The sequence below is a fragment of the Ornithorhynchus anatinus genome, chromosome 6 (assembly GCF_004115215.2).
Source record: "Ornithorhynchus anatinus isolate Pmale09 chromosome 6, mOrnAna1.pri.v4, whole genome shotgun sequence".
Taxonomy (NCBI): Eukaryota; Metazoa; Chordata; class Mammalia; order Monotremata; family Ornithorhynchidae; genus Ornithorhynchus; species Ornithorhynchus anatinus.
The window spans coordinates 41107410-41178739 of NC_041733.1; the positions used below are offsets into that span (position 1 = coordinate 41107410).

The 71330-nt window shown below is 50.3% G+C and overlaps 5 long non-coding RNA genes across 6 annotated transcripts; 1 reads left to right on the plus strand and 4 right to left on the minus strand.

Annotated features, from left to right (window-relative positions):
* Window positions 1-1684: 1684 nt before the first annotated feature.
* On the plus strand, window positions 1685-5929 carry LOC114812934. The gene is made up of 3 exons (XR_003760541.1): window positions 1685-1749; window positions 2632-2742; window positions 5561-5929. It is a non-coding gene; the product is annotated as an uncharacterized LOC114812934 (long non-coding RNA).
* A 25915-nt stretch (window positions 5930-31844) lies between these two features.
* Window positions 31845-35128, minus strand: LOC120638466. 2 transcript variants are annotated; one of them, XR_005660140.1, is made up of 4 exons: window positions 34927-35128; window positions 34289-34396; window positions 33744-33872; window positions 31845-32283 (listed from the first exon to the last, which is right to left on the minus strand). It is a non-coding gene; the product is annotated as an uncharacterized LOC120638466 (long non-coding RNA). The 2 variants fall into 2 exon arrangements; XR_005660139.1 differs by lacking the exon at window positions 31845-32283 and having other exon boundaries at window positions 32881-33872.
* Window positions 35129-36122: 994 nt separating this feature from the next.
* LOC103167954 lies at window positions 36123-58487 on the minus strand. The gene is made up of 13 exons (XR_005660138.1): window positions 58298-58487; window positions 57478-57683; window positions 54468-54599; window positions 53369-53446; window positions 52170-53193; window positions 48849-48959; window positions 46900-47051; window positions 45975-46297; window positions 45786-45840; window positions 38981-39062; window positions 38294-38371; window positions 37525-37692; window positions 36123-36228 (listed from the first exon to the last, which is right to left on the minus strand). It is a non-coding gene; the product is annotated as an uncharacterized LOC103167954 (long non-coding RNA).
* LOC114812953 lies at window positions 39912-45038 on the minus strand. Its single transcript, XR_003760566.2, has 4 exons — window positions 44890-45038; window positions 44325-44552; window positions 42097-42212; window positions 39912-39952 (listed from the first exon to the last, which is right to left on the minus strand). It is a non-coding gene; the product is annotated as an uncharacterized LOC114812953 (long non-coding RNA).
* A 1050-nt stretch (window positions 58488-59537) lies between the features above and the next one.
* Window positions 59538-65666, minus strand: LOC120638464. The gene is made up of 3 exons (XR_005660135.1): window positions 65407-65666; window positions 60007-60115; window positions 59538-59836 (listed from the first exon to the last, which is right to left on the minus strand). It is a non-coding gene; the product is annotated as an uncharacterized LOC120638464 (long non-coding RNA).
* Window positions 65667-71330: the final 5664 nt, after the last annotated feature.

Below are 71330 nucleotides of genomic sequence, written 5' to 3' on the forward strand. Positions count from 1 at the left end.
GCTCACTGTGTGCAAAGCACAGTAGGAAGCGCAAGAGACCCCGGGCGGCCCTCCGTCGGTCAGCCGGTAGAAGACGGGTGTCCTGTTGGATATGTTCTGTCGGTGACAGCTTCATAAGTCTGAAGATGGCGGTGGTAATTATTGTGCTATTCAAGGGCTAACTGTATACCAAGCTTTGTACTAAGCTCTGGGACGGATACCAGCTAATCAAGTAGGATCCAGCCCCTATCCCACACAGGGCTCAGCCTAAGGGTGAAAGAAAGGAAGTATTGAACCCCCTTTCTACAGAAGAGGAAACTGAGGCCCAGAGAAATTAAGTGAGGCGCCTAAGGACCCGCAGCAGGTGAGCAGCAGAGATGGAGTTAGAATTCACATTCCCCGGCCCCCAGTCCCCATGATCTTTTCACTAGGCCAAGCTACTTCCCCGGAGTCACGGTTCCAACCGAATCGTCCACTCACCCGGCCTCGATGGAATCGCTACTGGCTCATAGAGTCTGGCGACCGATCCCCAGGTGGAGTCTTCTAAACCACGTTGTTTCTGGATTTCTGCAACTCTGTGAGGTCTCTACTGTTGGGAGAGAAGGCTCCAAGTTCATACATTGCACTGCAGACTCTTCTCATAATCTGATGATTAAAAAATCTCTGAGGTCTATGTTCCTACATAAAGATCTCTGAAGGGGGAGATGAACTTTTTAGTTTCCACCTATAAATTAGCCTTTGGATTGAGTGACTGATTCAGCCAGAAAAAAAAATCTGTTTTCAGACCCTTTCCCATAATGAACAGCGGAGTGTGTTAAGCCCGGGCCTGGGAGTCAGAGGGCGTGGGTTCTAATCCCGACTCCGCCGCTTGTCTGCTGTGTGACCTTGGGCAAGTCATTTAACTTCTCTGTGCCTCAGTTACCCCCTCTGTAAAAATGGGGATTAAGAAATGTGAACCCCACGTGGGCCAATCTGATTACCCTGTATCTTCCCCAGCGCTTAGAACAGTGCTCTGCACATAGTAAGTGCTTAGCAATACCATAATTATGATGATGATTATGAAAATGTGCAAAGTTCCTTGGGCAAATTTAAATATAAATGTTATTTCTTATGGTGCACCTCCTTTATTTTAGATGGGACTGAGCAAGCTAAACTCTGACCCTTAGCCAGACCCTTGAAAATGACTATCGTAGGAAGGAAATTGTTCAAACCTTGTTCTTCTTCTGCCGTCCTCCTCTCTGGGGTAATAATGCTGTTGGTATTTGTTAAGTGCTTACTATGTGCAGAGCACTGTTCTAAGTGCTTGGGGTTAGGATACAGGGTGATCAGGTTGTTCCCACATGGAGGCTCCAGTCTTAATCCCTATTTTACGAGAATGAGGGGAACTGAGGCCACAGAGAAGTAAAGTGACTTTGCCCAACCAAACTCACACAGCTGACAAGTGGCAGGTCCCGGGATTCAAACTGCAATAGCTCTCCTGCCTCCCAACACCCAATGCCCCTGTTCCCATGCCGGACTCCAGCCGAGATACGAACCCGGGAATTCTGGTAAGCAGTGAGAGGACTCTGGGTTGCTGCCTTCCCCTCTCCTCACCCTCCTCTGACCATTCCCCTGAACGCACGGCCTTCACCTGAAGACAGAGTCAAGCATCCTCGGGAAAGTGGATGAGAGGACTCTGGCTTCCTGCCTTTCCTCTTCCTTGCACTTCTCTCACCTTACTTGGAACGCAGCCTGTGGCTGAAGTACAGAGCCAGAAATCTGGGGAAGCAGGTGAGAGAACTCCGGGCAGGGTGTCATCGTCTCCCTTCACCCACCTCTCTCCATTTCCCCGAGCAGGGTTTTGGCCGGAGGTACGGAGCCAGGAACGCTGGGAAAGCGGTTGGGAGCTCTCTGGGTTGTTGCTTTCCTTTACCCTTCCCCTCCTCTCTCGGTCCCCTGAACGGTTTCTGTGTTTTTTTGGAGGTGTTCCCGTTTGCAGGCGCGGCAGAGGTTGGCTCTGTCACCCGCCTCCTGCCGAGAACAGTTCATCATGGTGGCTGAGCGGAGAGAGGCCAGGCTTCACTCGTTTCCAACGTTTGGGAAACCGGCTCGTTGGAAGAAGATGAGCTCAGGCTCGGGGCAGGACTCCCATCTTCCGCTACTGCAGTTGGAGTGCGTGCTCACCCCACGAGAAGGGAACCCCGTTCAGGTCAAAGCTTCGGCTTAAAAGCGGAGAGGAGCGCCCCGGGCGCTCCTTTTGGTTTGGACGCGCTCCAAACCCTTCCGAGACCCTTCGGCTTGAGGGTCTCTGCGAGCCCTGGGGCCTAGGGGAAAGAGCCCGGGCTTGGAAGTCAAAGGACCTGAGTTCTCACTGAGGCTTTGCCATTTGTGTGCCATGTGATCTTTCTTGGGCAGGTCATTTCACTTCTCTGGGCCACCTCCTCCTCTGTAATAGGATTAAATCCAACTCCCCCGCTGCTTCGACAACATGGGACGGGAACTGTGTTCCACCTGTTTAGCCGATATCTACTCCTCTTGCTTAGTTCGGTGTTTGGCACCTAATAAGTGTTTAACCAATGCTTCCATTATGATGATTATTATGTAAGTGTTTAACAAATGCTATCGTCATTATTATGTGAGGATTTTAACAAATATTACTATTATCATTATTAGCTTCACTCTTCCAAAGGAAAGAATTTCCATCGAGGGCACAGGTCAGAAAGCAGCAGGCAGACCACCAACCTCACGGAGTCGTAGGGAATGTGCTCAAGTGGAAAAGATGAGGTGAGTGTAAACTCTGAAGTGTCAATGCGTGGCTCACAGTAAGAGCTTAACAAATACCATTGAAAAGCACATGAGAAAAAACTCCCTCGCTCGGCCCAAACACACCTGCGGATTAGGGATCGGGCTTACTGGACCCAAGCCCCCCCCACGGCTCGCGTCGGGGCCGGAGGGAAGTCCGATGGCAGCGAGAGTCGGGAGCTGACCGCCCTCCCTGGACCGGCCCCGCGCTGGCTGGGCCTGGCTCTCCCCTGGCACGGGGGGCCAGAAGGGGCCTCCGGATTCAGGGGTCGATCGGCTTTGAAGAGGTGAAGGCGAGAGGAAAGAACAGGGATCTGGGATCGATCCATCGGTCGATCTATCGCTTCACATCGGGAGCAATTAAGAAGTAGCATGGGGCCTAGTGGAAAGAGGTGGGCCGGGGAGTTGGAGGGCCCGGGTTCTAATCCCAGCTCTGCCAGTTGCCTGCTGCGTGATCTTGGGAGAGCCACTTAAGCAGCGTGGCTCAGTGGAAAGAGCCCGGGCTTGGGAGTCAAAGGTCATGGGTTCAAATACCGGCTTTGCCACTTGTCAGCTGTGTGACTGTGGGCAAGTCACTTAACTTCTCTGTGTCTCAGTTCCCGCATCTGTAAAATGGGGATTACGACTGTGAGCCTCACGTGGGACAACCTGATTACCCTGTATCTACCCCAGTGCTTAGAACAGTGCTCTGCCCATAGTAAGCGCTTAACAACAAATACCAACATTATTATTATCATTATTAACTTCTCTATGCCTCAGCTCTCCTGTTCTCCCTCCTCCTCGGACTGTGACCCCTCCCCCCCCCCCATGGAGGTCGACATCCAACCAGATTGACTTGTATCTACCCCAGCGCATAGAACAGTGTTCGACGCATAGAAGGGGCTTAACAAATGCCACAAAACAAACCGTAACGAGAATCGAACCTGGGTTCTAGCCCCATAGAGCTCATGATGGGCAGGGGATGTATCGAATTCTGTTGTATTGTTCACTCCCAAGGGCTTAATAGAGTGCTCTGTCCATAAGAAATTCTCAGTAAATACCACTGATTGATTGATAGATAGTCCCAGCTCTGCCATTGGCCTGCTGTTTCAATTTGAGCAAGTCACTTAACCTCTCTGAGCCTCACTTTCCTCCCCTGTAACTGTATCACTTTTCTCCTGCCTTGGACTGAGAGCTCTATGTGAGACACTGCCTCTCTCCATTATGAAAGCCTTGCTTCAGCCCTTGTGCTTGGTAGTCACTGGCCAAGCTGGGAATGGAATAGGTAGGTCTCTACTTGACTCTCCCTCCCATAGTCGTGACTGGTAGGGTACTGGAAAGTTTCCATGTGTGACCCTGGGAGGATATCATACCCGTAGGTCACCCCAAACACAATCAATCAAGAATTCCCTCGATCAAGTCATCCTGCGTTAAATTATAAATAGGTCTTCATTGAGGATTGATCTCCACTTTACAGATGAGGTGATTGAGGCCCAGAGAAGTAAAGTGACTTATCCAAGATCACCCAGCAGACCTAGGACGAAGCTGGAATTAGAACTCGGGGCCTTCTGAATTCCTGGACTGGGCTGTAGCCGCTAGGCCTTGCCGCTTCTCCTGGTAGAGTATTCCCCCTTCCTCCCTCTAGCCCCAGGGTAGCTGGCCAGACTGGAGACGGAGCTCAGTTCCTCTTCAGCCTGGCTTCTCCTCTCCTTTTTCTATTTTTTTGAAATGGCTTTTCTTCAGCGCTGACTATTTGACAAGAACTGTTCTAAGCACTAGAGTAGATACAGCTTAGCTGATTAAGATGTAGGACAGTCATCTTGATTGAGCGCTTATTGGGTGCAGAGCACTGTACTAAGTGCTTGGGGAAGTGCAATTCAACAATAGACAGTGACATTCCTGGCTGACAATGAGCTTACAGTCTAGAAAATTGTTGTATTGTCCTCCCAAGCGCTTAGTACAGTGCTCTGTACACAGTAAGATCTCAATAAATATGATTGAATGAATGAATGTAGATAAATGATTTCTAATCCCATCCGTCTCCCCTCCCCGTAGACCGTAAATTCATTCTGGGCAGGGACCGGGCCTACTGACTCTTGTATTGTACCCTTTCACGTGCTTAGTATAGTGCTTGGCATGCAGCAAGGGTCTCCTTGCCTGCTATGTGACTTTGGGCAAGTCACCTATCCTCTCTGTGCCTCTGTTCCCTCACCTGCCCAATGGGAGGGGTCAAGTGCTCTGTGACCTCGGGCAAGTCATTTCACTTCCCTCAGCTTCTCTTTCCCCCCCTCAGAAAACAGGGGTTCAGTACCCGTTCTCCATCTTCTTTGGATCAGGACCTCCTTCTGGCCCTTCTGAAGAATCGGTATGGCTTAGCGGATAGAGCACGGGCTTGGGAGTCAGAGGACGTAGGTTCTAGTTCCACCTAAGGCACTTGTCTGCTGTGTGACCTTGGGCGAGCCACTTAACTTCTCTGCGCCTCAGTGACCTCATCTGTAAAATGGGGATGAAGATTATGAGCCCCATTATGGGACAACCGGATGAACCTGTTTCTACCCCAATGCTTAGAATAGTGCTTGACGCCTACTAAGCGCTTAACAAATACCATTTTTTACTTTTTAGTATCATTATGATTCTCTCTCCTACTTAGACCATGTCTGCCATGTGGGACAGGGATTCTGTCTGACCCGATGAACTCATACCCCGCACGGCACCCGGGACCTTGCTTGACACGTAGCGCACACGCACGCTTAGTAGATGCCATTACTTCCACCGTCATTATTATCAGAACTGGTAACTCTATTGTATCGCACTCTCCCAGGTGCTCAGCACCGTGCTCTGCACTCAGGAAGCGCTCAGTCGATACCATCGAATGATTGAACGATCGAAGCTGCTGCCGCGGATGGGTCCGGCTCAGATCCCTAAATCTTTCAGCCCCAAGGTGACCCCAGGTGAGCGGCCCCAGGAGGACCAGACACCTGCAAGCGCCGCCCCCGCAGAAGCCGCCGAGCCGAGCCACGGAAAGCTGGCCCCGCAGCACCCACCGACGGAGGGCCGGGCCTTCCTCCTCTTCTCAGCGTCCGCCGCCCCTCCCCTCTCCGTCGATCGATACCTGGCATTTATCCAGCACTAGCTACGTGCGGAGCGCTCTACCGAGCCCTCAGGAGAGTCCGATCTGAGAGAATCGGCAGCCGCGTTCCCTGCCTAAGAGTGGGGAGACAGACTTTAAGAAAAATAAATAAAGGGTGGAGGTGTTCCCTGCCCATCTAAAGGGCAAATGGGCCTAAGGGCTTACTGAGCGCAGAGCACTGTATTAAGCTCCGTGGGACAGGATGACACGAGAACAGACAGACATGTTCCCGGCCCACGACAGGCGGGCCCTCCCCGCCGGACCGAGAGGGGAGGCAAATGGGCCCTTACCGTGCAAATGGGCCGAAGGTCAAAGACCCACCCCGCCCCATCCCCCCAGCCGCCACGCTTCGGTGGTCTTCCGTTGCCAGACGCGGGGAGGTGTGATGATGTCCCAGACAAGGCTGATGAAAACTGTTTCTTCATTCCACTGTAGTTGAGAAGCAGCATGGCTCAGTGGAAAGAGCACGGGCTGTGGAGTCAGAGACCATGGGTTCAAATACCAGCTCTGCCACTTGTCAGCTGTGTGACTTGGGGCAAGTCACTTAACTCCTCTGTGCCTGTTACCTCATCTGCAAAATGGGCAATAAGACTGTGAGCCCCATGTGGGACAGCCTGATCACCTTGTATCCTCCCCAGTGCTTAGAACTGTGCTTTGCGCATAGTAAGCGCTTAACAAATGTCATCGTTATTATTGTATTTATCGAGCGCTGTCCATGCGTAGAGCCCTGTGCTAAGCGGTTGGGAGAGTACAACACTCCAATATGACGGACACGTTCCCTGCCCACAAGGAGCTCACAGGCTAGAGGGGGAGACAGAGGTGACTAGAAATAAAGGAATGAATAAATTCCAGCTATCTGGCCCGCGTGGTGCCGACCGCCTCCGGTCAGAGCCGATCCCCCAGACTCACGGGACTCTTGGGCCGGCCGGGAGGGCCCACCTGTTGTGGGCAGGGAACATGCCTGTCTATCCTGTCCCACGGTGCTCAATGCAGCACTCTGCACACGGTAAGCACTCAATAAATAACAATGTCTGACTGACTGTCTCTGGCAGACTGGAGGTTCTTGAGAAGCGGGGAGATGGAGACTAAATGGTTTTGTGGAAAAATCCTCTCTGTAATTAAGCCTATATATTGGGGATGTCCCCGGATCCTGTCCGTTCAACCTTCATGCCCTCAATAAAATCTGCTCTATCTTCTCTATCCAAACCAGTAGCGCGTTAAGCCGAGCACGCGTCCTTCTCCGCCTCGACGGCTTTTTCGGCCTCCTGCCTCTCCCCGCTTGGGCCCTCGCTTCACTCGGCTGCCCGGATGACTCTTCTACCGAAACATTCAGTTCCCATCTCCCCACTCCTCAAAAACCTCCAGCGGTTGCCTGTCCACCTCCTCAAGGAGCAGAAACTCCTTACAGTTGGCTTTAAAGCGCTCGGTGACCTTGCCCGCTTCTTCCTTCACCTTGCCGCCCTACCGCTACAACCCGGAACACCCTTCCTCTTCCCATCGGACAGACGATGGCTCTCCACACCGTCAGAGATTTCCCGAAGGCACGTCTCCTCTGAGAAGCCTTAGCGGACTAAGTCCTCATCGGTTCTCCCAATCTGTTCTGCGTCATCCCGATTTGCACCCTTTATTCACCTCACCCACTGGGCAGCTATCTCCATTTTGGTAATCTATTGATTGGTTGACATTAACGCCCCTCTCCCCCTGTGGACCGTAAGCTCATCGCGGGGGGAGGACGTGTCTACTGTATTGTCCTAACTGCTCGGTGCCGTGCTCTACGCACAGTAAGCACACGGCGTGCGCTCGATAAGCGTGTCTGTTGGATCGATAGGCATCGAATCCCCGCTTTACAACTTGAGGAGACAGAGCCCCGGAGAAGCGAGGTGACTCACTCGCCGTGCCACGGTAGGGCGAGTGTCGGAGCGAGGGCGAGAACCCGGGTCCCGTGACTCGGCCGGCGCTCTCGTGCGGGGTCCGCGAGGAAGGGTCCCCGTGGACGTGTTTTCCTCCGGTCCCAGCCCGGACCCCTCTGGTGGTGGTGGACGGTTTATCTACCCCCCAGGAAGCCACCAGGCCCCCCTCTTGCCCGGGCGGCCACGAAACCTCATCCTACTTAATCCCACCTTCGACGGAGCCGCGGAGCGATTCCGTTTGCAGAGGCCCGGCTCGGGGACTGCTCCACAGATGCGCCCCCACCTGGTTTCTCGGCTCCGGATCACCCAGAGGGCTCGGCTCCCTTATCGCGTCGGGCGCATAGGGTACATGGTAGCCTTGGGACAGCGCCGGGGACTCGGCGAGCACTCGATGGATTGGACTGGGCCCGGCCTGATGATCTTGTACCTACCCCAGTGCTTACCGTAGTGTTGGGCTGATCTTAATATGTCCGGGGGCAGGGTCCGTGGTGCCTAGGGCGGGCCCGGGCTCACGCAGTTCGCAGTCTGGGGTCTCCGTCCCTCTAGGTGCCCCCTCGGCCAGAGGTTCCCCCGGCCGTGAGGACGGGAACCCTAAAGAAGCAACGTGGCCTAGAGGATAGAGCATGGGGCCCGGGTTGCCGTGTGACCCCGGGCAAGTTACCTTCCTTCTCTGCACCTCGGTGACCTCATCAGTAAAATGGGAATTAGCAGGTGCAGCCCTAGGCGGGACAGGGACTACGTCCAACTTAACTATCCTGTAGGTACCTCAGCACTTAGAACAGTGCCCTACACCTACTAAGCGCTGAACAAATATCATCAATCAGCCACAGAAAACCCTTTGGGAACTTTTTTTCCTCAATCAATCGATCGTATTTATCGAGAGTTTATCGTGTGCAGAGAATTCGTTCGTTCAGTCGTATTTACTGAAAGCTTACGGTGTGCAAAGCACTGTAGGGAGCGCTTGGAAGAGTACCGTATAAGAACAGACAGACACGTTCCTGCCCACAACAAGCTCACAGTCTAAAGGGGGAGACGGTAATATAAGTGAATAAATAACTAAATAAATTACAGGCACATATTAGTCTGATGCCCTCGCGGAGTGTCCCGTCCGTAACGACGCCGGGGATGCACGGCTCCCAGAATGACCCACTTGCGTCTGCAGTCACTCTGGTAACGTATTCAAGTGTCTTCTTGGTGAAAATACGGAAACAGTCTCCCGTCGCCTCCTTCCGCACAGTTGACTCGCGTGTCCGCCTTCAACTCTACTACGCGGTGGCCCCCCAGCCTGATAGGGACACGTACCTGTATGCCGTGGAGATGGGAGGCAGGATGAATGAAGGAGCAAGTGAGAAGGGCACAGAAAGGAGAGGGAGAGAGGGAGAGGAGAGCTTAGTCAGAGAAGGCTCTTGGAGGAGATGTCCCTTTGATAAGGTTTTGAAAGGGGGGAGAGTGATCACCTCTCTGAATTCTCCTAAGCCCTTGGGAGAGCCCAGTACAAGAGAGCCGGGAGGCACATCCCCCGCCCCCAAAGAGCTCAAGGTCGAGAGGTGGGAGACAGAGGTGGATATAAATGAATGAACTGCAGATATCCATCCTCACGGAGTGCGGAAGATGGTGAGGAGCACACGATCGACGCGTTCGGGAAGCTCGCAGCGTGCAGAGAGCCGGGGAGAGGGTGTTAGAGTTAATCGACAGGATTGCCGTCTCGAAGGAGAGTACGGTCACTTGTTCAGTCGTGTTTATTGAGCGCTTACCGTGTGCAGAGCCCTGTACTAAGCGCTTGGAAAGTACAATTTGGCAATCAAGACAGATGATCCTTGCCCGCACCGGGCTGACAGTCGAGAAGGTGGGAGACAAACATCAAAGCAAGTGAACAGCCATCGATATAAATCAATAGAATTACGGATATCAACACGTCAAAGCCAGCAGGCAGTCTGCGGAGCCATCGGCCAGTGGTATTTACTGAGCGCTCACCGTGGACAGAGCACTTAGGGGGTTAGAGTCACTCGACAGGGTCCCCCCCGACCGAGAGCTTACAGTCTAGAGGGAGAAACGGACATCGAAATAAATTTCCGAGGGCTATGAACATCACCGGTTTGGAGGGCAGGGGGAGGTGGATATCAAGCGCTTCAAGGGTACGGAGCCGAGCACATAGATGGCGCAGAAGGCAGAGGGAGTAGAGCGTACAAAGTGCTCAGCTGGGGAAGCCCTGTCTGAGGAGATGGGATTTTTGTCAGGATTTGAATTCCGGGAGGGCGGCGGTCGGTCAGCTACGGCAGGGGAGTCCGTCGCAGGCCAGAGGCGGGACATCGGAGCTGGGTAGGCGGCGAGATAGGTGAGACGGAAGGGCGGCGGGCGGGTCGACATCGGAGGAGCGGAGTGTGCCGATTGGGTCGGAGTTGGGGGGGGGGGATGAGTCGGAGGGGGAGGTAGGAGGGGACGAATCTTTAAAGGCAGCGGTAAGGAGTTTTTTGGATGCAGAGGGGGATGGGCGGCTCCTAGAGGTTTGTTTATTACCGAATGGTACTTTCTAAGTGCACAATACAGTGCTCTGCAACCGGTAGGCATTCGATGAAAACGGGGGAATGCACGAATGGCCGGAGTGTGAACAGCAGGAGGAAGCGAGGTTAACGAGGAGCTCAGCACGCTAGAGAGGGAGATGATAAGCTTTGGGATCATCACGGTAGGTGTCAGCGGTTAGTTTTTGTTGGTATTTTTAAGATTAAGCACTCAGTCCATGCCGGGCACCGTAGCAAGTTCTGGGCACCGTACAGGTACCGATCACGGGTTTGGACGGAGAAGCCCAGGGGGATTCTAGAGACGTCATGAAGGTAGAACCAACGGGTCCGGGCAACGGATCGGGTCGGGTGAGCACGCCCGAGCGAAGATCACGCCCCGGTGATGGCGCTCGGGTGACTAAGCCCTCGGGAGAGCACGATCTAACGGAGTCATTAGCCCTGTTCCCCATCCTCTCCCTCCAGAACCGCCCCCCGGCCTTCAGTCCTTCTCTTCTCATGCTCTGTGGCTTCTCTAGAAACCTCACTGGGAAAAACTGAAATCATCCAGCTCGATCGCCTTAACACCTCCCTCCCACACCCGTCCAGGCTCATCTTCCTCCCCTCTTCGATTCTCCCGTCCTCATGAGCGTTCTGTCCAGAAGAGGTCTCCCTCCGCCTCCCCCAAACCTCTCTCCCCTCCGGACCCCCGACCCCATCCCCGCACTCCTCGTGGAAACACCCATCTCCTTCTCTCTCCCCTTTCAGACAGCAACCCTTAATGGATGCATCGTCCCATCATCTTGACGGGGCCAAGTCGAGCAGGCAGCTGATGTGAAACAGCTCGTGGTACAGAGGTAAGTGGTCCATCTCTGAATTCAGGGGTTGTCGGTTCAATCCCGTGGATCGGCATGTAAATGCAACGGGAGCGCTCACCCCGTGCAGTCGGGTGTACTAAGTAATAAGGGTAACGGTAGTGGTTCAGTGCTCACTAGGGGGAGAGTCTGGCGGAATCGGGGAACGCGTCTCCGGCCCGAGGCAGGTAGGTGGTTGGCGATGTCGTGTTTCTAGCTCCGCGCGACGCGTGGTCTTTCTTGTTGGCTTAGTACGGGGAGGGCCCCGTACGAACCTCTAGTGACATCCGTGGTCTGAGGGGAATGGAGAAGGGATTTTGAGCATCTGTTTTACAGATGAAGAAACTGTCTGAGAAGCAGCGTGGCTCAGTGGAAAGAGCCCGGGCTTAGGAATCAGATGTCTTGGGTTCGAATCCTGCCTCTGCCACTTGTCAGCTGTGTGACTGTGGGCAAGTCACTTCACTTCTCTGTGCTTCAGTTACCTCATCTGGAAAATGGGGATTAATACTGTGAGCCTCCTGTGGGACAACCTGATTGCCCTGTATCTACCCCAGCACTTGGAACAAGGCTCTGCACATAGTAAGCGCTTAACAGATACCAACATTATTATTATTATTACCGTCAATCGATTTGAGCCATTCTCAGTGACCGTCATTAACTCTAAAGAAAAAGAGGAAACCCCATTTTCGAGACGGCTGACCCAATGGAGCTTAAGTCTTTCACCCGAGCGGCTCGATGCGGAGCGTCTTCAACCCTCCTGCGTACGAGACGACGGTAATGGTAAAAAAGAAGGGTCATATCTGTTCGCCACTTGATATCATCAAACTTGATCTCCCTTAGATCTTCTTCATGCACTCTTCCAGGCTCATCTTCCTCCCACTGCAACTCTCCCGTCTTCATGAGCATCCTGTCCAGAAGAGGTCTCCTTCCTCCTACCAAAAATCTCTCTCCCCTGCAGACCCCGGACCACATCCCCGCACTCCTCTTGGAAACAGCCAACTCCTCCTCTCTTCTCTTTCTGACAGCTATCCTTAATCGACGCATCGTCCCATCATCTTTATGGGGCCAAGTCTAGCGGGCAGCTGATATAAAACAGTTCGTGGTTCAGAGGTAAGTGGACCGTCTCTGAATTCAGCGGTCGACAGTTCAATCCCGGAGATCGGTCTGTAAATGTAACGTGAGCACTCACCGCGTGCAGTCCAGTGTCCCAAGTGATAATCGTAACGGTGTCGGTTTAGTGCTCACTATGGGCCGAGCCCGGTTCTAAGACCTGGCGCCGTTCCCCGACAGCATCGACCAGTTGGGGTCCAGGGTGAATAATAATAATGTTGGTATTTGTTAAGCGCTTACTATGTGCCGAGCATTGTTCTAAGCGCTGGGGTAGACATAGGGGAATCAGGTTGTCCCACCTGGGGCCCACAGTCTTAATCCCCATTTTACAGATGAGGGAACTGAGGCACAGAGAAGTTGTGACTTGCCCACAGTCACACAGCCGACAAGTGGCAGAGCTGGGATTCGAACTCGTGAGCCCTGACTCCAAAGCCCGTGCTCTTTCCACTGAGCCACGCTGCTTCTCTGTTTAGATGAAGGCGATAAGGCTCTAAGGAGCTGAAACGGGACCCCGGACCCAGCCCTCGGGAGAGTCTGGCGGAATCGGTGACGTGTCTCCGGCCCGAGGCGACCTTCGGCCCTGAGGCAGGTAAGAGGGTGGCGACACTGGGTTTCTAGCTCCGCACGTGTGGTCTTTTTCCAGGGCGTAGTACGGGGCGGGCCCTGTACTCACCTCTAGTGGCATCCGTGGTCTGAGGGGAACGGAGAGGGGGTTTTGAGTGTTCATCCCCATTTTTTGAGATGAGGGAACTGAGGCACAGAAAAACTAAGTGGCTCACTTCACAGCGACTCACTGTGGGAGTCACACGGCAGACAGGTGGCTGAGATGTCTGCGTCTACACGGAGAAAGTGCCACGGAAACCGTAACACGTAGAGATCCCGCCTGCTCGGCGCGGGCCACTTCACCCGGTAAGCACTCGATAAATACTGGACATGGACAGAGGGCAAGCCGGCTTTCTGATGTCTTTATTAGTACTTAGCAATTATCCCATTAAAAAAACAAGAAAAGAAGATAGAGAGAAACACATATTTCTTTTTAATTTTTGCAATTTATCTCCTATTCAAATGCTCTGAAAGAACCACTTTATTCAGGTTAACACAGACAGGGAAAGGACATTTACAACCTTATTTTACTTTATGCAGACACTTAGAAATACCACCTTATTTTACTTTATGCAGCCACATATACACACCACCTTATTTTATTTTATGCAGACACATATACACATTCTCTTATTATTACACCTTAGTACTTATCTCTATACAGGCGCACATCTACACACACATTACATTTACAGACCAACCTGCAGGATTGAACTACTAACCTTTGAACTCAGAGACGAACCACTTACCTCAGTACTATGAGCTGCTTCACATCAGATGCCTGCTCGGCCTGGCCCCATAAGGTTTTCTTCTAAGGGAAAACAGGTGATAAGGAGAGGTTTTTTTTTTTTAACTTCCCTAACTAGCTCATCTGCTTGAAATAGGATGAACGAGGAACTTCCTATGTGAAGCCTGTGGTGGCTCAGAGGAAAAATAAAAGCCCTAGAAGACTAGATACCATGGTTCAAATCCTCACTACCTTGAAAAAATTTAAAAAACAATTTAAAATGTCCCAAGCATTTAAAATAACTCATCTGAGAAGGTAAAAATCAAATTTTTACCAGCACCCTACAGGAAATATCTAGAATTTGTTTTTTTTTTCTTCTTTGAAACTTAACAATGTTAACTGATAACAGCTTGAAACAATCAAGAGTAACACCACAGTAGTAACAGGAACAATACCCTTGTTACACACTAATGATGACATCTAGATAACAGCAAATATTATTAACAATAACTATTATACATCGATGATGTTAAGGAATGAATAGGGAACACACTCTACTCTACTCTAACTAGCTCTTTAACTCTACCTACTCCTACTCTACTCTACTCTACTCCTACTCTACTCTATCTCTAACTCTACTCTACTCTACTCTACTCTACTCATACTCTACTCTACTCTACTCTGACCTCTACTCTACTCTACTACTTCTACTCTACTCTACTCTACTTACTCTACTCTACTCTACTCTACTCTTACTCTACTCTATCTACTCTACTCTACCTACTCTACTCTACTCTACTCTACTCTACTCTATCTACTACCTCTACTTCTACTCTACTCTACTCTACTCTACTCTACTCTTACTCTACTCTACTCTACTCTACTCTACTCTACTCTACTCTACTCTACTCTACTCTACTCTACTCTACTCTACTCTACTCTACTCTACTCTACTCTACTCTACTCTACTCTACTCTACTCTACTCTACTCTACTCTACTCTACTCTACTTCTACTCTACTCTACTCTACTCTACTCTACTTCTACTCTTACTCTAACTCTACTCTACTCTACTCTACTCTACTCTACTCTACTCTACTCCTACTCTACTCTACTCTACTCTACTCTACTCTACTCTACTCTACTCTACTCTACTCTACTCTACTCTTACTCTACTCTACTCTACTCTACTCTACTCTACTCTACTCTACTCTACTCTACTCTACTCTACTCTACTCTACTCTACTCTACTCTACTCTACTCTACTCTACTCTACTCTACTCTACTCTACTCTACTCTACTCTACTCTACTCTACTCTACTCTACTCTACTCTACTCTACTCTACTCTACTCTACTCTACTCTACTCTACTCTACTCTACTCTACTCTACTCTACTCTACTCTACTCTACTCTACTCTACTCTACTCTACTCTACTCTACTCTACTCTACTCTACTCTACTCTACTCTACTCTACTTTCTACTCTACTCTACTCTACTCTACTCTACTCTACTCTACTCTACTCTACTCTACTCTACTCTACTCTACTCTACTCTACTCTACTCTACTCTACTCTACTCTACTCTACTCTACTCTACTCTACTCTACTCTACTCTACTCTACTCTACTCTACTCTACTCTACTCTACTCTACTCTACTCTACTCTACTCTACTCTACTCTACTCTACTCTACTCTACTCTACTCTACTCTACTCTACTCTACTCTACTCTACTCTACTCTACTCTACCTACTCTACTCTACTCTACTCTACTCTACTCTACTCTACTCTACTCTACTCTACTCTACTCTACTCTACTCTACTCTACTCTACTCTACTCTACTCTACTCTACTCTACTCTACTCTACTCTACTCTACTCTACTCTACTCTACTCTACTCTACTCTACTCTACTCTACTCTACTCTACTCTACTCTACTCTACTCTACTCTACTCTACTCTACTCTACTCTACTCTACTCTACTCTACTCTACTCTACTCTACTCTACTCACTCTACTCTACTCTACTCTACTCTACTCTACTCTACTCTACTCTACTCTACTCTACTCTACTCTACTCTACTCTACTCTACTCTACTCTACTCTACTCTACTCTACTCTACTCTACTCTACTCTACTCTACTCTACTCTACTCTACTCTACTCTACTCTACTCTACTCTACTCTACTCTACTCTACTCTCTACTCTACTCTACTCTACTCATTACTCTACTCTACTCTACTCTACTCTACTCTACTCTACTCTACTCTACTCTACTCTACTCTACTCTACTCTACTCTACTCTACTCTACTCTACTCTACTCTACTCTACTCTACTCTACTCTACTCTACTCTACTCTACTCTACTCTACTCTACTCTACTCTACTCTACTCTACTCTACTCTACTCTACTCTACTCTACTCTACTCTACTCTACTCTACTCTACTCTACTCTACTCTACTCTACTCTACTCTACTCTACTCTACTCTACTCTACTCTACTCTACTCTACTCTACTCTACTCTACTCTACTCTACTCTACTCTACTCTACTCTACTCTACTCTACTCTACTCTACTCTACTCTACTCTACTCTACTCTACTCTACTCTACTCTACTCTACTCTACTCTACTCTACTCTACTCTACTCTACTCTACTCTACTCTACTCTACTCTACTCTACTCTACTCTACTCTACTCTACTCTACTCTACTCTACTCTACTCTACTCTACTCTACTCTACTCTACTCTACTCTACTCTACTCTACTACTCTACTCTACTCTACTCTACTCTACTCTACTCTACTCTACTCTACTCTACTCTACTCTACTCTACTCTACTCTACTCTACTCTACTCTACTCTACTCTACTCTACTCTACTCTACTCTACTCTACTCTACTCTACTCTACTCTACTCTACTCTACTCTACTCTACTCTACTCTACTCTACTCTACTCTACTCTACTCTACTCTACTCTACTCTACTCTACTCTACTCTACTCTACTCTACTCTACTCTACTCTACTCTACTCTACTCTACTCTACTCTACTCTACTCTACTCTACTCTACTCTACTCTACTCTACTCTACTCTACTCTACTCTACTCTACTCTACTCTACTCTACTCTACTCTACTCTACTCTACTCTACTCTACTCTACTCTACTCTACTCTACTCTACTCTACTCTACTCTACTCTACTCTACTCTACTCTACTCTACTCTACTCTACTCTACTCTACTCTACTCTACTCTACTCTACTCTACTCTACTCTACTCTACTCTACTCTACTCTACTCTACTCTACTCTACTCTACTCTACTCTACTCTACTCTACTCTACTCTACTCTACTCTACTCTACTCTACTCTACTCTACTCTACTCTACTCTACTCTACTCTACTCTACTCTACTCTACTCTACTCTACTCTACTCTACTCTACTCTACTCTACTCTACTCTACTCTACTCTACTCTACTCTACTCTACTCTACTCTACTCTACTCTACTCTACTCTACTCTACTCTACTCTACTCTACTCTACTCTACTCTACTCTACTCTACTCTACTCTACTCTACTCTACTCTACTCTACTCTACTCTACTCTACTCTACTCTACTCTACTCTACTCTACTCTACTCTACTCTACTCTACTCTACTCTACTCTACTCTTCTCTACTCTACTCTACTCTACTCTACTCTACTCTACTCTACTCTACTCTACTCTACTCTCTACTCTACTCTACTCTACTCTACTCTACTCTCTACTCTACTCTACTCTACTCTACTCTCTACTCTACTCTCTACTCTACTCTACTCTACTCTACTCTACTCTACTCTACTCTACTCTACTCTACTCTACTCTACTCTACTCTACTCTACTCTACTCTACTCTACTCTACTTACTCTACTCTACTCTTACTCTACTCTACTCTACTCTACTCTACTCTACTCTACTCTACTCTACTCTACTCTACTCTACTCTACTCTACTCTACTCTACTCTACTCTACTCTACTCTACTCTACTCTACTCTTCTCTACTCTACTCTACTCTACTCTACTCTACTCTACTCTACTCTACTCTACTCTACTCTACTCTACTCTACTCTACTCTACTCTACTTCTACTCTACTCTACTCTACCTACTCTACTCTACTCTACTCTACTCTACTCTACTCTACTCTACTCTACTCTACTCTACTCTACTCTACTCTACTCTACTCTACTCTACTCTACTCTACTCTACTCTACTCTACTCTACTCTACTCTACTCTACTCTACTCTACTCTACTCTACTCTACTCTACTCTACTCTACTCTACTCTACTCTACTCTACTCTACTCTACTCTACTCTACTCTACTCTACTCTACTCTACTCTACTCTACTCTACTCTACTCTACTCTACTCTACTCTACTCTACTCTACTCTACTCTACTCTACTCTACTCTACACTCTACTCTACTCTACTCTACTCTACTCTACTCTACTCTACTCTACTCTACTCTACTCTACTCTACTCTACTCTACTCTACTCTACTCTACTCTACTCTACTCTACTCTACTCTACTCTACTCTACTCTACTCTACTCTACTCTACTCTACTCTACTCTACTCTACTCTACTCTACTCTACTCTACTCTACTCTACTCTACTCTACTCTACTCTACTCTACTCTACTCTACTCTACTTACCTACTCTACTCTACTCTACTCTACTCTACTCTACTCTACTCTACTCTACTCTACTCTACTCTACTCTACTCTACTCTACTCTACTCTACTCTACTCTACTCTACTCTACTCTACTCTACTCTACTCTACTCTACTCTACTCTACTCTACTCTACTCTACTCTACTCTACTCTACTCTACTCTACTCTACTCTACTCTACTCTACTCTACTCTACTCTTCTACTCTACTCTACTCTACTCTACTCTACTCTACTCTACTCTACTCTACTCTACTCTACTCTACTCTACTCTACTCTACTCTACTCTACTCTACTCTACTCTACTCTACTCTACTCTACTCTACTCTACTCTACTCTACTCTACTCTACTCTACTCTACTCTACTCTACTCTACTCTACTCTACTCTACTCTACTCTACTCTACTCTACTCTACTCTACTCTACTCTACTCTACTCTACTCTACTCTACTCTACTCTACTCTACTCTACTCTACTCTACTCTACTCTACTCTACTCTACTCTACTCTACTCTACTCTACTCTACTCTACTCTACTCTACTCCTACTCTACTCTACTCTACTCTACTCTACTCTACTCTACTCTACTCTACTCTACTCTACTCTACTCTACTCTACTCTACTCTACTCTACTCTACTCTACTCTACTCTACTCTACTCTACTTACTCTACTCTACTCTACTCTACTCTACTCTACTCTACTCTACTCTACTCTACTCTACTCTACTCTACTCTACTCTACTCTACTCTACTCTACTCTACTCTACTCTACTCTACTCTACTCTACTCTACTCTACTCTACTCTACTCTACTCTACTACTCTACTCTACTCTACTCTACTCTACTCTACTCTACTCTACTCTACTCTACTCTACTCTACTCTACTCTACTCTACTCTACTCTACTCTACTCTACTCTACTCTACTCTACTCTACTCTACTCTACTCTACTCTACTCTACTCTACTCTACTCTACTCTACTCTACTCTACTCTACTCTACTCTACTCTACTCTACTCTACTCTACTCTACTCTACTCTACTTCTACTCTACTCTACTCTACTCTACTCTACTCTACTCTACTCTACTCTACTCTACTCTACTCTACTCTACTCTACTCTACTCTACTCTACTCTACTCTACTCTACTCTACTCTACTCTACTCTACTCTACTCTACTCTACTCTACTCTTCTACTCTACTCTACTCTACTCTACTCTACTCTACTCTACTCTACTCTACTCTACTCTACTCTACTCTACTCTACTCTACTCTACTCTACCTCTACTCTACTCTACTCTACTCTACTCTACTCTACTCTACTCTACTCTACTCTACTCTACTCTACTCTACTCTACTCTACTCTACTCTACTCTACTCTACTCTACCTCTACTCTACTCTACTCTACTCTACTCTACTCTACTCTACCTCTACTCTACATCTACTCTACTCTACTCTACTCTACTCTACTCTACTCTACTCTACCTCTACTCTACTCTACTCTACTCTACTCTACTCTACTCTACTCTACTCTACTCTACTCTACTCTACCTCTACTCTACCTCTACTCTACCTCTACTCTACCTCTACTCTACCTCTACTCTACCTCTACTCTACCTCTACTCTACCTCTACTCTACTCTACTCTACTCTACTCTACTCTACTCTACTCTACTCTACTCTACTCTACTCTACCTCTACTCTACTCTACTCTACTCTACTCTCACTCTACTCTTACTCTACTCTACTCTACTCTACTCTACTCTACTCTACTCTACTCTACTCTACTCCTACCTCTACTCTACTCTACTCTACCTCTACTCTACTCTACCTCTACTCTACTCTACCTCTACTCTACTCTACTCTACCTCTACTCTACCTCTACTCTACTCTACTCTACTCTACTTACTGCTACTTACTCACTCTACTCTACTCTACCTACGTACTCTACTCTACTCTACTCTACGTTACTCTACTCTACATCTACTCTACTCTACTCTACTCTACTCTACTCTACTCTACTCTACTCTACTCTACTCTACCTCTACTCTACTCTACTCTACTCTATCTACTCTACTCTACTCTACTCTACTCTACTCTACTCTACCTCTACTCTACTCTACTCTACTCTACTCTACTCTACTCTACTCTACCTCTACTCTACTCTACTCTACTCTACTCTACTCTACTCTACTCTACTCTACTCTACTCTACTCTACTCTACTCTACTCTACTCTACTCTACTCTACTCTACTCTACTCTACTCTACTCTACTCTACTCTACTCTACTCTACTCTACTCTACTCTACTCTACTCTACTCTACTCTACCTCTACTCTACTCTACTCTACTCTACTCTACTCTACCTCTACTCTACCTCTACTCTACTCTACTCTACTCTACTCTACTCTACTCTACTCTACCTCTACTCTACTCTACTCTACTCTACTCTACTCTACTCTACTCTACTCTACTCTACTCTACTCTACTCTACTCTACTCTACTCTACTCTACTCTACTCTACTCTACTCTTACTCTACTCTACTCTACTCTACTCTACTCTACTCTACTCTACTCTACTCTACTCTACTCTACTCTACTCTACTCTACTCTACTCTACTCTACTCTACTCTACTCTACTCTACTCTACTCTACTCTACTCTACTCTACTCTACTCTACTCTACTCTTTCACTTACTTTTTTTTGTCTTCTTCTTCTTCTTCCTCCTCCTCCTCCTCCTCCTCCTCCTCCTCCTCCTCCTCCACCACCACTCCTGCTGCTGCTGCTGCTGCTTCTGCTGCACCTGTAGAGACACACATACACAGAGAGGGACAGAGACACAGATACAATTGCAATTACATGGCACAACCGAGACTTGAACCAACAACCTTAGCATACAGAGTCAGAGACCTTACCTCTACTCCACTTACCTTGGCACATCACAACTTTGAATTTTATCACTCTTAAACCTCAAAAACCGAATGCATTTCAGAGAGGACCCACTTACTTACACGATTCCTAGAGAAAAACCCCTTCTAAACTGCACCCAAATCATCCATCTTGCACAAAAACACACTGCCACTGAAAAACACCCCAAATGAGCCCCAGAACCCCTATTTAAGGCCAGGACACACACGGGAACAACGCAATAAGGGCACCCCATTGCCACAACCCCCACACTTTGATTCCACGTGGCATTTCAAAACAATGAAAATTCAGAGAAATTCCCTACTATGGCTATTTACCTTGTGCTTTTAAGAGAAGCCACATAGCTCAGCCGGTGAGGAACTGGCCTGGGAATGAGAAGGTGGTAGGTTCTCATCCCACCTCCGCCACTCAACTCCTAAATTTGCCACTTTGTTGTCCAAGGGGAGAGGAACAAGGGGAGTCAAGTACAATGATGTTAAGTTGCCTGTAAGCTGCTTTTTTAAATAAAATCAGTAGGAATAAACTTTCATCCTGGCCATTCCCCCCTTTCCCTCAAAATCGCTGATTCACCAGATGCCTAGCAACCCCATGGAATAGCACATGATGGTGACTTGACAAAGTCTATCTGGTCTGCTTCATGAAAATGATGACTATTAGAAGCAAAATATGATTTTTATTAGAATACAAACCATCTTAATCTTACTAGGTTACTCGACCCCGACCACCACACTACAGAGAAGAGAGAGAGAACTCTCCAGCAAGAAGAGGGGCAAGGCTTAAAGTTCCACGAGGGACATATTTGTCATGATGGAGTCCCTTTCCTCCCGGGCAGCCTCGAGCGACGCATCTCAGACCAAACGGATCTCTTCTGGAAACATGGCGACCCCACAACGCTCACCTCGTGGACGTCGGGGTTCGGCCCACAGCAGGACCAGATTAACTCTCTTGTTTGGATGGCGTTGTGAAACGGACAACCCACCCAACGGAGGTGAGCAGATGGCGACTCACATCCATGTCCTCCCGGATCAGGACCATGTGGGACATTCCAGGGTGATGGGCACAGGATCCGACGTGAAACCAGCTGATGGGCCGAGCTGACGCTGCGGAACCCAACAGAACTGATGTACCCATTTCAGGGGACCACCAGCTCTCGGGCAAGAAGGACCATGTCGAAGACGACAGAGATAGGAGGACGGGCCGTCAATTCGGGGACGCCTCAGAGGAATCCCTCGACGGATGGTAGTGGTGGATTGGGTGCTGTGCAGACACCACGTGTGACCCGAGTGGGAAGGGATGTTTTTCCCACCCACAGCGACTGCAGGCTCTGGATGGAAACGCGGTCATTAACATGGATGCACGGAGGAACGCGGATGTGATGTGGACTGACCACAGCACCGTGGGTTACGCTGCTATGCCCGCAGCTCCGGAGGTTACAATCCGCGACTGCCACGTGCACTGCTTGCTCATCACCATCTGGTGATTTAGGAGTGGAGACTTAGGTGAACGCAAAGGAACCTGTCTTAGATAGGGCATGATTTATTCATCCATTCATTCATTAGGATCGACTGAGCACCAACTATGTTCATGGCACTGTACTGAGCGCTTGGAAAGTACAATTCAGCAACAGATATACACAATCCCTGCCCGATGCCAGGCTCGCACGCGAATCGTTCCTAGAAGTCTATGGGGGAGGAAAGGGGAGCAATAACAGATCTGCCCAACCACTTGCCACGGAGCTCCATCCACCATCTACATCGCGATTCTACCCAGCACGGCGACCTACACCCAGATGGGGATGCCATCGGAACCAAGATGCCCATCAAAATGGACACCGTGAAGACACCAGCCATTCCTACGCCGGCCCGACGGTTTCCGAGACGACAGCCCGCTGCTCCGAAAGACGACGGATGCTTGCCGTGTCAAAAACACCACACCGGAGTTCAGTACGGAGGATGCTCTCGGGCCCACATGTCCCCGACTTCAGACTTGGCCACTTCTCTGTTTCGTCACCCCAGCTGATTCCCGTTGCTTCTCCAGGCCACGGTGTGCTCGCCCAGAAAATAGAGATGGATGCCGGGAATCACGTAGGGGATGGCGTCTGGGGTCGTCCTGATTAGAGAAGCAGTGAGGCTTAGTGGAAAGAGCCCGGGCTTGGGAGTCAGAGGTCATGGGTTCAAATCCCACCTCTGCCACTTGGCAGCTGTGTGACTGTGGGCAAGTCACTTAACTTCTCTGTGCCTCAGTGACCTCATCTGGAAAATGGGGATTAAGACTGTGAGCCTCACGTGGGACAACCTGATTACCCTGTATCTCCCCCAGCGCTTAGAACAGTGCTCTGCACATAGTAAGCACTTAACAAATACCAACATTATTATTACCCGGGGACTTACTCCCCAAAAACTTACCACAGTGCCCGAAACACGTGAACCACTTCACCGGGGAAAACTTAACCGATAAACTCGGGACGCTTCTCAGCGCGAGCCGAGCGTCAGAGATATACCGTCCGTCAATCCTTGCCTCCGAAACCCACCGACTCCCCGGCTCCCATCGTCTCAGCTTCTCAACGGCCGATAACTCTCCTCCGGGCCCGGACCACTGTCCGCAACCGCCGATGGCTGGATGATTTCCCTGCTTGGATTTGCTCGAGATGGTTACCTAGTGATGGTCGGGGAAGGTCGCTACAGACACTGTAAAAGGCACATGGCATGCCCACCCAAGCAGTTAGGATGGCGCTCATCCGGTGCCAGCCGCTCCGGAAAAGAAGATGATCAGAACGATGGTATCTGCGAAGCGCTTATACAAGGTGTCGGGCACAGTTCTAAGCACTGGGGTACACATAAACTACTCACAGTTTCCTACGTAGGGCTCACGTTCTCACAGCCCCATGATACAGATGAAGTCACTGAGACCCAGGGAAGTTCACCGACTTGCCGGGAAACACATATTCGACAACTGACAGAGGTGGGATAAGAACCCAGGGTGTCTGACTCCCAACACCGTGCTCCTTCTGTGCAGCGACGAAGGGATGGACCCCTCCCACGACCGGCCTCGGGCCAAAATGCCCCACCTCCCCGAGCGGACCACCGAGGATAGATCCACGGGTGAGATCCAGGCAGTTGCGGAGAGGGAACCCCGGATGTCCACGCCGGGGGTGGCTTTGTCGAATTCGGGAGCTGTGCCGAAGGGGGAGCTGACCGACGCCACCCACCTGTATCACTCACGCGATGACGGTGGACCCGTCGGAATGGGGAAACAAGGAGGAGGTCTCGTGGACGGGACGGTCTGTGGCATCAGAGCCGACGGAACTGTGCTGAAAGACCTCGCGGAATAGCATTCTGACAGATTTAGGGAGGAGGAGATGATACTAACAATAATGATAATAATAATAATAATAACGGCATTTTTGAAGCACTTCCTATGTGCCAAGCACCGTTCTAAGTGCTGGAGAGGATACAAGGTGATCGGGTTGTCCCACGTGGGGCTCACGGTCTTCCTCCCCATTTTCCGGATGAGGTCACCGAGGCACAGAGAAGGTAAGTGACTTGTCCAAGGACATACAGCTGACAAGTGGCAGAGTTGTGATTAGAACCCATGACCTCTGACTCCCAAGCCCGGGCTCTTGCCACTGAACCGCACTGCTTCTCACATGCAGAATGAACGGAGATATGGATGGAAACCGTCGTTCTCAAAGGAGACCGCTCCGTCGTAGAAGAACCGAGGAGGGGCCGGGAGCCCCGATGGGACTTAGAAAAACCCCGAGCAAGTGGGACTGTAGACAGACAGAGGAATGACCCATCTAAAGACATCCATCTCCCTTCCTCCTCTCTCTCCCCACTCCAGTCTATTCTTCACTCCACTCCTCATCTTCTGAGCGCCTCATCTTCCCTCCCAAGCCCTGTCCTCTTCCTGACTTCCCTATCACCGAGGATGGTATGGCCATCCTTCCCGTCTCTCAGGCCCACAACCTTGGTGTCGTCTTTGACTCAGCTCTCTCGTTCACCCCACACATCCTATCCGTCACCGAAACCCGTCGGTCTCACCTTTATGATATCACCAAGATCTGCCCTTTCCTCTCCACCCAAATGACTATCTTCCCAGTACGGGTTCTCCTAATATCCCGGCTGGATTATTTTGTCAGCCTTCTCTCTGATCTCCCTTCCTCCTCTCTCTCCCCACGCCAGGCTATTCTTTACTCTGCTGCTACCTGGCTCATCTTCCCGCAGAAACGCTCTGGGCAGATCACTACCCGGCTCATCTTCCTGCAGAAACGCTCTGGGCATATCGACCTCCGCATGAAACAAAAACTTCTCACTCTAGGCTTCGAGGCTCTCCATCACCTTGCCCCCTCCTACCTCTCCTCCCTTCTCTCTTTCTACTGCCCACCCAGCACACTCCGCTCCTCTGCCGCCCACCTCCTCGCCATCCCCCGTTCTCGCCTATCCCGTCGTTGAACCGTGGGCCCCATCCTCCCACGGTCCTGGAACGCCCTCCCTCCTCACCTCCGACAAACTGATTCTCTTCCCCTCTTCAAAACCCTACTTAGAACTCACCTCCTCCAAGAGGCCTTTCCAGACTGAGCTCCCCTTTTCCCTCTGCTCCCCCTCGACCCCCCCCCCTTTACCTCTCCTCAGCTAAGCCCTCTCTTCCCCCCTTTCCCTCTGCTCCTCCCCCTCTCCCTTCCCCTCCCCTCAGCACCATACTCGTCTGCTCAAGTGTATATATTTTCATTACCCTATTCATTTGGTTAATGAGATGTACATCACCTTGATTCTATTATTTTGTTAATGAGATGTACATCACCTTGATTCTATTTACTTGCTATTGTTCTAATGAGATGTTCATCCCTTTGATTCTATTTATTGTTTTTGTCTGTCTCCCCTGATTAGACTAAGCCCGTCAAAGGGCAGGGACTATTGCTGTTACCCATTTGTACATTCCAAGCGCTTAGTACAGTGCTCTGCACATAGTAAGTGCTCAATCAATACTAGTGAACGAATGAAAGAATGAATGAATAAAGGCCCCCGGGGCTCAGGTCCCACAATCCACTCTGACTAAACCGGTGTCCCACACAGAGCCCCAGATCCCATTTTCATAATTGACACCCAAGTTGAAGATGCCAGCCTCTTCTGTGCTGTGCCTTCCCTGGCCCACTCTTCTCTCCTTCTCTCTCTCTCTCTCTCTCTCTCTCTCTCTCTCTCTCTCACACACACACACACACACACACACCAGCCTCCCTCAGCAGTAGCACGGCAGCCCCTACCTGCACCTCGATAGCAGGTCAAATCTGAAAATTGACCTGATCATCCCGACTGCAGAGGGAGGGTCCTCGAGGCTGGAGAGGTGTGTGAAAATGCCCCCCTAGAGAGAGTCGAACCTACTCAGAACCGCCCTCGGGTCAGCCCGCCCCGACCTGTGCGTGAATGAGCTTGGAAGCCATGGGGATTCCTTCCAGATCCCCAGCTCGTCCGGACGCACAACTGCGGTTACTTGACGCCGAGGCCTCTGCCGTCAATGCCGAATGTGAGGTCGGTCCCTTACGGTCAGGGTGCGCAGCATGGCTCAGCAGAAAGAACACAGGCTTGGGAGTCAGAGGTCATGGGTTCGTATCCCAGCTCTGCCCCTTGTCAGCTGTGTGACTGTGGGCAAGTCACTTAACTTCTCCGTGCCTCAGTTACCTCGTCTGTAAAATGGGGATTAAGACTGTGAGCCTCACGTGGGACAACCTGATTACCCTGTATCTCCCCCAGCACTTAGAACAGTGTTCTGCACATAGTAAGCACTTAACAAATACCAAATACCAACTTCTCTGGGATTTCCGGTCGCTGCGCGTGGGAAACCTCGGTGTGGATGCCCGAATGGCAGAATGAAAAGCCTGGGATCTCTCCCCAGGCCCTCTGTCCACAGATGCCTCTCGCTGGACTCCGACGTCTCCGGGACGATCGTCGGTCTCAAAGCGGGGGTACCACTCTCCTGCTCGTTTCGACCCGCAAGCTTTGAACTCCAGAAATGTCTGTTCTCAAAGCTGGAAACGGAGAGATAGGAGGTTGCAGACCGTCTGATTTGGAAAGTTGTTTTGGGGGGGCAGGTAAGGGACGGACGCTGTATTCAACCTCCCTGAGGGCCATGAAACTCTGACCGCCATAACAAAGATGACTGCAACACTCTGCCGTATCCACGCTCACTTGCCCCCTTCTCAGAATCCCACGAGGGGCTCATTCGTGCTCCGGCGACCCGACACCCGGACGACGTCTGGCACAAAACCTGCCCACTCTATGGTCGGTGGTCTCGGGCAGGAGTCCGCACAACCCGTCTGCTTCTCCGAGAGAGATGGGGTGTACACATGTGACCCACCCTTTTCCGGGCCTGACCCTACACTCCCGGAATGCCCCCCTGGCGAGCCCAGGGTTTTCCCTTCTCCGGGGGTTAAACACGTGCCTCTCCGTCCCGCAGACGAGGTCGTGGGCGCACGGGTGTCCGACCCATCGACGGAATCGAGGGCCCCAGCTATTCTAGGCCCCGTGGCCGAGTCGGAGGGGACCCGCTCCCCGCACAGAGCCTCGGACGGTACGGATCCCTTGAGCCGAGAGAGATGGCCGCTTCTTTTCTCACTTACCCGGCAGCTGACCCCTCCGCCCGACTGACCCACGGCGACGCTACATCTCACCTTTGGTGTAGTGATGGATTGCAGGAATTCATCTCTCGACGTCCAGCGAGCGTGACAATCGATTCGACAGACCCCCATGCTGCAGAGGGATGATCCGCCAGGCCGAGGTGATGCCCTGAATGGCCTCTGCTTGGAGTGTGATACTCTATTGAATGTTTCCTCGACTCATCCTACCCTGATCCGTGCACCACCGAGATCGGTGTGCGGCTCCTTTCGGAGTGTGATCCGACAGCTTCAATGCGCACCTCCCCTTCTCCCCATCTGCCCCGTTCTAAAACCCGAGACTTGCTGTAGGTACCTCTGCTGGGTAGGAGGTGGTAGAACGTGGGTAGGATGGAAGAATGATGGGACTGAAGCTTTTCTACCGGTCCCAACCAAAGCCCGCCCAAATTTATGGAACCTGACCTAAAGAGACGCATGGGGGTCAGTGAGCCCGAGTGGCCGGTCTCCTTCGCCCCGGCCTCTGAGGCTCTCCTCTGTGGCCAAACTCTCCGGTCTCCGGGACATCCCATCGTCTGGTAGCCGGAGAGGGACCGGTAACGGAGTTCGGAAACCGGAGGTTTCTTTCGCAGATGCCGTTCTCCCTCTCCCCGACCCAACTTCGAACCTATCGTCGAGACAGATGAGGACTGTAGACGGGCCGTGTCGGCTGAGCCGACTGCAACTCTCTGCACTTTTGACGCTTAATGGCTGTCTCCAAAGACGGGGACGCTGGACTTCCGGAAGACACGTCTATCCCACGGTGTGAGGTCCCTTCTCCGGGAACTGAACGTGTGTGGGGAGAACCTACGTACGGGACAGCGGACGCGGTGAGGTTGACCCCTCTGTGGAATCGAGGGCCCGGGCCTGCTCGGTCCCACGGTCGAATCCGACGGAGCCTTGGCTCCCGAAACCGGCCCGGGTGGTCTGTGGGTGGTCCCATCCCCCCGTCCTTTCCCAAGTCTAACGGATGACCGGGTCTTTACATGACGAGTGTATCCATCCGAGGGGTGTGGGGAGGAAAACGGACATGAAAGGTGAACTGCAGGCCGCCTCCTGGAGAAGATGTCATCTGACGGGATCCTTAAAGGTGCAGCTCAAGGATCATCCATGGGGGAAGGGTGGAGGTCCAAGAAAAAAGGGAAAGCGAGACAATATTAAGAGATGAGAGAAAAACATAGAACACGAAGAGAGGCAGGCACGATGATTAGCTCACAAGAGTGAAGTGTAAGGGCTAAGTTGTAGAGGAAGTAGGGAGGCTAGGTAGAGAGAAGCTGGGAGACCATCTGAAACCTAAAAAGACTGGGGATAGCGGGAGAGCTGAAGAGGATTCATTAGATTGTATTTATGGAGCAATTAATGTGTGCAGAGCTTGGTACTCACTCCGGAGGATACACAGACGCGTTCCCTGCTCACGACGACTCATCGCCCTCCCCGCCCCGCCCCTATAGCCCCATCATCCCTGACACCGTCGTCCCGGCCAACGCCTCGGTCCTCGCTCTCTGGGCCCACCTATGGTCCGCGTTCGATTCTTATACCGGACCCAACGCTTCCCCCTCTCAGGGGTCATACCTGGAGAGTTTCCAGGGCTCTACCGGTCTCGATGACAGAACGGAGACTCGAGGCATATCCGTTCAGTTCTTAGCGTGCCAGCTAGCGACCGGCAGGCGATCCGCTTCAAGTCAAATCTCCCCTGGGCAGGGCGGGCCAGGAGAGAGTCGAGGGCGGGGACTCAGGTTTATGGTGCAGAAGGAAGCAAAGGTAGACCGCTTTCGCATTTTGACCGAGAATACTCTAGGGATACATTAACGGAACGGCGGAGTTGGGGAATTCCCGGGAAAGATGCTTCTGCGGCAACACTGTGGTTGAGACACGACTCGGTGGCGTAAAACAAGACGAGACACGGCACTTGAGAGAGAACGAAAGAACAACCGACGGCCACGCCTTTTGCCCTTTATGAGCTTAAGAGCTGCGGTGGGAGACAGACATTGTCATATGCAAACATATTACAGAAACACACAGCGTTGGAGTCAAAAGGCAAACGATTTCATTTGAGACAGATCGAGCCACAGCGACGCCGCAGACGAGGGAGATGTCAGAAGTGATGGGAGATGCACATTGCACAAGGAAGTTCCTCCCAGCCCCGGCGACTCCACGTGATTTGCGCCCAATGGAACGGCCGGCGGCCAGTCGGTTGCGACCTCATCCACGCTTTGGGCCCCGTCCCTCTCATCTTGGCTCCCCCGGGAAAGCAGGCGGACGTCTGTCGGTCGAAAAGGATGGCCCCGGTGACGAGCGGCATATTAGGGTGGACTGCTTAGGACTCTCTCTCCTGCCTCCTCTGTACCAAGAAAGTCAAGACGAGTCCTTGGGGGAACAGACTGTTCATCCCAGATAGGTCTTAAGATTCCCCTGGGCTCACTGGGCCTCCTCTGGAGACGGGGGATGGGGACATGGACACGGACACACACACACACACACACACACACGGTCTCACCCTTGATGCTGACCTACCACACCCCTGGGAGCAACCCGTAACAGATATGGAAAGTCCCTTCTTTAGGAGCTTTCTAGAAATGGGCAAGGTGGTGCCAATAAAAGAACTGTTCACTACTCTGCTCTACCTATCTTTTCATACTGGACCCCCCCTTCAACAGAAATCAATGCCCTCACCCCCTTCTGCCCCCTCCAAATATCAGGCCTATAGACTGGCATTCCCGAGTCCAGACATCCCCAGTACGTTTGTACACTGGGCACAAGTCAGTGTCTAATACAGGGCCTGCATTTTCAGCTCCAGGGTCTACGTGCTTGATGCTCAAGGAAACCTATCTACTGCACCTCAGTGAGTCTCTTTACATTGACATGCATCTCCTACCAAAATTTTTAGAACTCAATCTCTCAGAAAAGGATAAGGTAGATAGTGACAATCCCTGCCTTCCTCCATACTACCACATACCTGGCTTCCTCAGAAAACATCGTCACACACAGAAGAGTCCTTTCTTTGGGGACTGTGGATGTGCAAGGCGAATCTGAAGTGATGGGAAGGTTTGATCCGTCAACAGAAGCGAGGGCCCCGGGCCTTCGGTCCTACGGCCGAGTCAAACGGAACCGGACCCTGTTTCTGTAAACAGCTTGTGTGTCCACGGTGACGTCCTCTTCCTCGCGGTTCTATCCCCCCCAACCCCCACCAGGTTCACACGCACACACTCAACACCTTCCCTTGGATGGAACGGTATGGACCGTGAGTCCTTCTCAATAACGGGGCAAGTCTGAAAATTGACCTGACAGTCAAAAGTGTGGAGGGATGATCCTCAAGGCTAGAGAAATACAAGGGGAAGCCTCTGGATTTTCCTAGACTCATATTTCTTGAGAATTGAATGTATTAAGCACTCGGGAGAGTACAGTGCAAACAGACAGACACATTCCCTGCCCATAGAGCTCACAGTCTAGAAGGGGATGGGACGGACATTAATTTACATACACGAATCACTACATACATAAATAAATTACAGATAGACTGATAGACATACCCACACGGGCTGTGGGGATAGGAGGAAGAATGAATAAAGACCATATGTCAGGGTGACGCGTAAGGGAGCGGAAGAAGAGGGCTTAGGTAAGGTCTTTTAGTGGAGATGTGTCTTCGGTAAGGCTTTGAAGTGGTAGAGAGCAATTATCAGTCTGATAGGGGGAAGGAGGATGTGTGGAACAGGTCGGTGGGGAGATAGGTGAGATCGAGAGGGTTGGCGTTAGAGGAACAGAGTGTGTTGGCTGGGTTGTACTTGGAGAATAGTGACATGACATAGCAGTAGTAGTTACTTTTGTTTGTTGCAGAGGTGGATGGTCAACCCCTGGAGTTTTCTGAACAGCGGGGAAACTTGGTGTGAACATTTTTGTAAGAAAACCATCCGGGTAGCAGACCAGAGTATAGCCTGGACGGGAGGCCAGCGAGGAGGCTGATGGGATCGTCGAGGCGGATAGTATTGAGTGCTTGCATTAATGCGGTAGCAGTTTTAATGGAGAACTAGGGGCAGATTTTAGCAATGGATAGAGACCGTAGAGAGAGTACAGTACTCTCTGTAGAGAAAGTAATCACTAGTCAGAGTCTCCCCTCTCCCATTCCCCCCCAAACCATGGACGGTAGGGACTTGAGGCCGTGGAATTTCCCACCGAGTAGCAGAGCCGTTTGAACAAATGACTCCAGGGACTCGCCGCCGAGGCCTCTTCCGGCAACACAGTACCAGACCCCGGCGCATCGGTCCGAAAAGGGGGGGACGAGCGGGGCCGCTCCGCCGGTCCTGGCCAACGTGCATCCGAAACCTCAGTGGGAATGCGTCGATCTGTGATCCCCAGTTTGCCTCTCTCGGCCTGCTCCTCCGTCCTTGGGCGAGAACCACTCCTGAATCGCCGGATGCCGACGTCTCCAGGACAGCCAGGGGCCTCCAAGCTGGGGAGAGAAGGGTAGAGGTTTCAGGTGACTTTTTTTCTTAGCAACCATTTAATTCTCCCACCTACCAAAAACCTCGACGCCATGAGAGGGCAGGGCTCCAAGACCGAGCACATTTGAAAACAGTGGATAAGGAATTATTTTGGCACAGAGGTTCTGCTTGGAGATAGTAATCAGAAAGGGTAGAAAAGTGGATGCGAGTGTTCAGACAATGCAAAGGAAGGGAAATCAAAGGCAAAATTTGAAGAGACCAATTTTGAAATCTGGAAGAGGTGAGATAGCTTGGAAGGATGAGGAGTGGGGGAGTTAGGCATGGGAGTCCACGAGGGAGGGGAGGCATTGTTGCTGAGGGGAAGAGAGCCAATTTAAATGTAATAATAATGTTGGTATTTGTTAAGCGCTTACTATGTACAGAGCACTGTTCTAAGCGCTGGGGTAAACACAGGGGAATCAGGTTGTCCCACGTGGGGCTCACAGTCTTAATCCCCATTTTACAGATGAGGGAACTGAGGCACGGAGAAGTTAAGTGACTTGCCCACAGTCACACAGCTGACAAGTGGCAGAGCTGGGATTCGAACTCATGAGACCTGACTCCAAAGCCCGTGCTCTTTCCACTGCACCACGCTGCTTCTCCATGTATTCTCACTGTATGTATTCTCACTGGCTAGCAGATCCTTGAGGGGTTTCTAGTGCCTGGATTCTCCACCACAGCCCTCCGTGGCATGAGGGGTCTGATGGTGCTCCTGCTAGTTGAGAGGAAACGGCAGGAGATTCAAACAATGCAGCTACTCCAAAACAGACTTTCCTCCACGCCCCACCCTCTCAAATCAACCTATTGTTCAACAGACAGGAGAGGAGTCCCTTCTTTGAGGACTGAGTACGCATAGGGTGACTCTGAAGGGGGGACCTAGATCCCTCCATAGAGGTCAAGGCCCCGGATCTTCAGTCCCACGACCAAATCTGACAGAGCAGTGCCCCGCACAGAGCCCCACACCCCACTTCCCAAAGCGGCTTTCGTTTCACAGTGGCATACGCTTCCTCATTCTTCTATCCCCCCCATCCGGCTAACCTGCTCCACCGTCATTCATGCATACACAAAACCAGTACCTTCCCTAGGTGGTAGAGGTACAGCCTGCAGCTCCATCTCAATAGTGGGGCAAAGCTAAGGATTCACCTGACAGTCCAAACGGTGGAGGAATGGTTCTCAAGCCCGGGGAAAGGCAATAGGTGGCCTCTGGAGAGAGTGTAATTGCTAGTCCAAGTTTTCCCACCCCAACCTGTGCACTGCCAAGCCTCGAGGTTGTGGGACTTCCTGCCGGGTCCCAGAACCACCTGGACATGCAACTTGGGGGGACTCACTGCCGAGGTCTCGATGGACAAAACGGTACGCGAACCAGGAGCATCAGTCTGAGCTATCACTGGAGCTCGTCCGTCGGTCCCACCCTAAGTCGTTGCGTTACCTCGGTGGAGGATGGCCGTGCTAGTGATGTTGAAGATTTGTGTTTCTGACCGTGCCCTCCGTCCCCGGCTGAGGACCACAGCTACATCGCCGCACACTCACGCCTCTGGGAGAACCGACACTCTGAAAGCTGGAGAGAGAAGGGTAGGGATGTCAGACAGCCTGTTTAGTGGGCAAATATTCCATTCTCCCTCTTCCCAGGGACCCCAACACCAGAAAAGGTGAGATCTACAGACACAATCACACCTAAGCTGAATTCATTCAATAGTATTTATTAAGCGCTTTCTATGTGCGGAGCACTGTACTAAGCGCTTAGAATGTGCAAATCGGTAACAGATAGAGACAGTCCCTGCCCTTTGACGGACTTACAGTCTAATCGACTGAATGAATGAAAAACTCCACCCTACTAATACCTATCTGTTAGTCCAGGAGCAGCTTGTATGCCAGGGACTTCAGGTCCAACCCAAACTGGACAAAACTCAGTTTTGAGTACGATGCCGGCACTCCACACACCCTGTCAACACCTGTGATGACTCAATCTCCTACCTCTGCTTTTCAAAGAAGAATGGCATAGATACACTGACAGTCCTCCGCCCAATTCTTGACAGGCTATGCAGGTGCCTTCTCCAGGGCTTCGGGGTGTACTGGCCGACCCTGCCAACAGGATGGTGAGTGCAGAGAAATTTGACCCAACTCGAGAATTAAGGGCCCCAGATCTTCTCTGGCCTTAAGGCGGACAAAACCCATTCCTGGCAACGAGCCCCGGGCCCAGTTCCATAACCAGCCTCCATACCGAGAGTTGTAGCCTTCTCCTATCCTTCCCCATTTGCTAGCCCCATTATTCTCTCCTACACTCTCTCTCTCCCCCACCCACATCTCCCCCCCACACACACATGAACACACTCATCCAGACACACAATATCTCCTTTCCTTGGTGGTGGCAACATGGTCCCCACAGTTCAATCTCTCACTGGTGGGACAAGTAAGGGGATTGACTCGACTGTGCCCACACTGCAAAGGGGACAGTACCCAAGGCCAGGTGATGCATTCTCTCTGGAGAGAAATAGCTGGTCAGAGTTCCTCCTTGGCCATCCTACCCCAAACGATGCAATGCGGGCCCCTTTCTGTGTCTGTACCAGCAAGACATGGAAGTGGCAAGGGTGTGAAAAAATCCTGGGACTCACCCCCAGACCTCCTCTGGGTGCCAGGCAGACGACCCGGGAGCAATTGTCAGTGGAGCTTCTTCACCCGTTCTGGCTGAAAACCATCTGGGGTTGAGGAAACTGGCCTTGAATCCATGAGCCTGAGCATACCGGTTTCCCCGTGCTGCCCTTGGAGATCCTCATCTGCCGCCAAACGCTTCAGTCTCCAGGAGAATGAGTTCTCACTCCTGCAGATGGAGAGATAGGAGATTGCAGACAATCTGCATTTTGTGTGTGTGGAGGGGGGAAGTGGGGTTTGGGCAAGGGGAAAAACACTCTCCTCCCTGCCCCCCCAAAACACTAACCACCACAGTTAAGCCGACTACAATACTCTGCCTTATTAATCATTAGCTACCCCCTCCCCACAATCCCAGCAGGGCCTCATTCTTCAGGGCCTGGAGGTCCAGAACAATTATACAAGTCCATTTTTAGGGTGAAGCCTGCCCGCTCCGTTCTGCCACACCTCACCGCTGTGGACGTGATACCGGACGGGGGTCCGCATGCCTCTGCTTCTAAAAGAGAAATGGAGTGGACACATGGATGTCATCTGTCCCGCCCCTGACCCTACACTCCCAGAAGCCACCTCGGGCAGGCGCAGACAGGTACCTTCTCCATGAACAAATCTTGTACCAGTTCACGCTGCAGACGGGACTGCAGGCAAACAGGATTTGACCCATCTCTAGAATTAAGGGCCCTGGGTCTGCTCAATCCCATAATAGGCTCTGCACAAGGATGTGATCTTGTTTGAGTTTCAGGCTCTGGTCTTCTTCTTCCCTTCTCCAGGGTCTGAGGATGTGCAGGGTGACCCACAAACAGGACTATGGGCAAAGAGAAATTTGACCCCACCTAGAGAAGTAAGGCCCCCCGTCTTCTCAGCCTCATGGTAACATCCCACAGAACCGGTTTCCTGCCTAGAGCCTCAGCTTCCGGAGCCAGCCTCCGTACCAAGATCGGCAGCCCCCGTCTCATTATTCTAGCCCCAAACTAAGCCCATCGTTCTCTCTCTCTCTCTCTCACACACACATAAGCCAAACCTTCCCTTTGTGGTGGCAGCGGAGCCTACAGCCCCACCTTTCCAGGGTGGGGGAAATCTGAGAACTGATTTGATTGGACCCACACTGCAAGGGGATGGTTCTCGAGGCCAGGGCGAGCCATTGAGCAGCCTCTACTTGCCGAGTAATAGCCGGTCAGATTCTCCCTTGAGTCATCCTACGCCGAGCTGTGCATTTCAGGGGGTTGGTGCTGTGGGACTCCTGTTTGCATCATAGCTGATGGGTCACAGACCTGGTTGGGGGCGGCAGGGGGGAGGCGGGGGAAAGAGCATGTTCATGACCTGTCAAGCAGCAGCATGACCTAGTAGAGAGAGCACAGGCCTGGGAGTCCAAAGGATCTGGGTATCAAGCCTGGCCCTGCCACTTGTCTGTTTTACCTTGGACAAGTCACTTCACTTCTCTGTGCCCCAGTTACCTCACCTGTAAAATGGGGATCAAGACTGAGAGCCCCATGTGGGACAGGGACCGTGTCCAACCCCATTTGCTTCCATCCACCCTCATGCTTAGAACAGTGCCTGGCATATAGTAAGCACTTAACAAAGGTCATTATTATCATCACCATCGTGAGTGTCACAAAGTGCTGAAACACAGGGCTTTGGAGCAAACTCTTCTGCCTCCTTGGGTCAAGTGGAGGGTTTAGAACCTCCTTGCAGTTCTCATTTTATCGATTCTTGACCCCAAAAGGACCCTGCACCCCACATCAGGCTCACTCAAACCATCACTCTAAGGCTTTCAGCTGAGGAAACTAGTTGCATTCACAATGAGTTTCCATGAACAACTGTTGCTCTTCCAGCAGCCCCACACTGTTTTGGTCTCAGCCTAGATTCCCTATAATGCTCTTCTCCACAAGTCATGGGCCACGCAGAGACCCAAAACCTGAAATGGCAAATTGACGCATTCTTGATTCTGGGTTCTCTTTCTCCCCAGGCCTTCCCCACCATCAGCACCAAGGGGCTCCTTTCTCTGGGCACCAGAGTTCTGTGCAGAGCGATGCTGAAGACCCTACTGTGGACGCAGGTAGCTTTGACCCATCTACAGATTAAGGGCACCGGGCCTACTCCGGCCCACGGTTAAGTCGGCGGAACCTATTCCCGATAAGGAGCCGAGTTCCAGGGCCGGCCTCGGGCTGCGTGAGAGGAGGCCACCCATTCCGGCCCCCAAGTCTAGCACCTACTTGTCACCCTGACTTGCTCCCTTTCTTTGTCCCCCCCCCAATCCCCACTTATATCAATGTCTGTCTCCCCCACTAGACTGTAGGCTCACTGTGGGCAGGAAATGGGTCTGTTTATTGGGATACTCTACTCTCCCAAGCCCTCAGTACAATGCTCTGAACACAGTAGATGCTCAATAAATATGCTGCAATGAATGAACACCACCCTCACACCTCAAAGTCAACCCCACGATGCAAACACGTATCTCCAACAAACCCATCGCTTTCTGGAGGAGGCAGCAGATAGGCCCTGGCAACATAATATTTCGCCTCAAGGAATTGGCATTGTTGGATTGGGGTTGAGGGATTGGTCTTAACTCAGTCTCTGGAGAAGCCCGGGGAGCCAACCGGTTGGTGTCCACGCTGCACGGTCAACAGCCTCGTGGCCGTGGAGAACTCGAGTGGGCCTTGTCTGGAGGAAAGGCGGGGGAGTGGTCCGTCATGACCTAGTCCATTCTTTGGGCGCCTTCCCTCATCTCGGCTCCCCTGTGAACACAAGCAATAGTTAGTCAAAAAGGAACACCCAAATGACAGGCATGGTTTTAGGGTGCCCAGGGGCGGGGTCTCTACCGTGGCTACTCTGAGCCAATCAAGTTAAGACAAGTTCTTGGGGGAGCTTCCTCTTTCTTCCAGATAGGCCTCAGGACACCTTTGCTCTCTGGGTCTCCTCTGGCCACTTGGATAAACACGTATCCATCCCAGGGAGAGACAGATGTGTCTCTACTGACCCTGACCCGTATACATCAAGAATGGTGGATTCTAGCCCCAAATGACACTTGGATTGCTTACAGATCTTTTAGGCCACCCTGCACACAACACACAGAATTTGCTAACTACTAAGTACTTAGAAGAGTACAGTATAAGGAGGAGACACGGTCCCTGCCTTTCAGAAGATTACCTTTTAGCAGGGCAAATAGGTACCCGTCATATTCTAAGACTTCTTCCTACTGGCACTCAGTGTCAAGGTGCCATAGGGGATTAGGATTAGTGAATGCCCAGCTCTTGAAGTGCTGAGAACACTGAAGTGGCAGTTTGGGGGGAAAAATAGGGTGGAAGGATGAAAAGTGAATAGAGAATCACACACTACCTCCTGGAAAAGATGTCACCTCAGAAGATCCTTAAAGATGGAAGACACTGTCTGCTCCGTGAGAAGGTTGGGGAGGACCTAGAGGGTCAAAGGAAGAGTAAGCAAGAGAAGAGTGAGAAATGCAAGACAGAGAGAGAGAGGCATGATGAGGAGCTCACCTCAAGAGTAAACTGTGTGGGCTGAGTCGTAGGGAGAGAAGAATGAGGCTAGGTAGTGGGTATCTAGGAAACCATCTGGATGTCTAAGGGAGTGGGGAGAGACTGAGAATAGGAGGAGGATCCAACCATGGGGGTCACCCACAGGAAGTGTCAGAGGAAGAGCAAGAAAGAAAAGCCCAAGAAGGAAAACCAGGAGGGGGCTGCAAAGGGGAAATTGAGAGGACATAGAGTTCACAGGAGAACAGGGTGGTCCACACTGTCACACGCAGCTCAGAGGACAAGAAAGACAAGACGGAGAATGAGGACTCTCTTTTAGTACTGATAGTATTGACTCATACTTCCTACATGAAAGAGCTTGTTATGAAGCACTGGCAGTTGCCTTGGCGACAAGAAGGGAGTTGGGGCACTGGGAGTTAAAGGCAGGAATTATAAGTCTGGGATGGATGGTGAAAGCAATAGGCATGGGAGTCATTCGGAGGGGAATCGTTGTAGCTGAGCAGAAGACAGGTTAAGTTAAATGCCTTCTCACCAGCTATGAGAGTGTCAAGGTGGTCCTAGTACATACATTCCCTCCAGCAGCACTCTGCAGCGTGAGTGGTCTGACGGTGCTCCTGTAAGTTGAGAAGGAAATGGAAAGAGATGCAAACCAGTGTGGTTTCTCCAAAATGAAGACATTCCTCCACCCCCCTCAATCAAGTTATTTCTCAACAGGTCTGAGAGGACCACCACATATGCCCTGGCTTCTCCACTCTTCCCTCCCCCTGCCTTTGGATTCCCACAGTCCCAACCTGAGAGCGGCCTGGACTTCAAGAGCAAGAAGTTTCCAGTGCATTGGCAGACTAAACAAGAGAGTGATACGACCTGCAGTACCCAGGACCCAATCTTTCTATGCTCCCTACAAAAACTCAGGTTGAAGGCTAAAGGTCACCATGCATTCATTCATTCAGATTTATTGAGCACTTACTGTGTGCAGAGGACCATACTGAGCACTTGGCAAGAGAGACAATCCCTGCCCATACCGGACTGGAAAAGAAGGAAGTGGGTACACACACAGGCACTCTGGACACACCTCCCACCGCTCCCCCCTAAATCCTTCCTTTTGTGGTGGCAACATAGTCCATAGTTTAATCTCTCACTGGTGGGACAAGTCTGGGGATTGACTAGAGTGTGCCCACACTGCAAGAGGATGGTTCTCAAAGCCAGGGCTATGAATTGAATGGTATCTATTTCATCTGGTATCTGTGAAGTGCTTTCTGGGTGCCAGGCACTGTACCGAGCGCTGGGATGGATACACGCAAATCATGTTGGACGCACTCCCTGTCCCATGAGGGGCTCACAGTCTTAGTCCCCATTTTACCTATGAGGAAACGGAGGCACAGAGAAGTGAAGTGACTTGCCAAAGGCCACCCACAGCAGACAAGCAGCACAGTCCGGATTAGAACTCATGACCTTCTGACTCCCAGGCCCGTGCCTTCTCCACTATACCATGCTGCTTCTCCATCTATTTGGAGAGAAAAGCAAGTCAGATCACGCCCTTGGACATCCTATCCTGAGCTGAGCTCTATGGGTCTTCTTTCTGTCTCTGATCTGAGAAGGCATGGAGCTGGTAACGGTGTGGGCAAAAATTGGGCTCACCACCCAAACCTCCTTTGGGTGCCTGGTGGAGAAGCCTGGAGCATCGCTGGCACGGAATTGAATTGTCACGGGAGATTCTTCACCGGTCTTGGGTGAAACCCATTTGGGGTTGAGGAAACTGGCCTTGGAAGGCACACGTGGATTCGTGAGCCAGAGGGCCCGGGTTCCCCCATCCTGCCCTCTGACATTCTTATCTGTTGCCCAACACTTCAGTCTCCAGGAGCATCACTTCTCCCCTTCACAACATCACTCAAGTCTGCTCTTTCCTCTCCACCTAACCTGCTACCAAATTAATGCAGTCACTCATCCTATCCCACCTAGGTTACTGCATCAGCCTCCTTTCCGACCTCCCAACCTCCTGTCTCTCCCCACTCCAGTCCATACCTAACTCCACTGCCCGGATCATCTTTCTACAGCAACCTAAAGTACATGTCAGTCCCCCACCGCCCACCCTCCACCCCCTCAAAAATCTCCAGGAATTGCCTATCCACCTCCATATCAAACAAAACTCCTCATCACTCGCTTCAAAGCTCTCCATCACCACACCCCCTCCTGCCTCACATCACATCTCTCTTTCCCTAATCCAGACGGGAACTTCACTCTTCTGGCACTAACCTTCTCACTGGGCCCTCCACCTATCCTATCTTGTTGCCGACCACTGGTTTACTGACCTGGAACGCCCTCCCTCCTCAAATCTGCCAGACGATTACTCTCTCCCGCCCCGCCCTCCCCCACCCCCTGCTTCAAACCCTAACTGAAGGAACATCTCCTTCAGGAGGCCTTCCCAGCCCCACTTCTCCTCAGCTCCCACTCCCTTCTCCATCGCCCTGACTGGCTTCCTCTGCTGTTCCTCCTTCCCCTCAGCACTTATGTATCTATCTGCAATTTTATTTCTTTATATTGATGTCTGTTGACTTGTATGGATATCTGCCTCCTCCCTCTAGACTGTGAGCTCCTAGTGAGCAGGAATTATCTCTTCATTGCTGTACTGTACTTTCCCAACTGCTTAGTACAGTGCTCTGCACACAGTAAATGCTCAATTAAAAAGATTGAATGAATGAGTGGTAAGAGATGACAGTCTAGGTTCGGTTTTTTTTCCCCTTTTGGTCACTCGTTTCCCCCTCCCTGCCCCCAAACACTGACCACCACAGGTAAGCTGACTGCAGCCCTCTGCTCTATCAATACTTACCTGCCCCCTTCTCGAAACCCCAGTAAAGCTCATTCTCCAGGGACTGGAGGTCCAGAACAACCATTCAATTTCTATTACAAGTCACTCCTCCTGTGCTGCTCCTCCCCACCACACCCCTGTTGAAATGGTCTCCGATGGGAGTCCGCACAACTCCGCTTCTCAGAGAAGAAGGGGGTGGACACACGGATGCTACCCTGTCCTGCTCCTGAAACTACACACCCAGAAGCCGCCATGCTAGGCCCAAACTCGTCCCTTCTCTGGGAATAGAACACACGCCAGTTGACCCTGCAGACCAGGCTGCGGGCACACGGAGGTTTGACTCTTCTAGAGAATTAAGGGCCCAGGTGGTGCTCAGTCCCATATTCAAGTCAAACAGATCAGGCTCTCCACGCTGAACCTCAGCCTCAATTTGAGTCAACCTCTGTACCAAGAGTGGCAGCCCCATCTTCGTTCTCCTTTCCCCAAAGCTAACCCCACTGACATATATACACAAACACCAACACAAAAGGAAAACCTTCTCTTTGTGGTGGGAACATAACCCACAACTCCATTTCTCAAAGACGGGGCATTATGAAAATGGATTTAACTGTGCCTACACTGCAGAGGGATAGTCCTTAAGGTAAGGGTGATGCATTGAGCAGCCTCTGTTTGGAGCGTAATAGGAGGTCAGATTCTTCCTTGTGTCATCCTACCCTGAGCTATGCACTGCTGAGGTGGGTCCTATGGGATTCCTTTCTGTATCACAGCCAACAACACAGACTCACACTCCCATTCCTCCCCACACCGCACCTCCCATCCGCTCCAAGACACACAGGACTCACTGCAGAGCCCTCCTCTGGGTAGGAGGCAGTAGATCCTGGGTCTGATGGAAGTAAGGTGTCATCGGAGCTTCTCCGCCGGTCCTGCCTGAAACCCTTCTAGAGTTGAAAAACCTGGCCTTCAAAAACAAATGTGGATGAATGAGTCTGAGGGGCCGGGTTCCCCAACCTTGTGCTCCGGACACTAGGCCTCGAGAAGATATCACTGACAGAGAAGAATCCCTTCTCCAGGGACTAAGGATGTGCAGTGTGACAAGTGACTGTCCTGCAGACAGGGCAGTGGATGGACACAGGGAGATTTGACCCATATATAGAATTCTGGGCCCCGGATCTTCTCCATCTCACAGTTGAGTCCAACAGAACTGGTTCCCTGCCAGAGCCTCAGCTTCCAGAACCAGCCTCTGTACCAAGGTTGGAAGCTCCCACCTCTCTAACTTTACCCAAAGGCTAATACCATCACACATACACACACGTCACCCCCCACCTCCCGCTCCCCCCCCGAGCTCCACCCTGTGCCACCTTCCCTTTGGACAGCTAGTACAGGTGTTGGCTCCATTTCTGCATGGGAGTGGGTGGCAGGTCTGAGAACCTGACATTTGGCTCCACAACTCCTTACCTTCCCACCCATACCCTGTCCTGACCACAACTTCCATCAAGTTAGATGGCACCACCATCCTTCCTGTCTCACAAGCCCCATAACCTTGGTGTTATCCTTGACTCCTGTCCCTCAGTCAACCCACATATTAAATTCATCACTAAATCCTGTCAGTCCCACCTCCGCATCATCGCTAAAATCAGCCCATTCCTCTCCATCCAAACTGCTACCACCTCAATATAATCACTCAGCCTATCCTTCCTGCAATAGCCTCCTTGCTGACCTCCCAGCCTCCTGCCTCTCCCAACTCCAATCAATATTTGCATGAAACAAAAACTCCTCACTCTTGGCTTCAAAGCCCTTCATCACCTTGTCCCCTTCTACCTCACCTCCCTTCTCTCTTAATACAGCCTACCCCGTACATGCCGCTCCTCTGCCCTTCACCCCCTCACGGTCCCTTGTTGACGTTCATCCCACCATCGATCCCTGGCCCACGTCCTACTGCTGTTCTGGAATGCACTCCCTCCTCACATCTGCCAAACTAAGTCTCTTGCCCTCTTCAAAGCCCTACTGAGAGCTCACCTCCTCCAGGAGGCCTTCCCAGACTGAGCCCCCCTTTCCCTCTGCTCCTCCTCCCCTCTCCATTCCCACTTCTCCCGCCCTCTTCCCCTCCCCACAGCACTGTGCAGATGTGTATATTATTCATTTATTTATTTTGTTAATGATGTGTATATATTGATGATTCTATTCATCTTGATGATATCTACGCCAGACTACTTGTTTTCTTTTGCTGTCTGTCTCCCCCCGTTTAGACTGTGAGCCTGTTATTGGGCAGGGACTGTCTCCATCTGTTGCCCAACTGTATATTCCAGGTGCTTAGTACAGGGCTCTGCACACAGTAAGTGCTCGATAAATACGAATGAATGAAGGAACACTTCATTCAGCTGCCCGGATCATTTTTCTACAGCAGTGTTCAAGACATGCTACTCACTCCTCAAAAAACTCCAGTGGTTGCACATCCACCTCCTCCCCAAACAACAACTCTTTAGCATTGGCCTTAAAGCAGTCAATCACTTTGTTCCCCCCACCTCACATCACTACTCTCTCCTAATACAACCCAGCTCCTCTCCACTTTGCTCCTCTATCCCAACCTTCTCACTCGGCTGCCATCACCCCTATCTCGTCTCCGACCGCTCGCCCACGTCCTGCCTTGGGCCTCCAACGCTCTCCCTCAAGTCCCAGAGACAACTACTCTCCTCCACTTTCAAGCCTTATTGAAGGCACATCTCCACCAGGAGGTCTTCCCCTTTTCCTCTTCTCCCACTCCCTTCCGGGTCACCCTGACTTGCTCCTTTTGTTCTTCCCCACTCCCGATCCCCTGGCATTTATGTACATATCTGTCATTTATATATTTCTGTTAATGTCTGTCTCCCCCGCTATAGAGTGTAAGCTTGTTATGGGTAGGGAATGTACTCTCCCAAGCACTTAGTACAATGCTCTGCACACAACAATACCTCAATAAATACGACTGAATGGAACTGGATCCCACCACAACTAGTGCACTGCCTTGCATTGAGAATGCGGGACTTCCTGCAGGGTCTGTGAACTGGGTAGAAACTGAACTGGGGAAACCTACTACTGAGGCCTCCTCTGGCGCCACGGTAAAGGACCCCAGAGCATCGGTGGGGTGTAATCGGAGCTCCTCTGTCGGTCCTGTCCGACGCACATCGGAAACCTTGGCAGGGACATCTGGATTGGTGATCGGGAAGGTTTGAGTTTTTCACCCTGACCCTCTGTCAGCACCTGAGCACCACATCTCAGTCACCAGATATTAATGTCTCCAGGAGAATCAAGGACCCTGAAGCTGAAGTGAGAAGGGAAGGCATTTCAGACAACCATTTTGTTTTTGTTTTGTAAGCACTCAATTCTCCCTCCTCCCAGTGACCCCAACCTCACGAGGGGTGAGGTCTACGAACACAGACAATCAATCCCACCTAAGGTGAATGCAACTCTCTGCTCTACTAATACTTAGCCACCCCTTTCAAATTGGTTAGTTCAGGAAGGGCTCGTACTCCAGGGACTGGAGGTCCAAACCAAACTGGAAAAAATTCAGTTTTGTCTGTCTTCCATGCTCCCTGTCCACACCTGGGGCAACTCAATTTCTCAACTCTGTTTTTCAAAGAGGCAGAGAGGGGACACACCAATAGTCTTCCTGGCTGATTCTGAACCCTAGATTCCCAGCAGCAACCACTGGCAGGCCAAGACAGGTCCCTTTGTTCTATTCCTGGCTCCAGCTCTCATCTGCTGTGTGTTCTTGGACAAGTCACTTCAGTTCTCTGAGCCTTGGTTACCTCATCTGTAAAATGGAGATGGAGTTTAGTGAGCCTCACGTGGAAAGAAACTGTGTCCAACCCAATATGTTTGTATCCACGCCAGCACTTAGAACAGTGCTTGGCACATAGTAAGCACTTAAATAATATAATAATGATACTTATTATTCTCCAAGGGCTGAGGGTGAGCAGGTTGACTCTGCAGACAGGACTGTGGGGCCAGGAAGTTTTGACCCAGCTACAGAATTAAGGGTCCTTGGTCTTCTCTTGGTCTTGGTCTTGAGAAGCAGCGTGGCTCAGCGGAAAGAGCATGGGCTTTGGAGTCAGAGGTCATGGGTTTGAATCCCTGCTCTGCCACCTGTCAGCTGTGTGACTGTGGGCAAGTCACTTCACTTCTCTGTGCCTCAGTTCCCTCATCTGTAAAATGGGGATTAAGACTGTGAGCCCTACGTGGGACAACCTGATTCCCCTGTGTCTACCCCAGCGCTTAGAACAGTGCTCTGCACATAGTAAGCGCTTAACAAATACCAACATTATTATTCTCAGTTCCACAGTCAAGTCAGACAGAACCAGTTCCCTGCACAGACCCCTGGGCCCCTATTTTCAGAACCAGCTTCCTTGCCAAAAGCGGCAGCTGCCTACTTGTTTTAACTCCTTCATGCAAACATACACCCACACATATGCACAGATCACCATCCCTTTAACATGGCAGTATAGCCTGTGGTTCCATCTGTCAACAACATAACGAGTCTGGAGATGGACCTCACCGTGCCCACACTGCAGGGAAAGAGTCCTCCGGTGGGGAGACGCATCAAGCAGCCTCTGTAGACAGAGTAGGAGACGGTCAGATTTGCCCCTTGGTCATTCAGCTCTGAGCCATACACAGCCAGGGCTACGGTTCTTCTGCCAAGGTCTCAAAACTAGCTGCACATAGAGTTGGGGGATTTGAGACTCACCATCAAAACTTCCTCTCTGGACGAGGGCAGAAGAACCTCAAGTTGACACGAGCGGAGCAGTGCTGAAGCTTCTCAAATGGTCCTGACCGATAAATTCCTGGACTTGGGAAATCTCTCCGCTGAGAGGCCACAAACCAAGTGGACCAACGACTGTTGCCCGGGACGCAGGACGCTGAGATCTTTCCGCCGAGACATCCCAAATAGGTGTGGACAGTGGACCACCAGCCAGGACGGAGATCTGCCCGAAGACATGACACGCACGATGATGATGGAGTTGACGACAGAGGGGTTTCTGTTTCAAAATCTGGAAATGTTCCATGTACCTGCAAAATAGGACACCACTCAATTGAAAGAAACGTCCACTTTTTTGGCTCTTCCCCATTTTCAGGCACACCTCAAAGTCAGATTGGGAACCCCACAACTCTGATCTCCAGAGAGGAATGGCAAGGCAACACTCCTGACGCTTCTCTCCCCCCTGCCCCCAACACCACACACACACACACCCCAGGGAAAGGAGAGAGAGGCAAGGTGACTCTGCAGGTGGGACTGGGGGCACAGGGAGGTTTGACCCACCTATAGCTTTAAGGTCCTTGGGTCTCCTCAGCTTCCAGAGTCAAGTCAAATGGAATGAGTTTGCTGTGCTAACTCACAATTCCAGAATGAGTCACTGTGCTGAGAGCGGCAGCCCCTTCCTCATAAGACTAATCCCCATCACACAGGCACATGTAGACACAAACACACGTACACTCCATCTTCCCTTTGGATAGGCAGGGTGGCTTCTGGCTCCATTTCTCCACGTGAGTGGGTTGTGGTTCTGGAAACCAGACAGTTGGATACTCTCTCCAGAACTCTAAAAATGCACTGAGCAACCTCTACAGAAGCATTCACATCAGCCAATTACCTCTACAATCCCACCTCCACTCACCCGAGTCATCCACACCTAAGCTGCTCTCTGCTGGGCTGGGAAGACAAGAGGAGCCGTCCTCCCTGGCAGCTCTGGGTTGGGATTCTGGTTGATGGTTCCTTCTGGGACCGAGAGCTAAGGGAGTTATTCGCCATCGCCATGCAGGGGCTTCTCTGGGGATAGGAAGTCGGGAGAAGAGAAAAGACCACCTGCTCTGGAATCTCTCCACTGAGAAAGAAGACCGTAGAAACCTGTACGGAGTTTGAAAGTGCTCTCTCAGCCCTCAAAACTCAAGGTGGCAGCATCAACCGCTCTCCTTCCATTCCCCAAGGCCAATACCCCTCCATCTCCCAAAACGCCTCCCATCTGTCCAGGGTGACACTCGGACCTAGGGGGCAGTCTTTGGGTGTGTGAGCATCACCATCTTTCACTCCTGATTCTAGCTCCACAACCTCCTAAAAGCAGCTAAGGAAGCCCTTCCCCAAATCTCAGCATGAACCACCCTCACCTCACGAAGCAGAGAGGAGCTTGGGCCTGTTGCTCAGCAGAGAGTGAAGCCTCCATTTAGGCCATATGGGCCTGGGGCGGGGGCAAATAATCCACATGGGCTCCTTGAATATTAAATGACCCACGTGGGCCCGTCTTTTCTTATGCCTTCAAGTCGTCTCCGACCTATAGCGATGTCATGGACACATCTCTCCCAGAATGCCCCATCTCTATCTGCAATCATTCTGGTGGTGTATCTACAGAGTTTACTTGGTAAAAAATATGTCAGTAGCTTACCATCGCCTTCTTCCTTGCCATAAACTCGAGACTTCACCCTCGACTCTCTCTCATGCTGCTGCTGCCCAACACAGGAGAGTTGTGACTTACATCATATTGCACATGGGCCCTTGGGGGGGCTGGGGTGGGGCGGTGATATAACACTCATGGGCCTCAGTGGGCATAACTGAAACAGGCCCTTGTGGGGCCAAATAAATGACATTGGCCCCTTGGTGGTGTATGAATGGACCTGGGCCCCTGGAGGGTCAAATATCCCACATGAGCCCATGGGAATCAAACAACTCACTTTCACCCCCAGGAGGCAAAATATTCCCAGGTAGGCCCCTGAGGGGTGCAACAACTCACAACAGCACCCAGGGCCTCAATAACCCATTTGTGCCCCCAGTAACCAACTTGGGACCCCAGGTGCCACACCCATCACAACCACATCCCCCACTCCCCTAACTACACCCCACCCCCTACCCTGCATTCCCACTGCCCACCCTATTCCCCCCACCCCCCGTGCCTTACGTCCCCAACCTCCCCCAACACGACTCCCAACAACCCATCCCCTTCCATTCCACCACCCTCTCCCACTCCCCCCAAGTAGCCCTCACCCCCACCCATTCTGGCAGACTCCCCAGACCTCATGGTTGTTCTCAAGCCCAATCCATCATTTTTATTCAACTCTTACACTGTCCACAGCCTTGGGGAGAGTACAGTGCAACTAACAATGACCACATTGTTTCCCCACTCTGGGTTTACAGGCTAGAGTGGGAGATAGACATTATCATACATAAATGTATTACAGGTACATATACCATCGGAGTAGAAAAATAAACAGTTCTGGTTTAGTTATTTAGTTACTGTAAACCTTGGGAGACGCCAGAGACGAGGGAGATGTCAGAGGCGACGGGAAATCCACGCTCTTCCCTGAAGCTTCTCGTAGCTGTGCTAATTCTGACTTGCCTGTGTCCAGGGGAACGACCAGCAATCGGTCGTGACCTAATCTGTTCTTCGGGGACTTTCCCTCGTCTCAGCTCCCCTGAAAACATGAGCGCTCGTTGATCAAGAAAGATGACCCAGATGACAAGCATCATTTTCGGGTCGACTGGGTTGGACTCTCTATCTTGGCTCCTCTGAGCCCAAGCCAAGACAAGTCCTTTAGAGGAACGTCTAGCTCATTCCAGATAGACCTCAATACTCACGGTTGCTCTCTGGGCCTCCTCTGGCTATGTGGATAAGAAAATGTCCATCCCCGGAGTGAGACGGATGTTCCCCTACTAGTTCTGAGCTGTACACATCTGCAGTGGTGGATCCTGTGCCCAAAATATACTTGAATTAGTTACAGACCTTGCAGTCCATCATCCTGCATGCTGCTCCCTGCCCGCTGTGACATTATATTTTAGCAGGGGAAACAGGTACCTGTCATATTCTAGTACTTCTTCCTAGGGTCTAGGTGCCATAGCAGGTTAGGGTTAGTGAATGCCCAAGTCTCTCAAGCATGAGATCATTAAAGTGGCAGTTTGTGAGGGGAAAATAGGATGGAGAGATGAAAGATTCATCACACACCACCTCCTGGAGAAGATGTCATCTCAGAAGATCCTTCAAAATGGAAGGCAATCGTCTGACTCCTGAGAAGGTTGGGGAGGAATTTGAGGGTCTAAGGAAAAAGGATAAGCAGGAAGACAGTGAAAGCCTAAGAGTGCGGAACTGAGAGAGAGGCCCCATGAGTAGCTCATCTCACAAGTTGAGCGGGTAGGCTGAACTGTAGGGGGAGAAGAGTGAGATTATGTTGTGGATATCTGGGGTCCAAGGGAGTGGGGAGAGCATGAGAAGAGAAGAGAATCCAAACTTGAGGGCCACCCACAGGTAAGAGGAGGGAGGTAGAGCAAGTGTCGAAGCAAAAGCAAGAAAAAGAGGCCAGATGAGGAAAACTGGGAGGGGGGTGTGTTGGGAAAATTGTCACTATGTAGTGTTCACAGGTGAACAAGGTGGTCCCTGGCGTCAGAAGGAGCTAGCAGGCCAAAAAAGACAGGACTGAAGAACATCCTGACAGATTAAAGGGGGAGGAGGAGTAGGAGTATAATGACCCAATGGCTAGAGCAGAGACCTGTGCATCAGAAGGGCTTGGGTTCTAATCTCTGCTCTGCCATTTGTCTATTGTGTGTCCTTGGGCATGCCACTTCACTTCTCTGTCTCAATTACCTCAGCCGCCAAATGGATACTAAGATTATGAACCCCCCATGTAGAACAGGGGCTGGGTCCCACCTGATTAGCTTCTATCTACCACTGTGTTTAGAACAGTGCTTGACCCAAACTAAGCACTTAGTAATAACCATGATTATTATTAATTCTACTGTGGAAGTGAAGGAGGACAAGGATAAGGATGAGGAGGAAATCTGCAGTCTCAAACAAGTGGAGCTTGATTTTAGAGCGACTGAGGAGGTGGTTGAAAAGGAACAAGAGGCAGCTGGTATAAATGTCCCATTCTAGGGTTTTGGACAAGAATGGTAGGAAGGGTTCAAAGTGAGCATTGCGGCGGGATTAAGGGGTACAGGGCAGGTTCTTTTTTTGTGTAAGACTTGCTGAGGTGTGGGCACGTGTGAAAAGCAGTGAGGAAGGAATTATTTCAGCAGCGGGACTGTGTCTACCCCAGCGCTTAGAACAGTTCTCTGCACATATTAAGCTCTTGACAAATACCAACATTATCTTCATTTCTCCCCATCCTCTCCCCCTCTTTTCAGGTTCGTATCTCCTCCTGCCTCCAAGACGTTTCTGCCTGGATGCCTGCCCGCCACCTAAAACTCAACCTGTCCAAAACTGAGCTCCTTATCTTCCCTCCCAAGCCCTGTCCTCTTCCTGACTTCTCTATCACTGTGGATTGGTAAGACCATCCTTCCCATCTCTCAAGCCCGCAACCTCAGTGTCATCTTTGACTCGGCTCTCTCATTCACCCCACACATCCAATACGTCACCAAAACCTGCCGGTCTCACCTTTATAATATCGCCAAGATCCGCCCTTTCCTCTCCACCCAAACGGCTATTTACTGGTACAGGCTCTCATAATATCGCTGCTGGATTATTGTGTCAGCCTTCTCTCTGAGCTCCCTTCCTCCTGTCTCTCCCCACTCCAGTCTATTCTTCATTCTGTTGCCCGGCTCATCTTCCTGCAGAAACGCTCTGGGCATGTCACTCCCCTTCTTAAAAACCTCCAGAGTTTGCCTATCAACCTCCACAAGAAACAAAAACTTCTCACTCTAGGTTTCAAGGCTCTCCATCACCGTTGCCCCCTCCTACCTCTCCTCCCTTCTCTCTTTCTACTCCCCACCCCACACGCTCCGCTCCTCTGCCGCCCACCTCCTCACCATCTCCCGTTCTCGCCTATCCTGCCGTCGACCCCTGGGCCACGTCCTCCTGCTGTCCTGGAATGCCTTCCCTCATCTCCGCCAAACTAATTCTCTTCCCCTCTTCAAAGCCCTACTTAGAGCTCACCTCCTTCAAGAGGCCTTCCCAGACTGAGCTTCCCCTATTCCCTCTGCTCCCTCTGCTGCCCCCCTGCTCCCCATTTCACCTCCCCTCAGCTAAGCCCCCTTTTCCTCCACTTTCCCTCTGCTCCTCCCCATCTCCCTTCCCCTCCCCTCAGCACTGTGCTCATCTGCTCAATTGTATATATTTTTATTACTTTATTTATTTTGTTAATGAGATGTACATCACCTTGATTCTATGAATTGCTATTGTTTTAATGATCTCCTTGATTCTATTTATTGCTATTGTTTTTGTCTGTCTCTCCCAATTAGACTGTAAGCCCGTCAATGGGCAGGGACTGTCTCTGTTTCCGATTTGTACATTCCACGTGCTTAGTACAGTGCTCTGCACATAGTAAGCGCTCAATGAATACTATTGAATGAATGAATTAATTAAAATCCCCACAACTCAATTTCTCAGGATGCGAGGATGAGGTAGACAGTGACAATCCCTGCCTTACTTTCCCGACAAAGAACCCTCTACCTGACTTCCCTAGAAGCCCTTGTCAGACACACAAAAGTCCCTTCTTTGGGGCCTGCACATTTGCAGGGTGATTTCGAACACAAGACCGTAGGCACAGGAAGTTTGACAGTCCCACCGTCAAGACAAACAGAACCAGCACCCTACACAGAGCTACAGACCCTATTTCCAGAACCAGCTTCTGTGTCAACAGTGGCATCCTCTTCCTCACTGTTCTAGCCCCCCGACCCATCACATTCGCACACCCACACACCCCTCTCTCTTTGAGGTAACAGTACAGACCATGGTTCCATCTCAGTACGAGAGCAAGTTTGAGAATTGACCTGACTCTCCAAACTGCGGAGAGATGATCATCAAGACCAGGGAAACATATTGGGCAGCCTCTGTTGAGGGTGTACTAGCTAGTCAGAGAGTTTCTTCTCAGTCATACCACCCCCAAACTGCACAGTGCCAAGCTTTGAGGCTGAGGGACTTCCTGCCAGCTCTCAGAGCCGTTTGGACACACAACTGGAGGGACTCACCCCTGAGGCCTACTCTGCAAACAAGGTACTGGACCCCGGAACGTCAGCCTGATGATGGTGGGGAATAATTAGAGCTGCTCCACTGGTCCTGGCCGATACATACTGAAACCTTGGCAGAGATGTCTGGGTTAGTGATCCTGAAGGGCTTGGCCTTCTCACAGTGCCTTCTGTCTACAGCTGAGGCCTACATCTAAATCCCCAGATACTAATTTCTTTCGGAGAATCAGTGATCTCCAAGCTGGAGAGAGACGGGTGAAGGTTTCAGATGACTTTTTTTGGCAAGCATCCAATTCTCCCTCCCATCAAAGATCCCAACACCATCAGATGTGAGGTGTCCAGAAAGAGACCATCTTTCACACAAGCTGAATGCAAAGCTGTGCCTGACTAATACTTAGCCACCCCCTCCAAATTTGTTAGTCCAGAAAGGGCTTGTACTTCAGGGACTGGAGGTCCAAACTAAACTGGACTATTTTCATGTGGGATGCTTGCCTTCTGTGCTCCCTGTCCACACCTGACAACTCAATCACAGAAGTCTGCTTTTCAAAGAGAAACAAAATAGACACAGTGGTAGTTTTCCTGCCCAACTCCAGACACTGGACTCCCAGAAACTACCACTGGCAGGCCCAGACAAGTCCTTTCCCCAGGCCTTGAGGGTAAGCAGGTTGACCCCAGTGACAGGACTGTGAGCACAGGGAGGTTTGCCCCATCTAGAGAATTAAGGGCCCTCCATCTTCTGAGTCCCCCAGTCTAGTGGGACAGAGCCAGTTCCCTGCACAGAGCCCCAGACCCAATTTCCAGAACTTGCTCCAACCCAAGAGGGGTAGCCTCCTCCTAAATGTTCTTCCCCAAAAGCTAACCCCATTTTACACACACACACAAATTCCAAAAACCAAAAAACCTTCCCTTGGTAATGGCCACATGGTCCACACAGCTCAATCTGGTGGGGCAAGTCTGGTGATTAATTTGTCTATGCTCACACTGCAAGGGGATGATCCTCAAGGCCAGGGCATGCATTGAACAGCATCTGTTTGGAGAGAAATAGTTGGTCAAATTCCTCTCTTGGTCATTCTACCCCAAACAGAGCATTGCAGGACTTTTTTTTATGTCAGATCCGGCAAGACATCAAGTTGGTAGGGGTGTGGGCAAAAACTTGGCGCGTACCACCAAAAACTCCTCTGGGTGAGGAGCCTGAAGCATACCTCTGAGGGAAGTCAGTTGTTGCTGTAGCTTCTCGGCTAGTCCTGGCTGAAACCCATATAGTGTTGAGGAAACTGGCCCTAGAAGAGAGGTGGAATAGTGAGCCTGAGAGGCTGGGTTCCCCCATCTGCCCTCTGAGGTCCTCATTGGTTACCAAACACAATCTCCATTAGGAAAGGTTCTCACAACTGTAGGTGAAGTAGGAAGTTGCAGACAACTTGATTTTTTGTTTTTTTTTGTTGGGGGGGGAAGGGGTGGGCAGGGGGAGACAAACACTGTTTTCGCTCCCCCAACCCCCGCACCTCACAAAATGACACCACCCCTAAGTTGACTGCAACATTCTGCCCTATTGATTCTTAGTGGTCCCCCCTCCTCAGAATCCCAGTTCTGTTACTTCAGGAGGGGCTCCTTCTCCAGACTCTGGAAGTTCAGCACAACTGCACAAGTCAACTGCTAGTACCAAACCTCACTGCTCTTTGCCTCCCACTCCACACCCCTGCTGACTTGGACTCGGACAGGAGTCCTCAAGGCTCTGCTTCTCAGAGGCCAATGGAGTGGATCCATTGATGTCATCCTGTCCTGCCCCTGACACTAGACCGCCAAAAGCCACCACTGTCAGAGATAGAGGGGTCCTTCTTCCAGAGTCTGAGAATGTGCAGGGTGAGCCTGCATACAGAACTGTTGACATAGGAATATTTGACCTGTCTACGGAATGACCCTAGGTCTTCTCGGTCCCACAGTCATATCCGACAGAACCACTTCTCCACACAAAACCCCAGTTGCCAGAATCAGCCTCTGTACCAAGAGTGGCAACCCCTGTCTCACTATGCCATCCCAAAAGCTAACCCCATCACACACACTCAAAACCTTCCCTCTGTGGGGCAACGTAACCCATCGCTCAATGGTGGGGCAAATCTGAGAAGTGATTGTACCCACGCTGTAAGGGGATGGTCCTCAAGGCCAGGATGATGTGTGGCACAGCCACTCTTTAGAAAGTAATAGCCGGTCAGATTCTCCCTAAGTCATTCTACCCCAAGCTGTGCAATGCAAGGGATTGGTGCTGTGAGATTCTTGCCTGCCTTAAACTGATGGGACACAGACCTGATGGAACTAGGGGAGCCAGAGACCGGGGAGATGAGGGTGAAGATGAAGAAGTCCGAGGCGCCTGGGGCGAAGGCAACGCTGACAGAGTTGTCTGACATCTGATACGTCTGCCACGAGATGTGAATTAACCTACAAGGACCCTTGGTTAATAACTCACATCAGTCTGAAATAACCCCCATTAGCCCGTAATAACCCCCAGCCCACCAACCCCTAAGTATCGCACACCAGGCTCAAACTATCATTTCATTTCAGTGTATGCCAAAGTAAAACATTTCACATAGATAGATTGATGGCATTGGGCGTGAGCCGGAGAGAGTAGAGTGCATTAACTTGACCACAAGCAGCATGGCATAATGTTTAGAGCACAGGCCAGGGAGTCACAGGGACCTGGCTTTCAAGCCTGGCCCTACCATTTGTGGGTTGCGTTACCTTAAGCATGTCACAACCTCCCTGTACCCCACTTATTTCAACTGTAAAATGAAGATTAAAACTGTGAGCCCGATGTTGGACAGGGACTCTGTCCAACCTCATATCCTTGTATCCACCCCCATGCTTAATACAGTGCCTGCCACTAAGTAGATACTCTGATCCTCCTTGACCTCTCTGCTGCCTTTGACACTGTCGACCATCCCCTCCTCCTCCATACCTTATCTCACCTTGGCTTCACGGACTCTGTCCTCTCCTGGTTCTCCTCTTACCTCTCTGGCCGATCATTCTCGGTCTCCTTCGCCGTAGCCTCCTCCCCCCCCCCCCCATCCTTTAACTGTTGGAGTTCCTCAAGGGTCAGTTCTTGGCCCTCTTCTGTTCTCCATTTACACTCACTCCCTCGGTGAACTCATCCGCTCTCACGGCTTTGACTACCATCTCTACGCAGATGACACGCAGATCTACATCTCCGCCCCTGTCCTCTCCCCCTCCCTTCAGGCTCGCATCTCCTCCTGCCTCCGGGACGTCTCCATCTGGATGTCGGCCCGCCACCTAAAACTCAACATGAGCAAGACTGAGCTCCTCATCTTCCCTCCCAAACCTGGTCCTCTCCCAGCCTTCTCTATCACCGTGGATGGCATGACCATCCTTCCCGTCCCGCAGGCCCGCAATCTCGGTGTCATCCTTGACTCATCCCTCTCGTTCACCCCACACATCCTATCCGTTACCAAGACCTGCCGGTTTCACCTCTACAATATCGCCAAGATCCGCCCTTTCCTCTCCACCCAAACGGCTACCTTACTATTACGGGCTCTCGTTATATCCCAGCTAGACTACTGTGTCAGCCTTCTCTCTGACCTCCCTTCCTCCTCTTTAGCCCCGCTCCGGTCTATTCTTCACTCCGCTGCCCGGCTCATCTTCCTGCAGAAACGATCTGGGCATGTCACTCCCCTTCTTAAACAATTCCAGTGGTTGCCTATCGACCTCCGCTCCAAACAAAAACTCCTCACTCTAGGCTTCGAGGCTCTCCATCACCTTGCCCCTTCCTACCTCTCCTCCCTTCTCTCTTTCTACCGCCCACCCCGCACGCTCCGCTCCTCTGCCGCCCACCTCCTCACCGTCCCTCGGTCTCGCCTATCTATCCCGCCGTCGACTCCTGGGTCACGTCCTCCCGCGGTCCTGGAACGCCCTCCCTCCTCACCTCCGCCAAACTGATTCTCTTTCCCTCTTCAAAACCCTACTTAAAAATCACCTCCTCCAAGAGGCGTTCCCAGACTGAGCTCCTCTTCCCCCTACCCCGCACGCTCCGCTCCTCTGCCGCCCACCTCCTCACCGTCCCTCGGTCTCGCCTATCTATCCCGCCGTCGACCCCTGGGTCACGTCCTCCCGCGGTCCTGGAACGCCCTCCCTCCTCACCTCCGCCAAACTGATTCTCTTTCCCTCTTCAAAACCCTACTTAAAAATCACCTCCTCCAAGAGGCGTTCCCAGACTGAGCTCCTCTTCCCCCTCTACTCCCTCTGCCATCCCCCCTTTACCTCTCCGCAGCTAAAGCCTCATTTTCCCCTTTTCCCTCTGCTCCTCCACCTTTCCCTTCCCATCCCCACAGCACTGTACTCGTCCGCTCAACTGTATATATTTTCGTTACCCTATTTATTTTGTTAATGAATTGTACATCGCCTTGATTCTATTTAGTTGCCATTGTTTTTACGAGATGTTCTTCCCCTTGACGCTGTTTATTGCCATTGTTCTCGTCTGTCAGTCTCCCCCGATTAGACTGTAAGCCCGTCAAACGGCAGGGACTGTCTCTATCTGTTGCTGACTTGTTCATCCCAAGCGCTTAATACAGTGCTCTGCACATAGTAAGCGCTCAATAAATACTATTGAATGAATGAATGAATACTCAAATGCCATTATCATAATGAGTTTCACAGAACTTTGAATCACAGGGCTTTGGAGCAACCTATTCTGCAACCCTGGGTCGAATGGCACTTTCAGAAGCGCCTTCCAGCTCTCAATTTACAAAAACTCTTGACATCAAAAGGCCCCTGAATCCCACATGAGTCTCTGATGTTTTCAAGTCAGGAAACTACTTGCATTAACAAGGCAAATTCCATGAACCGCTGTCATACTTCCAGGCCCCACTCATTTGGTTTCAGCATGGATTCCCTACAGTCTTCTTCCTCCACAAGTGATGGGATGCACACAGATACACAGACACAGGAAACCTGATATTGCCGTTCCCGATGCTGGGTCCCTTTTCTCTCAGGCCTGCCACCCCCTACTCCCCTCACCCCCCCATTGGCACCAAAGGGCTCCTTTGTCTGGGGACCAGAGTTCTGTGAGGGGGATGATCCTGAAGACTGGACTGTGGACTCTGGTAGCTTTGACCCGTCTATAGATTTAAGGGCTCCGGGTCTTTTCCAACTCACAGTCCAGTCAGCAGAATCTATTCCAGGTACAAAACCCCGGCTTCCAGATCCAGGGCTGGCCTTGGTGCTGAGAGAGCAGAGCCCCCCCCGCCCCCCCCCCAACTAGCACCTTCTCCCACTTCTAAGTCAACCCCACAATGCACAGACATACCCGACACAAGCCCATCACTTGCTGGAGGAGGCAGCAGTTAGCCCCTGCCACTATAATATTTCGCCTCAAGGAAATAGCATTGTTGGGCTGGGGGCAAGGATGGTTCTTAGCTCAGGCTCTGGAGAGGCCTGGGCAGCCCTCCAGTCAGTATCCATGTTGCATGATGAAGATCCTCATGGCAGTAGAAACTCCAAGTAGTCTGTGTCCTGTGCAAACACCCAGCAGGTCATTAGACGCGACAGTCGATTCTTTAAGCACCATCCCACTCATCTCCCCTGTGAACAAATTGGGGGAAATGTGGGGCAAAGGACAGAATTTTCAGTCTAAAACAAGGCTAGGAGTGGGTATGTCTGAAAGCAGTGGGGAGGGAAGTAATATGGCAGAGAGGGTCTGGTTGAAAATGGTAATCTGGAGAGGGAGACAAGTGGGTGCGAGTGTTCGGGCAGTGTGAAGGAAGGGAAGTCAGAAGCAAAGTTTGAGGGGACTGATTTTAAAATTGGGCAGATGTGAGATAGCTGGGAAGGATGAGGGTGGAGAGGAAATGTGTGAGGGAGACTTAGGGACAGGGAAAATCCAGTGGCTCCAGTGTCACTAGATTCTCTGGTAGTAGTGATAGTATTAAATACATCCTAAGGGCAGAGCGCAATATTATGCACTGGCAGTTGACTTGCTGACAAGGAGGGACTTGGGAGCACCGAGGGTTTAAGGCAGGAGTTAAATGTCTAGAACAGATGATGAAGGCAATAGGCATGGGAGTGAGTGAGGGAGGGGAAACATTGCTGCTGAGCAGGAGAGAGCACCAAATTAAGTTTCTTCTCACCAGCCATGAGATGGTTGAAGGGGTCCTAGTACCCAGATTCCCCACAAAAGTCCTCCGTGGCATGAGTGGTCTGATGTTGCTCAAGGTCAGGGCAAGGTGTTGAGCAGCCTCTGTCTGCAGAGTAATAGCCTGACAGATTGTCCCTCCTGTCATCCTATTTGTGCACTGCAGGGTGTTAGTGCTGCGGGACTCCTGGGGGAGAGGGGGAAGGAGGTAGAAAGAGCATGTTAACAACTTGACAAGAAGCAGCATAGCCTAGTGGATAAAACACGGGCCTGTGTGTCAGAAGGACCTGAGTTTCAAGCCTGGCCCTGCCACTTGTCTGCTGTTTTACCTTGCACAAGTCACTTCACTCGTCTGTACCCCAGTTACCTCATGTAAGGAGATTAAGAATGACAGCCCCATGTGTCCAGCCCCATTTGCCTCCATCCACCCTCGTGCTTATTACAGTGCTTGGCATATAGTCAGCACTTAACAAACGTCATTATTATTATTACGTGTTTCACCAAATCCTGAAACACAGGGCTTTGGAGCAAACTTTTCTGCACACCTGGGTCAAGTGGAGGGTTTAGAGGCTCCTTTCACTTCTCACTTTACCTACTCTTTACACCAAAAGGACTCTGAACCCCACCTCAGTCTCCCTCAAACCACTGCTACCAGGCTTTCAGGTGAGGAAACTAGTTGCACTAACAATGCAATTTCCATGAACAACTGTTGCTCTTCCAGCAGCCCCAATCTGTTTTGGTCTCTGCCTAGATTCCCTATAATGCTCTTCTCTACAAGTCATGGGCCATACACAGACACACAAAACCTGACATGGCAAATTGACCCATTCCTGATGCTGGGTCCCCTTTCTTCCCAAGCTCTCCCCACTATCAGCACCAAAGGGCTCCTTTCTCTGGAGGCCAGAGTTCAGTGTGGGGTCATGCTGAAGCCTGGACTGTGAACTCGTAGGTTTGATCCATCTACAGATTTAAGGGCATCAGGTCCTCTCCGGCCCACAATCCAGTCGGCAGGATCTATTCCCGATACAGAGCCCCGGCCTCTGGATCCGGGGCCAGCCTTGGTGCTGAGAGAGAGGAAGCCCTCCCCAGCACCTGACTTGCTCCCATTCTTCATCCTCCCTCTGATCCCTACTTATAACAATGCCTTTGTGTGGGCAGAGAATGGGTCTGTTGTGATATGCTATTTTCCCAAGCCCTTGGTACAGTGCTCTGCACACAGTAAGGGCTCAATAAAAATGATTCAATGAATGAACAGCACCCTCACATCCTAAAGTCAACCGCATGATGCACACACATAGCCCACACCAACCCATCACTTCTAGAGGAGACCGCAGACAGCACCTGGAAATATAATATTTAGTCTCAAGGGAATGGCACTGTTGGATTGTGGGCAAGGTATTATTCCTAGCTCAGTCTCTGGAGAGGGCTGGAGAGAAATCCCGTCGGTATCCACGCTGCACAGTCAATATCCGGAGAACCCAAGAGGTCCATTGTGACCTAATCCATTCTTTGGGCACTCTTTTCCTCATCTCCCCTGTGAACACAAGTGAAGATTTGTCAGAAGAGAGGACCCATATAACCTGAATGGTTTTAGGGTGCACTAGGTAGTGGTTTCTACCATGGCCACTCAGAGCCAACCAAGTCCAGACAAGTCCCTGGGGAAGCTTCCTGTTGGTTCCAGATAGGACTCAGCTAAGGACCCACCTTAGCTCTCTGGTCCTCCTCTGAAGACATGGATAAGAAACCAAGGGGTGAGACTGATGTTTCTTTACTGGTCTTCATCTGTGCACACCTGGAATGGTGGATCCTACACCTAAAATACACTTGGATCAGTTAGAGAACTTTCAGTCCACCCTGCATGTAGCAAACAGTAGCTATTAAATACAATCCAAGGAGACACGGTCCTTTCCCATCAGGAAAGGACAGTCTAGCAGGGGAAACAGACATCTATTGTTAAAAATTGCTTTCTACTGGCAATTTTAATGTTTAAGTGCCTAGCAGGTAAGTATTAATGAATGCCCAAGTCTTTAAGCAATGAGAGCAATCAAGTGGCAGTTTGGGGGAAAAACAGGGTGGAGAGATAAAAGGTTAATCATGCACAGCCTCCTGGAGAAGATGTCATCTCAGAAGATCCTCAAAGAGGGAAGGCAATGGTCTGCTACATGAGAAGGTTGGGGAGGAGTTTGAGGGTCAAAGGAAGAATAAACAAGAGAATAGTGAGAGAGAGAGAGAGAGATACACATGATGAGTAGCTCACCTTTAGAGTGAAGGGTGTGGGCTGAGTCATAGGGGAAGGAGAGAAAGGCTAGGTAGTGGGCAGCTGTGAGACTATCTGTGGGCTAAAGGAGTAGGGAATAATAGGCGAATAGAAGAGAATCCAACCTTGGGGAACACCCACAGGAAGTGTCAAAGGAAGAGCAAGCAAAAAAGACCACGGGGGGCAAGCCAGGAGGGGTGTCAAATGGGGAAATTGAGTACATAGTGTTCATAGGTGACCAGGGTGGTCCTCGGGGTCAGACACAGCTGTGAGGTTGAGAAAAAAACATGACAGAGGAGGAGGAGTCTTAGGTAGTAGTGACAGTATTGATTCAATACTCCTTAAAAGCAGAGCATGTTATTAAGCACTGACAATTGCCCCAGTGACACGAAAAGAGTTGGGGGCACTGGGGGTTTAAGGCAGGAGTTAAAAGCCTAGAACAGATGGTGAAGGCAATAGGCATGGGAGTCACTGAGGGAGGGGAATCAGTGTTGCCGAGCCCTGAGCCGGCAAAGTTAAATTCCTTCTCATGGGCTATGAGACTGTCGAGGTGGTCTTAGTGACTAAATTCCCCCCAAGAGCACTGCGCAGTGAGTGGTCTGATGGTGCTCCTCCAAGTTGAGAAGAAAATGGGTGGTGATGCAAACAATGCAGTTCTCCAAAATTAAGTGTTCCCAGTGTCCTCCATCACCCGCTCCCCCACCCCCCACCCCACGTCGCGCCATCCAGCCAAGTCAGCCTATTGTTCAACAGGCCTGAGAGAACCTATGGTGACAGATGCCATCACTTCTCCATGTTCCCTACCTGCCTTTGGATCCCCACACTTCCAGGCTGGGAAAGGCCTGGATTTCTAGAGCAAGAAGTTTCCAGTGCAATGGCAGACTAAAAAGGGGAGGGTTAGGACCTGCAGTATGCGGGACCAAAACATTTTATACTCCCAACAAAGACTCTGATTGGAGGCTACAGGATTCCAGAAAAGAATGGGGTGGATGGACGGACTAATGGACGGACACACATGCACACAGTCTGGACACTGATAGTCCACTCCCCTGGGAGCAACACACAACAGATAAAGGTCCCTTCTCTAGGAAATAGAAATGTGCAAGGAAGATTCAGTGTGTACTGTTCACTAGTATGCCATACCCTATGCTTCACACTGGACCCCTCTGTGTACTCCAGAGACCCTTCCCCTCCAACTATCTGGCCTGTAGGGCTGGTATTCCCGATTCCAGAGGTACCTAGCGCATTTGTATGTGGGACAGAAAAATCAGTGTCTAGTACAGTGTCTGCATTTTCAGTTCCCCAGCCTGTCAACTTGGCGGTCAATGCAACTTATCCACTGGGCCTCACTGTGACGCTTACCATTAATATCCATTTCCAAAAATCCCCATAACAATTTCTCAGCAGATGATGAAATAGTGACCAGCCCTGCCTTAACTCCGGACAAAGCACCATCTACCTGGCTTCCCCAGAAGCCCGTCAGACACAGAAGAGTCCCTTTCTTTGGCATCTGAGGATGTGCAGGGTGATTGGGAAGGCAGGATTTTGACTCATCTATAGAATTAAGGGGCCCGGGTCTTTGCTCCCACAGTCAAGCCAAAACAGAACCAGCATCTTCCACTGAGCCCCAGACCCATTTTCCAAAACCAGCTTCTGTCAACTATGGCATCCTCTTCCTCATGGTTCTGACTTCCCACCCAGCTAATGCTCCTCCCCACCTCCCCCCAACCCCCATGCATCATTCATTCAATCGTACTTATTGAGTGCTTATTGTGTGCAGAGCACTGTACTAAGCACTTGGAATGTACAATTCGGTAACACATAGAGACAATCCCTGCCCAACAGTGGGCTCACAGTCTCAGCGGGGGAGACAGACAACAAAACAAAACAAGAGGTCAGGCATCAGTGTCCGCCCACCACCTAAAACTCAGCATGTCCAAGACTGAGTTCCTTATCTTCCCTCCCAAACCCTGTCCTCTCCCTGACTTCCCCATCACTATGGATGGCACTACCATTTTCCCGTCTCACGGGCCCGCAACCTAGGTGTCATCCTCGACTCTGCTCCCTCATTCACCCCACACATCCAATCCCTCACCAAAACCTGCCGGTCTCACCTTCACAACTTTGCCAAGATCCACCCTTTCCACTCCAAACTGCTACCTTGCTGGTACTAGCCCTCATAATATCCTGACTGGATTACTGCATCAGCCTCCTCTCTGATCTCCCATTCTCCTGTCCTTCCCTGCTCCAGTCTATTCTTCATTCCACTGCCTGGGTTATCTTTCTACAGAAATGCTCTGGGCATGTCACTCCCCTCCTCAAAAGCCTTCAGTGGTTGCCTATCAACCTTTGCATGAAACAGAAACTCCTCACTCTTGGCTTCAAAGCTCTCCATCACCTGGACCTCTCCTATCTCACCTCCCTTCTCCCTTTCTACACTCTGCTCCTCTGCCGCTACCCTCCTCACGGTGCCTCGTTCTCACCTGTCCCGCCATGCACCCCTGGCCCTCGTCCTACTGCTGACCTGGAATGCCCTCTCTCTTCACATCCACCAAACTAGTTCTCTTCCCCTCTTCAAAGCCCTATGGACAGCTCACCTCCTCCAGGAGGCCTCCCCAGACTGAGCCCTCCCTTCCCCTCCACCCCTCCCCATTCCCCTATTCCCTCCCTCTGCTCTTCCCCTCCCCCATATGTGCATATTTGTATATCATTTATTATTCTATTTATTAATGATGTATTTATTTCTATGATTCTATGTATCTTGATGGTATTGATGCCTGATGACTTGTTTTGTTTTCGGTCTCCCCCGTTTAGACTGTGAGCCTGTTGTTGGGCACGGATTGTCTCTATTTGTTGCCGAATTGTACATTCCAAGCGCTTAGTACAGTGCTCTGCACATACTAAGTGCTCAATAAATACAATTGAATGAATACCATCAAGGTAAAGAGAATCGTAGACATACAAGCATCATTAATGAAATACAGTAATAAATAATATATACAAATATGCACAAGTGCTGGGGGGGTGGGAAGGGGGTAGAGCAGAGGGTGGGAGAAGAGGGAATGGAGATGGGAGGAGGGGCAGAGGGAACGGGATGGCTCAGTCTGGGAAGGCCTCCTGGAGGAGGTGAGCTGTCCATAGGGCTTTGAAGAGGGGAAGAGAGTTAGTTTGGCGGATGTGAGAGGGAGGACATTCCAGGTCAGTGGTAAGACGTGGACCAAAGGTCAACGGCAGAACAGATGAGAACGAGGCACCGTGAGGAGGTTAGTGACAGAGGAGCAGAGCGTATGGGGTGGGCAGTAGACAGAGAGAAGGGAGGTGAGGTAGGAGGGGGCCAGGTGAAAGAGAGCTTTGAAGCCAAGAGTGAGGAGTTTTTGTTTCAAGCGAAAGGCATTCACTACACACACGCCCATACCCCCACACCACCACAACACCTTCCTTTTGAGGTAGCAACACCTTCCCATGGTTCCATCTCAATGGCTGGACAAGTCTGAAAACGGACCAGACTGCCCAAACTACGGAGGGATGATCCTCAAGGTCAGGAAAGTGCACTGAGCTGCCTTTGTACAGCAATTAACATCTAGTCAGAGTCTCCCCTCTGTCATCCAACCCTAACCTATGCACTGCCAGACTTTGAGGCTGAGGGACATCCTGCTGGGTCTCAGAGCTGTCTAGACAAGGAACCAGGAAAAGACTCACTGTCGAGGCCTCCTCTGGCAACACTGGGATCCCGAAGCATCTATCCGAAGGAGGTGGGGTACTATTGGAACTCCACCGCGGGTCCTTGCCAATGCACATCTGACGCCTGGCTTAGTGATCCTGAAGATACGTGTTTCTCAGAGTGCCCTCTATCTAAAGCTGAAGATCACATTTAAATCTCCAGACGCTATTGTCTCCAAGAGGGTCAGAAGTTGGAGAGAAAAGGGTAGGGTTTCAGACTGTTTTTTTGTTTTGTTTTGTTTTAAACAAAGCATTAAGTTTTCCCTCCTCCAAATGACCTTAACACCAGGAGACGTGAAGTCTACAGACCTAAACAATCAGTCGCAAAAATTCTGCCCTACTAATACTTAGCCACCCCCTCCAAATCTGTTAGCCCACGAGGTGCCTGTAGTCCCTGGACTGGAGGTTAAATCCAAACTGAACAAAGTTCAGTTTTGGGTACAATGCTGGCACTCCATGCACACTGTCCACACCTTTGACAACTCAATCTCACTACTCTGCTTTTTAGAGAAGAATGGAGTAGATACACTGATCATCTTACTCCCTGACTCTGGACACTAAACTCCCAAAAGCCTCCGCTGCCAGGCCAAGTCAGATCCCATTTCCAGGGCCTGAGAATTTGTAGGTTGACCCTGCAGAGAGGACTGTGTGTGCAGGGAGGTTTAACCCAGATATAGAATTTAGGGCTGCCTTCTCAGTCCCACAATCAAGTCAGGCAGAACCAGTTCCCTGCACAGAGCCCCAGGCCCTGTTTCCACAATCAGCCTCCATACCTAGAATGGCAGCATTGTCTTAACTATCCTTCCCCAAAGACTTAGCCCCTTTATACATACATACAAATGCGCACACACACAAATCCTTCCCTTCGTGGGGGCAACATGGTCCACAGTTCAATCTCTAACTGGTGGGGCAAGACTAGGGATTGATTTGACTATGCCTATGCTGCAAGGGGATGTTCCTCAAGGCCAAGGACAACACATTCAACAGCATCTGTTTGGACAGAAAGAGCTGGTCAGACTCCACCCTTGGGCCTACTACCCCAAGCTGTGCACTGCGGGGCTTCTGTCCGTGTCTGAATCAGCAAGATATGGAGCCGGCAGGGGTGTGGGCAGAAACTTGGGACTCACCACCAAAAACTCCTCCGGGTGTTTGGAAGAGGAAACTGGAGCATTCCCCTCATGGAAGTTGATTGTTACTGGAGCTTCTCCCACCCATCCTGGTGGAAATCCATATGGGGTGGAGAAAACTGGCCCTGAAAGACACGTGGATTAGTGAGCCTAAGGGGCTGGGTTCCTGCCCTCTGCGGTCCTCATCTGTTACCGAACACCTCAGCCTCCAGGAACATCATTTCTCACAGCTAGAGATAGAGGGGTAAGGAGACAACCTAGTTTTTTGGGTTGATTTTTTTTTTTTTTTTCTGGTGGGGGAGCAGCAGCCTGGTGGTCACAAATACTGACCATCACAGCTAAAGCTGACAGAGCACAGGATTGGGAATAAGAGGACACGAATTCTATTCCCAGCCCTGCCACAAGTCTGCTGGGTGACCATGGTCAAGCCACTTAACTTCTCTGTGCCTCAGTTACCTCATCTGTAAAATGGGGATTAAGACTGTGAGCCCACTGTGGGACAAATTGATTACTTTGTATCTACCCCAGCACAAAGAACAGTGCTTGGAACATAGTAAGCACTTAAATATCATAATCATCATATTATTATAATACTTAACTCTATTAGTACTTAGTAGCCTCCTCCTCAGAACCCCAAAAGGCACTCCATCTCCAGGGACTGGAGATTCAGGACAACTGGACAAGTCCATTTCTAATAGAAAACCTCCTGCTCCACTCTTCCCCACCATACCACTGTTGACTCCCTCAGGCCATCCTACCCTGAACTCTGCAATGCTGTGGTTGGGGATTTGGGACTCCTTTCTGGATTTCAGCCAACAGTAGAAACTCGTGCCACCTTTCTCTCCCCCACTCCCCAAACACACATTCCCCACCACCCCCGAGGCATGCGACTCACTGACAGGCACCCTCTGGGCACAAAGCAGAACCTGGATCTGATGGAAGTGAGGTGTCACTGGAACTTCTCCTCCAGTTCTGAGTGAAACCCACCTGGAATTGTGGAACCTGACCTTAAGACACACAAGGATTAGTGACGGGGTTCCCCCATCCTGCCCTCTGAGGTCCACTTCTGGAGTCAAATCCTTCAGTCTCCAGCAGATTCAGTCTGTTACACAGTTGGAGAGAGGGCTAGGAGATTGCAAACAACGGAGGTTTTATGGTGGGTTGTTTTGTGGGGTTTTTTGCAGACAATTTTCCCACTCCCCCACCAGACACGGAAGCCATCATCAGGAAAAATTAGGTGTGAAGACATACCACACCTAAGCTAACTGCAATATTCTGCCCTATTTATACTCAGTGGCCCACTCTCAGAAACTCACTTTAGTTACTCCAAAAGGAGGTCCAGCAAAATTGTATAAATCAACTACTAGTACCAAGCCTCACTGCTCTGGTCCTCCCAAACCACACCCCTCCTGTCTTGTTCTCAGACACGAGTCCACAAGGCTCTGCTTCTCAGAGATGAATGGAAAACGGACACATCGACGCCATCCTGTCCTGTTCCTGACACCGCACCTCCAGAAGCCACGACTGCCCGACACAGAAAGGTCTCTTCTTCAGGGACTGAGTATGTGCAGGGTGACCCTGCATACAGGACTGTCGACACAGAGAGATTTGACCCATCTACAGAATTAAGGGACCCGGGTCTTCTCCGTCCCGCAGTCTTGTCCTACACAGAGCCTCAGCTTCCAGAACCATACTTTGTACCAGTAGTGGCAGCCCCCCACCTCACTATTCTATCCCAAAAGCTAACCAGTCTCTCAGTGTGCATGTCTCTCTCTGTCATGCACGCGGACACACACACACACACAACCTTCTCTTTGTGGTGGCAATTTGGCCCACAACTTCAGGTCTCCAGAGTGCAGTTAATCTGAAAATTCATGTGCCTGGATCAACACTGGAAGGAACTGGTCCTCAAGGCCAGGTGAGTTTGCAGAGTAATAACCTAGCAGATTCTCCCTCGATTTATCCTACCCCAAGCAGTGCACAGCAGTGGGCTGGTGATGTGGGACTCTTGTCTGCGTCCAAGCTGACAGGACACAGACCTGGTGTGGGAGGCAAGGGAGAAGAGACTTGTGATTCACCACCAAAGTCTTCTCTGGATAAGGGGCAGTAAAACCTGGAGCATGAGTCTCATAAAAGTGACTTGTCACTGGAGCTTCTTCACTGGTCCTGGCTGAAATCCATCTGGGGTTGTGGAACCTGGCCTTAAGACACATGTGGATGACAGAACTTAAGAGTCCTTGTTCCCCTCTTCTGTCCTTTAAAGTCTCTCTAGCTAAGCCCTTTATTGTCCAGCCAAATCAATTGTCTCAAAGCTGAAGAACAAGGAGTAGGAGACTGTAAGCCCGATTAGACTGTAAGCCCATCCATTAGACTGTAAGCCCGTCAATTAGACTGTAAGCCCGTCAATTAGACTGTAAGCCCGTCAATTAGACTGTAAGCCCATCAAAGGGCAGGGACTGTCTCTATCTGTTGCCGACTTGTTCATTCCAAGCGCTTAGTACAGTGCTCTGCACAGTTAGCGCTCAATAAATACTATTGAATGAATAGGAGATTGCAGATGGCTTTTTTTTGTTTTGCAAACATTTCCTCCTCCTCCCCCTCCCCCACCACCTCACCCATCAGTCATCTGTACTTATTGAGCTATTATTGTTTGCAGAGCACTGAACTAAGTGTTTGGGAGAGTACAAGAGACCTATTGCCTGCCCACAAGGAGCTTACCATTTAGAGGAGTGGACAGACATTAGTAGAAATAAATGACAGATATGTATCTAAGTGTTGTGGGACTGAGGGGTGGTGGTGATAAATGAAGGGGGCAAGTCAGGGTGACACAGAACAGAGTGGGAGAAGAGGAAAGGAAGGCTTATTGTGGAAAGGCCTCTGAGAGGAGATGTGCCTTCAATAAGACAGAGTAATTGTCGGTCAGCTATGAGAAAGGAGGGGCTTCCAGACTTCCAGAGACGGGACCCCGGTGAGAGGTCAGCAGCAAAGTAGATGACATCAAGATTCAGTGAGAATGTTAGCATTAGAGCCAAGTGTGTGGGCTGGGTTGGAATAGGAGAGTAGCGAGGAGATGGTAGTAGGGAGCAAGGTAAATTGAGTGTTTTAAATAATAATAATAATGGTATTTGTTAAGGGCTTACTATGTGCCAGGCACTGTTCTAAGCACTAGGGTAGATACAAGTAAATTGGGTTGGACACAGTCCCTGTACCACATAGGGCTCATGGTCTTAATGCCCATTTTACAGATGAGAGAACTGAGGCCCAGAGAAGTTAAGTGACTAGCCTATGGTCACACAGCAGACAAGTGGCAGAGCTGGGAAAAGCCAATGGTAAGAGTTTCCTTTTGATGCAGAAGCAGATGGGCAGTCCCTGGAGAGGGGAAACATGACCTGTTTTTGGAGAAAAATGATCAGGACAGCAGAGTGAAGTATCAAGTTGAGGGGGAAGAGACAAGAGGCAGGGAGGTTAGCCAGGAGGTTGATACAATAATCAAGGCGGGATAGAATAAGTCATGGGATTAACATGGATAGAGGAACGGGAGGATTTTAGCCATGCTATCAGGATATAGTGATGGATTGAATGGGAGAGAGAAGTGGAGGACAATGCCTAAGTTATGAGCTAGTGAGACAGGAAGGATAGTAGTGCCATCTACAGTGATGGAAAAGTCACGGGGAGGCCAAGTTTGGGTGCCAAGGTAAAAAATTCTGTTCAAGCCATGTTAAATTTGAGGTGACATGAGGACATCCAAGTAGGCAGGAAGAAATGTGGGACTGTCCAGAGAGAGAGACTTCAAGGATCAAGAACCCCCAGTAGTTGCCCATCTACCTGCACATCAAACGGCAACTCCTTACCCACAGTTTTCAAGGACAGTCACCTTGTCCCCTCCTGCCTCACTATCGTATTACATCCCGGTCTACACACTTTGCTCCTCTACTGCCAACCTACTCACTCTACCTCAACTTCATCTATCTTGCCGCTGACCTCTCTCCCATTTCCCACCTCTGGACTCAAACACCTTCAGTCTTTATATCTTACACAAAATGACTCTCCCCAGCCTCCAAAGCCTTTTTGGAGACACGTATACTTCAAGAGGCCTGGCATAAGGCCTCTTTTCCTTTTGTTCCGCTCTTTTTGGTGGGTTTCTCCCCTTTCCTGATCCCAGCACTAATGCATATAGGGATAATGTTTTATTTATATTAATATTTGTCTCCCTCTCTATATTCTAAGCTCCCTCTGGGCAGGGAATGGGACTCTTCGTACAGTGCTGTGCACACCTTAAGTCCTCCATACAGTTGATTGATTGGAAGACACTTGGATTAGCGATTATAGAGGCCCAGGTCTTGCCATCCCGGCCTCTCTCAGCGGCTGAAAGCCCCATCTGTCAGACACTTGGTCTCCAGGAGAAACATCTGTCCAACAGAAACGAAGAGAGAGTGGGTTGCAAAAAAAATCTAGCTTTGCAAACTAGAGCTTCCCCAAAACATGGATGGTCTAGGAGCGTAAAGCAGCGTGGCTCAGTGGAAAGAGCCTGGGCTTCGGAGTCAGAGGTCATGGATTCGACTCCCGGCTCTGCCACTTGTCAGCTGTGTGACTGTGGGCAAGTCACTTCACTTCTCTGTGCCTCAGTTACCTCATCTGTAAAATGGGGATTAACCGTGAGCCTCACGTGGGACAACCTGATTACCCTGTATCTACCCCAGCACTTAGAACAGTGCTCCACACATAGTAAGCAATTAACAAATACCAATATTATTATTATTAGGAGAGGTGAGGTCTACAGGCACAGCTCAGCATAGCTACATTATGCACCTCTAACCTCCACCTTCAGATCCAACTCTGTTAATCCAAGAGGGGTTCATACTCCAGGGATGAGAGGTCCAGCACCAACTGCAGACTAGATAAAGTTCAGCCTTATCAAATAATCATCGTAACTGTGGTATTTGTTAAGGGCTTACTATGTGCCAAGCACTCTTCTAAGTGCTGGGGTAGGTACAGGGTAATCCAGTTGTCCCAAGTGGGGTTCAGGTAGACACAGGGTAATCCAGTTGTCCCAGGTGGGGCTCATACTTTGAATTCCCATTTTACAGATCAAGTAACTAAGGCACAGAGAAGTCAAGTGACTTGCCCAAGGCCACAAAGCAGACAAGTAGTGGAGGCGGGATTAGGACCCACGTCCACTAAGCCACGCTGCTTCCACGTCTCTTCCACCAGCACCCCCGTCAAATTACTCTGAAACAGAAGTCTGCAAGGCTCTGCTCCTCAGAGAGGAGTGGGATGGATCCACCCATGCCACTCTGTCCTACACTAGAACCCCAGAAACCACTACTGTCAAGTTCAGAAGGGTTCCTTCTCTGGAGACTGAGGACGTGCAGGGTGACTCTGCAGACAGGACTGTGGGCACAGAAGCCTGACCCTTCAATAGAAATAAGGGGCCCCAGGTCTGCTCGGTCCCACAAACAGAACCAGTGTCCTGGTCAGACCCTCAGCTTCCAGAACAAACTGCTGTGCTGAGAGTGGCGGTCCTCTTACTAACCCTCCCACCCCCAACTCACTACATACACACCATTCCTTTTTGGGTGGGAGCCCAGACCATAACCATCTTGACAAGCAGGGCATTTCTGGGAATTGGCTTATGTCCACATTAGAGAGATGGTCCATGAGGCAAGGTGTCTCGGTAGAGAGAGCAACAGGCAGGTCAGATTCTCCCTGTGATCATTGTGCCCTGAGCTGTGCCCTGCCAGGACTGAGCCAACATGCCACTGGGGGATTTGGGACTCACCACCGAGGCCTTCTCTGGGGATGGCGCAGAAGAGCTCCCTACCCTATGGAGTGGGGTGTCACAGTGGAGCCCTTGAAATGAGGTATGTGTCTGGACCTGTGGAACCTGGCCTTGAAAGCCACACCTGAATTAGTAATGTTGAGGG